A 72,089-nucleotide genomic window follows, 5' to 3' on the forward strand; every position below is an offset into this window, starting at 1 on the left:
AATGCTCTAACTGTCCCAGTCTCCCTGTCTTGGGGCATATGTAACTTTTCGCTCCTTGCTTTTATTGATTCAGGTGCCGCCGGGAACTTTTTAGACCGTCTGCCTGGCCTGCTCTTGGAATGTTCCTTTGCTGCCCGTCCAGCCCCCTCTTCATGTACAGACTTTGGATGGCTCCCCCATGTTCCCCGGGTTTGTGAAATGGCAGACCCGGTGTCTCCAAATTGGAGCCTTGCATTTTGACTTTATACAGTTTTTCCTACATTTCTTTTCCTTGAATCCTTCATCCTCTGGTCCTAGGTTTCCTCTGGCTAAAAAAACGTGAACCCCATATCTCCTGGTCCCTTGGGGAACTGCTGGCTTGGAGTCCCCAGTGTCTCACCTCCTGCTGTCGTAGTCCACTTAGGGTAGCCCTCACTGTCCCTTGCTCAGATCCTCATTCTGAAATCTCTCCCCAATATGACTTAGCTGAGGCATTCAATAAGCAAAAAATGCTTTCCTTACCCCCTCACAGACCTTACAGCTGCTCTACTGACACACTCTGAACCAGGGGCAAGATTTTCCCCCTTTCTTACATGGAGTCTGAGGCTATGCATGAATACGTACATCCAGGAAACATTGCAAGCCAGCTTCATCTGTCCCTCTTCCTCCCTGGCTGCCACTGTTTTTTTCTTCGTGGAAAAAAAGGATGGTACCCTCCGCCCATGTATTGACTACCATGGATTAAATGCCATCACCATTAAAAACCGTAATCCTCTGCCCCTTATTCCTGCAGCCTTGGATTCCATCAGGGGGGCTTCTGTTTTTACTAAACTGGATCTCAGGGGAGCATGTAATTGAATTTGCAATGGCAGGGAGACGAATGGAAGATGCTTTTCAAATAATGCACGGCCATTATGAATACCTCGTCATGCCATTCAGATTAACCAATGCACCTGCAATCTTTCAGTCCTTTATCAACTATGTTTTCCTGGATCTCATCAATAAATGTCTGTTAGTATATCTTGACGACATTTTAATTTTTTCCAACTACTTTCAAGAGCACATTACTCACGTCAGTGAAGTTCTCTCGTGACTGATTCAACACATTTTCACACCGACCAGGTTCAGTTCCTTGGTTATATTCTTTCCCCTCAGGGAATCACCATGGACCCAAGGAAAATCTCATCTATAGCGGACTGGCCGACACCAAGAACTTTAAAACAAATACAAAGATTTCTAGGTTTTGCCAACTTAAAAAAATTCATTAGAACTTCAGTTCTGTTGTTGCACCTATCACATCTCTCACCAAGACAGGTGTGCACCAAGGAAGATGGACCCTGCCAGCCTAATAAAGCCTTCTGTCAATTGAAAACCCTCTTCACCACTGCCATAATCTTAAAGATTCTGACCCCTCGCTTCCTCTCTTTGTTGAGGTTGACATCTCTGGGTTTGGCATTGGTTAGGGTTGTCACCTGCAGAGATGAATTATGATGTTGGGGACCGGGAATTATTGGCTATCAAGCTAGTCCTCAAGGAACGGCAAAATTGGTTGGAGGGGGTGCAACACCCATTTTTTATCCAAACTGCAGTCAGCCAAGCGCCTGAACCCCAGGCAGGCCAGATGGGCATTATTCCTTTCCTGTTTTAACTTCACTCTTACTTATACTCCTGGCACCAGGAAAGCAACTTGGAAGCAGATGCTCTTTCGAGAAAGCAGATGCTCTTTCAAGACTCCACCACCCTCCCAATGTTGATTGCCTCCTGGACACATCATTCCTCCAGACAGGATCCTGGCCGCAGTAAGGTGGGATGTCGAGCAACAGGTAAGACGTGTCCAGCTTGGCCACCCTATAACCACGCATTTCCCGCCAGACAAACCTTTTGTGCCAAATTCAGTGAGATCTACGGTTCTGCAATGGGCACACGACTCACACTTTGCGGGCCATCCTAGGATCAAATGTACCCTCTAATTACTGTCATGGGATTTCTGGTGATCTATTATTAAGGAAGAAGTCAGAGACTAGGTCCGAGTCTGTCATGTTTGTGCCAGGATTAAGACCCCCCCGGCTCCTAGTCTCCTAGTCGCCCCTGGACCCACCTCTCTGTGGATTTTATCACTGATCTTCCGGTCTCTCAAGGCTATAACACCATTCTGGTAATTGTGGACAGGTTTTCTAAAGCAGCCCACTTCATTCTGCTTTCTTTCCCTGCCCACTACACAGGAGCTTGCTGATCTATTCGTTTTACATGTTTTCTGCTTGCATTGTATCCCCCAAGATATCGTGTTTGACCATGGGCTACAATTTATTTCCAAATTTTGGCAGGCTTTTTGTAAAGCCCTCGGTGCCACTGTTTCATTGACCTCCACATAATCTGAAGATAACTGGGTTTCTCTCCTCCCCTGGGCTGAGTATGCCCACAACCCGCTCCACACCTCTCCTACTGGTCTCTCTTCGTTTCGCTGTTCACTTGGTTATCAACCCACCCTTTTTTTTCCTGACTCCCTCCCAGACATCCAGGTACCTTCGGTAAGGGAACATCTGTCCAGGATCTGGGACACCTGCAAGGCAGCCAGGACCGCCTTTCTGTGCTACCAACTTCGTCAGAAACAGTTGGCGGACAAAAGCCGCCTGGTAGTACCCCTCTCCATCGGTTTACTAATACCTGCCGAGCCCGTCTGTCCTTGCTCAGTATTGGGTTTTTCCCCCGTCAGAGCTCCTTCATTCTCCGTGGCGGTGCTTAAACTTCCTGTTGTGCCTCCCGGCTATCAACCCTGTTTGCTCCAACCTTACCTCTTGTGGACCTGTGGATATCCCAGTGTGAACCCTGCTTGTCTACTTGGACACCGTCTCTGTCTATGCCCTCGGTAGCTCCACTGTTTTCCTGACCATCCCGGTGTGAACCCTGCTTGCCTACTCAGACTACTCCTCTGGCTACGCCCTCGGCACCTCCACTGTGTTCGGACCACCCTGTTGAACCCAGTCCTGGACCTCTCCTACCACCCTCTTGCCGTGTTCAGAGGAATTTCTGCATAGGGTCCAACATCGCCCACCAGGCGACCATAACAACTAGGATAGCCATTGGCCCCTTAAACCCTGAATATTTTGAAACAGAAAAAAATTTAAAGTTACCTTAAAACTGACTAAAGTTACCTTTTAGTGATCAGCAAAGTGGGTATATTGGTGTTTCTCTAAAACCAGGGCCATTGTCTTTCTCAATTAAAACAGAATTTAATTTTCAAATTGTAAGAAACAGACTCATACAACATTACATAAATGTATTGCAACGATAAAATAATGCATCAGTAGTTGAAAAACTGTCATTGTTTCAGCTCTAATGTAAAGAGCTAAACCTTTAGTAAACTGGTATTGCTGTTAAATTACCTTATAGGGCCTCACAATACAAAAATATTCTATAAGTGTGAAAAATGAAAGTATTAGCATCAATCTGATTTTCTATTTTTCTTGAGGATCACATGACTATCCATTCAATATCTTGTCCAAATTGAATCCTTATTTGCTTTGACTACCAATTTGAAGTGTTCAGTTATTTGTGTAAATGAAACAGAAATAAACAGAAATAAACTTCTCGATGAAATCACTGTCCTAATTTTAGATGCATGTTATTATTATTGAACCTGAAGTATTAAATAAAAAGAGATACTAAGCTGAAATTAATTCTGATGTTTCAACAAAAATTGTGACAATTATGTTTATTCAGAAAAAGTCCTTTCATTTGTACAGATTGTGATCTGAAAAAAATATATATATTGATTTTATTGATAGCAATTGATAACTAATGAGTAATAATTTAGCCCTTAACATTTGTTTCTAGAAACACATTACACACCCCTGGTGCTTGCTGAATGGAGGCACTTAACTCAATAAGTTTTAATAACTTTTATTTGAAATGGGCCCAAGACACCAACCTTTATATAAATTATAATATTCTATAATTTAGACTTATATATAGACTCATATTGATGCATGTGGTGTGGATGTGCAGTGGAGTGCACCAGAGCTTAGCACTACTGAAAACTGTCAACTGTGACTGAAAGAAGGGAACAATAAAGCTATTGGTTCTTCTTTGATATGGTTACATACAAATTGATTCAGTAGGGATGGAAAATCTAATTTTATGCATTTTATATCACAGGAGACATAATAGCACAATATATTTCAATATTTTGTACTGTAGTACTGCAGGAGTATCACACAAAATCACATTTTTGGTATCTGGTCTATTATTCTTTCCAGGCAGCTGAGAAATTATATGACTAAGTAACACTTAAATGTAGACAGAAAAAATATTTTTTTTAAACACAAATGTATTAAAGACATGACATTTACCACAATAAAATAAAAATATATTTCTATATCAGAAATGAATCTTACCGAGCAGCTTTGCAGTGTAGTAACTGAAGATTCCAAGTTAAACAATGCTTTATTTTTTCCCCAGAGGTACTGGAACCATTTCTTGTATTGTTTTCTCACCTACAAAAAAAGATGGACAACGTAAGATTTTTGTTTTGACAATGTGTCCATGTTTAAACAAACTATTGATTGATTCATATTTGTTATGTTGTCACAATGTTTACATATTTTTACAGACGAAATCCATTTCTTTGTTTTTTGTACACATGCACCACAACTCCTGCTGCAAAACCATATCTCTGTTCCAAATATTATTGATGAAATACACAAAAAGAGAGATTGAGTGCCACAATCGAGGGGAACTTTCAATACGTTTTAGTATTGATATGTCCACTATCTCTGTGTATCCCACTGCTTGGCACACTTTTATCATTACACTCTGTCATTTCCAGTTTTTTTTTTACACATATATCCTGTTCACCCAATGTCTATTTTTTCAATGTTTCAATGTTTATCTTCCTTTTCAGCTAAGGTTTATTTCTTTTCAGCTGTACCTTGACTTTAGTGCTGTTAGTAGAGCACAATGCTTGTTGCTGTGGACAACAAAAGTGCTGCAACAGAGGACTCTGACCACAACAAGGGTATACATAGTGCTTAGCATCTGCAAACCAGTTACACATCACAAAACATGATGGTACCAACAGGTTCCTTCTAACCAAATTAAATTGCATGTACAGCTTTGTAAAACATACAGTAACTGACAGCTTAAGCCACTTAAAGTCAATGAACACTAAAATATGAATAGTGAAATGTTTACATTTGATTGCAAAGGTACACAGTACCCTTCCATTGGTGTCCAATCTTACGTAATTCTAAACTGATTTATAAACATTTTATAAAATATATATTATTCAAAAACTTAGTTACAGTAAATGCCAGCAAAAAATAATTAATATACATTAATAAATAAATTTAGGATTTTAATGTATAATAAAATATATTAATATACTGTACAAGTTGTATTAAAAATTCCATGGTCTTCATGATTGATTCTTTGGTTGCAATTCACTACTTGACATAGGTTCCTTACAAGAATAGGTGTGTTTATTTTGATACCATGACAACAACTGTTATTGGCAGACATAATAATAAGGTGACAAACATTTATGTAATGACTTTTCAAATTGTCTTTCATAATAATGATCATTTTGTTTTTTGTTTTGAATATGCAGAGTAAGTTGGGTATATAATATTAACTGCTACTTCAATGTTTCATGCATTAAATGTTACTTTAAAGCATGACAATTGTGCAAACTGTGCAAAGGTCAGATTACTGTTTGCAAAGCACTATATGTACCTGTAGGTGTCTGTTGGCAGAAAAACTGAAGAGTGCACTTTTTATATGTACTGTAGGCTAGTTCACAAGATGGCACTGGCAAAATACATTATATACACTGTAAGAAGATAGTAGGTTCGGAGTTTCAAAAAAGGACGTTTTTATTTAAGCCAATCAACATCTTAGCTGCTGCATGTGTTATCATGAGAAACTAAAGTTCAGTTACTAGCTCCAAGAGGATATTTTTTGGCTAAAGATTTTTTTTATTTTTTTCTGAACACTGTTTCCTTAACATAGATGAAGGTTTTCAGAGAGAAGACAACTGTCAACTGTCTCCCTGCCTCATGAAAGTCCTCAGTTCCATGGCATATGTTGTCTGAGATAACGCCCTGGGATTTGAGATATATTAAACATTACACTGATATGTAAGAGCTTCAGAGAAGAAACAGATGCAGTTTAATAATAATTATGATAATAATTGCTTACTCTTATGTAGCGCTTTTCTGGACACTCCACTCAAAGTGCTTTACAGGTAATGGGGACTCCCCTCCACCACCACCAATGTGCAGCATCCACCTGGATGATGCGACAGCAGCCATAGTGCGCCAGAACACTCACCACACATCAGCTATCAGTGGGGAGGAGAGCAGAGTAATGAAGCCAGTTCATAGATGAACTGGCTTCATTACTGGATTATTAGGAGGCCATGATTGGTAAGGACCAATGGGAAATTTGGCCAGGACGCCGGGTTACACCCCTACTCTTTTTGAGAAACGCCCTGGGATTTTTAATGACCACGGAGAGTCAGGACCTCGGTTTTATGTCTCATCCGAAGGACGGTGCCTGTTTACAGTATAGTGTCCCCATCACTATACTGGGGCATTAGAACCCACATGGACCGCAGGGTGAGCACCCCCTGCTGGCCCCAGTAACACCTCTTCCAGCAGCAACCTTAGTTTTTCCCAGGAGATCTCCCATCCAGGTACTGACCAGGCTCATACCTGCTTAGCTTCAGTGGGTTGCCAGTTGTGAGTTGCAGGGTGATATGGCTGCTGGCTAGTTTGTACTTGAGGGAGCCCTAATATGCTCATCTTGTATATAGTATGATCACAAAACAGGCTTCCATTTATTAAAAGGAGTGCAAAGAGAAGATCAGCTACAGGTAAGCAAAACGTAAATGTACAGTAGTCCTGAAGGTGACAGTGCCTTAGGTCCTAGTGAGCTCAGAAGGGAAGAAGAGAAAATAGATCCAGATAGTGTGAACTGAGGGAAAACATTCCTAAGATACACATTTCTTATACAGTACTACTGATGCTCTCTGTAGTAATTGTTGCATTGGCTAATGCTGTTTGACAGGAATTGATGTGATCAGGTAAAGAAAACAGATTTTGACCCTTATCCAAGACAGGAACTTTAATTTCACTTGACCTAGTCCACTTCTCTCCCTCCCTGACAAATTCCACTGCATTTGTAGATCCGTCCTGAACTTCTTCCATCTCTCTTTATCCAAGTTGTACACGAATGTCATCAAGACCTTGTCATGGGGCCATCTGTACCTCTTTTGGGAAAGTGCTACTCTGCACCCAGAGAGGATATGTGCCATGTTACCTCTCTCTCCAGAAAGCCTTCACAGTGGTTATTCCTTCATACCCTATTTGTACAGATTTATTGGTTATAGGAGGGTATTATAGATTGATGCATCAGGAAAGTGATGCAAAAGGGGTCTAACCTTCACAAGTGTCCATGCTCCCTGCACTCCCAGCTCAACTGCTCTAGACCTTTGGCACTCCTTTTCCAGATTCCCCAACTTCTTATGCCATAGCTCCTCTCTTTGAGCTGGCTTTTTCCCACTGCTGGAAGTGTGTTGTTCCCAGGCCTTGCCTGCCTTTACATGTGTTCACAATAATGTCCTGAAATTTTAATGCACTCTCTGCGTGGGTCATAGAGACTGAAGCAGCCAGGAGCATGAGGTCTACTAAAACAACACAGCAAGAAGGAAGTAGCAAGAGGCAAGAATGACCTGATTTTGTGTCCAAAGCAAATCTTAAGTGCTGTACCTATCAGCTTGCTCCTGTTTTTACTGACATTTTTAATAGGTCTCCTTAGCAGTGTAAAGTTCCTGCATGTTTTAAATCTGCAGTAATTATTACAGTGCCTGAGAAAGCTAATGTCAGCTGCCTGAATGATTATAGCCCTTCAGCCCTGACCTTGGTAAAAATTAAAGTTTTTGAGTGACAGGTTTGTAACCATCTGTCAATCGTAGAGCTACAGTAGGCCCTTTGTATATAGAGCCAATAGTTCTAATAGAGGATGTCATTTCTCCTTGCCTTCATTTCATCCTGCTTTACCTTGTGGCTCCTGCTTCCTACACACGGGTTCTATTCAATGAATATAGCTCAGCATTTACTACAATTGTGCCTATAAAGCTGTTTGATAAACCACTGGATTTTCTGTTAAATGAAAGCAGGTGGTGAAGATTGGTACCATGCTTTCAAAGTATTCTGAATATTGGAGCCCCTTAAGGCTGTGTACTGTCAACACTCCATTAGATGTTATACAGAGTCTGTTAATTCCTCCACAGAATCTGGTAATCATTCCCTTGATGTGGTGTGGGATATGAAGGTGCTCCAATGCAACCCAAATCAAACTATGTGGGAAGGATCCATATGCATTATCTGTCAAGGATGTCGGAAGGGACAAACCGGGAGAGTGGAAAAAGACCCATATACAGTACGTAGCGGCGGAACAGGGGATTAGCCCGGGCTCAGCAGTTCAGGAGTTGTATAGAAATCAATGCACTCAGGCAGCGGATGTGGGGCGACCTGGTGCTAGGCGGGTCTCATGACATCCGAACGTCAATGCTGAGCCAAGGTGAATGAGAGACCCGGAAATCTATAGCCCCAGAGAGGGAGACACCGGAAGGACAGCAAAGCACAGGAAACTAGGGAAAGGACAGAGTAGGAGTGCCTTCTGGCTGCAGAGAGCGTGACATTATCCAGATCCAACCAGACAATTGTCAGGTTTGCTCTTCTGGACTTTACCTCCCAAATCATTGGACTAAGGACTCCTGTGTAGTCCAAGCATCCTGAAAAGCCTGGGATCTCCTCTTTCTGCATAGATTTTCTTGGTGGTGTATGTTGTCATCTTTTTAGCTTACACTGAGAAGATCTCACCCAACAACGCCAATTGCAGAGGAATTATTTTCCTTAGAAACAAAGCAGCCCTCTGCCCTATTCCAAAGTTATGGGGTAGTCCATTTCTTCCATATCACTCCGAATAAAACTTCCACATAATTCAAAGTAGCTGTTATCTCACCTGTTACTATTTCAACTTTGTGCTGCACATGTGCCTCCACATTCTCACAGTTTCTGAAACTACTTACTTTAGAAAACAAAGTGCTGGCATCTGTTAAAGAAATATTCAAAGACTGATTTTGGCTTTTACTGTCGATATATGGTGACCATCTAAGATGATGATGAGGGAATTTTTTTAAGATACCTTTTTGTGAGATACTCATTAATGTAAAACAACATAACTATTTGCAGGAATTCAGACTTAAAGTGCAACATATTCTCAGTCATACATAGAAACACTAGAAAACAGACAATAGAGCTAAAAGAGTCCCAAAGCAAAATACAGAGTAAGAAATGCCTGTAGTGCATCTACCATAGCAGAATGGCTGCTATAGTTCTGTCTAGAAGAGCCTAACATTTCAGGAAAACCTCATTTTGTGTTAACCTACAGTAGGTGTAAAACAAAGGTTTCTACAATGCAGAACCACAAAAACTTAATTGAATGTGAGTTGACAAATGAACTCCAATTTAAATTACCTGCTATAGATAAACTAGGTATGAAAGTCCACAGAAATAAATTACCTCTTTGTTGAGCAGGCAATGAACAAGAAAGATAAAGGTTCCCTGCTGTGAATTGAGAAAGATAAACATATAAAAGAACATTGGAGATTCCGGGACAAAAGCTAGGATCCAGCTGCAACCCAGGATGACAAATTGGGCAAGTGTCTTGAAGACCATTAATCTGAAAGAGATGGAGAAGACTTAACATTACAAATGAGCCAGACCTGGATTAACTAGGGTTTGAGGTTCATTTATGATATGTCAAACTCACAGGCAATATCAGTTTGCTATCTTCATGGAGCTAAGGTGACTGATATTGACCAGAGTTGACAAGTTCCTCGCTAGGGTAGACAATGACTGCATGAAAATAAACTGAAACTGTATTTTCTCTCAGTGCTTGTGTGTGTTTCCAAAGGGTACTCTAATTTCCTCCAACAGTCCAAAGACATACTAGTAGGGTAATTGCCTTCTGAGAAAATTGAGTATTATTATTGTGAGTGTGTTTGCCTTGTGATGGATGGCATCCCATTCAGCCTTGCACTTTCCTTGCCTTGGGACAGGCTGTGGCCTGTTGTGTAAAACTCAAATCAAGTGTTTTACCACATTTAGAATATCATGTTCAATTTTGGTCACCATGGTACAAAAAAGTATATCGCTGCTCTAGAAACAGTCCACAGCAAAGCAATCAGATACATTACAGACTTTAATGAATGGCCAACACTGAAAGGGTAGAAAGAGCTTAACCTTTTTAGTCTTGCACTGAGAAGGCAATGAGGGCAATTGATACAATTAATTATCATCCTCAATTGCACTGATGAGGTCAAAAAAGTTAATTTCTTCAAAACAGTGAACAGTGAAACACGAACCAGATAACACACATGGAAACTACATGAAAGTGCATTTAAAAATGAGAATAGGAAGCACTTCTTTACTCAGAGAGTTTTGGGAGTATGAAAGTTACCCAGCTTTGTTCCTTTAGCTTCCTTCAAGAAACAGCTTAATCACTTTAATGAGACCCTTGGAGCCATAAATTACTAACTACTGAATGGATCAGGTGGGCTGAATGACCTCTTCTCATTTGTAATTTTTATTATATTCCATATGTTATAAGGTGATAATGGTCTCTGGGGGCTTTCTTTTAATATTGTTTGGTTTGACAGATTTACATTTATTGGGCTAAATCAAAGTTATGGACTTTAATAAACACAATGCCATTAAATGTTTAATGTTTTTCAATGCTTAAGGGATACTGTGAATCCTTGTGGTTGTGTGTTTATTTTTTTAACCTTTGTTAGCAGATCATAAACTTTGAAGGAATCATTTGCTGTCTTCAGGTCAAAATTTTCACTGTAGTACCCACCTGGTGTCTCTTATTTTGGAGATTTCACTTTTCATGTGAGCCAGAACAGTTAGGAGATTCCACACAGTTGAAACAAAGAGAAGGACACTTGTCTGTAGAAAGTATATTAAAAAATAAACCAACCCATTTCTTTAGAATAAAATTTTCATTGTATCCAAACTGCAGTTTTCATAAACCATAATGTAAATAACAAGAAACATATGATTGAGTTATGCATCATTAAGATTAATCAAACTTCAGTAAATTAACAAAATGGTAATCTTCAATCATCAAGGCTAACAAAACTAGATTTGGACTAATGGTGTTTAATGATTCGCAAAAAGACTACATTATTGTTATTAGAACAATATCATCATTAAGCATATATGTAGTTCAGATGGATAGCTGTGTCATTATGCATAGGCTGCACAACTGGGCTGAAGAAAGAAAACACGTTTCAGCTGTGGAGCCTTCTTCGGGAGTAAGGAAGAAGGTTCAACAGCCGAAACGTTGTGTTTTCTTTTTTCTCTTTTCAGCATGGAATAAACCCATTACTTGTTCCGTTAAGCATATACTGTATGTCCTATAACATATAGGTCATTTGGTTAAAAAGAGAATTTTCAAAATTCAGTTATCACTTTATGCATATTTTACTGGAGCAGATGAAAAAAAAATAACATACTGCAAGAATATAGCACACAGGCCCCAGGAAACTCCACCTGAAGCCATTGTCATTCTTCAGCCAGCATCTGAAAAAAAAAAGATTTCTCACATAAAAGTCTCTAATGGGCTAATGTCTGTATACTTATGCACACAAAAGAGTGAGACAAGCACTTACTTTTTATCATTTCCATAGCCATTTGGAAAAACTCCAACTGACACACCCACAATGATAGCAGGAGTGCTGTACCCAATCAGCAGAAGGTAACCATAGTGCAGTCCCTGTCTCTGGATGACCTTCACTTTCTTCAGGCTCTTCACCAGGAGGAAGATCTGAATTGCTTCCAAGTACATCCACATAAAACTTCCAAGGAAGAGGTAGTGCAGGATTACAGCTATGGCTGAACACAGCATCTGAAAAAATGGTAAGGAGCTTCTACTAAGAGAAGTACAAGTTATCTTCTTAGCCTGGATTTATATCTCAACCAACAAACTGTATACTATATTAGATACTGCAGCTAGTCAGCAGCCATATCAGCCTGCAACTCACAACTGGCAACCCACTGAAGCTAAGCAGGTGTGAGCCTGGTCAGTACCTGGATGGGAGACCTCCTGGGAAAAAGGTTGCTGCTGGAAGAGGTGTTAGTGGGCCCAGCAGGGGGAGCTCACCCTGCAGCTCATGTGGGTCCTAATGCCCCAGTATAGTGACGGGGACACTATACTGTAAACAGGCGCCGTCCTTCGGATGAGACGTAAAACCGAGGTCCTGACTCTCTGTGGTCATTAAAAATCCCAGGGTGTTTCTCAAAAAGAATAGGGGTGCAACCCGGTGTCCTGGCCAAATTTCCCTTTGGCCCTTACCAATCATGGCCTCCTAATAATCCCCCTCTATGAATTGGCTACATTACTCTGCTCTCCTCCCCACTGATATCTGATGTGTGGTGAGTGTTCTGGTGCACTATGGCTGCCGTCACATCATCCAGGTGGATACTGCACATTGGTGGTGGTGGAGGGGAGTCCCCATTACCTGTAAAGCGCTTTGAGTGGAGTGTCCAGAAAAAGCGCTATATAAGTGTAAGCAATTATTATTATGTTCACACCTTTGAAAAAACATACAACTTTTGTGTTATTATTAGCAATTAAGCAAAGAAAACGAAATATTAAAATATAGTATGTGTAAAAACTGAAAGATCAATATAATAAGTCACAATATTATGTATTTTGGTCAGTCAACCACTGTAACTTATGTAAGGAAAACATGAGGTGACTAGCAGATTGTGTTGTACTTTGGATCTGGGTTGTTTTTAATATAGTAGCACTGTACTCAATTGGCTTGGGTTGCATGACTCTTGTGTCAATAAGAAAGGGATCATACTATAAAAACATAGTCTCCTTATGGGTGTTGCTTTCTATTAAATTCCCATGGTATGGCAGTTTGCATGGTCATTCCAGATGCTAGATATGTGAATGGTTCATAGAATGCAAAACTAAAGCAAACATATCTTAAAATAAATGCTATTATATCCTGCTTGTTTTCACCTTTGGCTTTTTAACAAGCCATACAAGCAAACAGCAATAGTTCATTGGTTCTATAATGTCCCGTCAGATGTGAACATCTATCTTACTGTCTTTCAGAACAGGTGTTTCTCTTGTTCATGGTGGCCCTCCCCAGGCCATGACACTAGTGGTCATGTGTAGGGCTGTGTAGCGGCGAGGCTTATTAATAAGGCAGAATTAAGTGTTTCTGAGCTTTCCCAAATGAGGCCCCATTTCTCTGTTCATCTCTGTGGTGCAGCCACAGAGAAACTATTCATGCAGGCTGATTTAAGGTTTGATAAGGACAGCTCCCAAAGGGGGATGCACTTAGCTAAGCCTGGCTATCATGATCAATGGTCATCCATTGGCGCCTATCTGTCTAGGGAGTGCCAGATGGACATCTGGACTGCATTCCTAAGTGTCAGGAGTAAGTGACTCATATCTCACCTTGATCAACCAATCAGGGACTGGTAGGGCCGAGTAACCCACGTGGGACTCTGATGCCCATGGAACTTTCAGCCAATCAATGAGCTGAAGTTCCTCCAGGTAAAAACAGGCAACACAGAGAGCCTGAGAGATTCAGTGAGATTCAGTGGACAATTCAAAAGGAAATTCAAAGGAGAATTCCAGGGCAGGACGGCCCAGGAGCAGAAGGCTCCCAAGGACAGGACATTCTCGCAGCGCGCCTCCTGACCATCCTGACAACCACGGAACGGCCAGTGTGTCCGAGTGCCAGAACTTTCCTTTGTTCTAAGAGTCTAGAGCGGAGGTTGCCAGAGAGTAACTAGAGGATCCACCCGAGGTTAGCACCAGCAGCAGGCCTCGTGAACAGGTCGGAACTGTGGACAGCTGAATCACTATTCAGAACTAGCTCTTCATCAGGAATGAACCGGTCCTCTTCCTGACTTGCTGGGACTCACAGTCATCTTTTCTCCTGTGCACAAACTTTGCTAGTTAAAGCCAACACTAACTAGCCGGACAGTGAGCATCAGCAGCGCACCGTCGCAAGCCGCACAGCACAGCCTGGCACCGAGCCAGAGAGCGCGGATTGGACAGCAACAAGCCTGCAACTGTTTCTTTGTGCCCGCAGGAGATCTGAATCCCCAGAGATTGGATGAGTATTCAACTTCAATGCATTACAGCTCGAGAATTCAATTGTTATCCCAACCAGTTGATATCAATTTAATTCCTAAGAGTTATGTACTTGTTTCGAGTATCTAATGTAGAAGTTATAACCAAGTTCATTTACGAAACGGTCTAAATGAACTTATGTCCTTAAAGAGAACTTAAACTTAAAGAGAACTTAAAGAGAACTTATGTCCTCTTGACATGTGTAACACTTTGTAACTGACTGAATATATACCTTTTGTATTCTGATAACCCTCTCGATAAGATCTGTTAGGTTTAAGGCATATTCTATGTATTAATAAATGTATCCTCGTGTATTAGTACCTGTGTGTGTGCGTTGTTTGAGTTATGTCGCATGGTTGGACTCTAAAGCCATCAAAAGAATCAACTTTGTAATTTACTGCTACAATTAATAATTGTCTCAGTAAATGCCCAAACCCTACAGAACTGGTGCCTTCAGAAGGCCACTACATTACATTTTGGCTATGGCAACGTTACATATTTGGCGTCCCTGAACGGCTATGAATCATTACAGCTGTATCAAATTCACAATTATTTTTTGTGTCATCTGGGGTGCAGTCAGAGAGATTAGTTAATTAAGAGATTAGATTAGTTAGAGAGATTTAACTGCAGGTTATATCACATTTATTTAGAAAGGCAGCTTATCTCTTATTTGGCCTTCGTAGACAAGAGTTTAAGGAACAAGTACAGGTTTATTCCATGCTGAAAAGAGAAGAAAATAAATACAACGTTTCAGCTGTGGAGACTTCTTTGGGTGTCACACAGCATGGCATAAACCTTTACTTGCTCCTTTGCAGCCTACCCATGCTGATGCAGCTACCTTCTTGAACTATTAAGAGTTTAATACTTAGTAGAAATCTGGGGTTTTTCTGGGTGATTAGGATGTTAGGCCTCTGATATGCCTTGTTTGTATGTTCTGTTATTATAGTAACTTTGTTGTATGTTTTGTTGTGTGTAGTGTTGTGTTTGTATTGTCATCATTAATATTTATTTAACCAAGTGTGCCTGGATTATTACGCTTTTCATGAACGCTGTGCCAGAGAATAAAGAATTAATGTGCCCCTAGTTATACCAGCCACTTGGGTGAAATGGGACATGTATATATCTCACTTATCCAGCATCACAATGTCACTACTTAAGCACATTGTGAGAGGTGTTGCTGGAGTCTGTTAATTTAGCCTTAAACAAAAGTTATGCTAAAATGGCATAAAGCTGACTTTCTTTAGCACTCCCAGTGACTTAACGCTACATAATAAAAGACAGGAGCAAAACCCACAAACATGATAAAGCAGATCAATGTCTGCTGCATATCAAAGGACAGAATCTAGAGCAAGACAGATTAGGACAAGTAGTAATTACATACTGTACTGTATCAAAGATCAGGACAAGAACTCAGATTGTGAAACAAACTTTCTTCTGACTGTATATAAGAGCTGGGAAACCTTTGCAGTTGGTCTTTTCTAAGGGGCAGACCCAGCATGCACTGTTAGATTTATTGAACTCAATAAAACTGAATCTGCACAAGACTTTGTCCTGCTCCTCTGATGAACATGGGTATATTAGAGAAATAATTTACAAGTTGCAAGTGATCCCCCATTTGTAATAATACATTACATGTTGTATGAAAAATTGTTACCATCAGTATGTAGGATTTGGCTTACAAATTATTTGATATCAGGTGTTGTCTGCTCCAATCTGTTCTTTGTTAGCAGTTTCGGTATATACAGAACAATCTAGAATGGTTAGTGGTTATATGGGATATGACATCACTCTGCCCTGGTTCTGCTGTCAACACCAGATTTCTCTTTCCTCTTGGTTTCAGTTTTTCATGGGTAGCACAAGTAAAGTGACAGAACTGTGAGATGTACAGCATACAGACAGTTTGTCACTTCTTGGATGTCTCATTTAATGTATTATACCGATCCAGCCATTCAGAATGTGAAGGGGATAATGCAGTACTTTGCGGTTCAGGCACTGTGGTTTACTGCACCTTTTTAAAAATACTCAGTTGTGGGACTGCACTACTTTGTAAAACTGCCAGGTGGAGCAGTGAAAGCTTAAAACGGTGAGTAGAAGCATTTGGGCTGTCGACAAAAAACACCTGGTTTTGAATCAATGTTGAGGGACAATCTTTTTCCAATTATAGCATTTAAGTTGCATACTGTTTAGACTACTACTGTATACTACAGTAATTAAACAGCTTTGTTTTGATTATACTATGAATTCCTGGGGCATACCGTCCAGGATTTCAAAATTATAAGAAGTAAACCTTTGTTGAGTTTGCACAAGAGACAAAAGGTACCTTTTGAGAAGTCATGTACTGCTTGAAAAGTAGCTGAATTTGACAAACAACTAATTTTGCTTGAAGAATTTAAAATCTGTCTGCACATCATCTAATTGTACAGAAAGTCACCTTGCTCTTACAAGCAGCACTGCTAATAGAGTTTGTGTTAACACACCACTCCCTTTTGAATTAATATTTATCACATTTTTCATCTTTGTCTATCTGGGGGGTGGAGGTTGGGGAGAGTGATGGAGATTTTGTGTAGTTGCTAACATTGAACTGTTTGTTGGATGCACATTAATAGAAGGAATAGGCAAATATACAGTAGCTGATGGTGATCCATTTATCCAGCATGTTGAGATGTTCATATTTAGAGGCAATTTGTTTAAATAAAAAACAAGCTATGGATACTGATGTACCAGAGATGTGGAAAAGCTGTTTCCCTAAGCCAGCACTTTAAAATGTATCCTCAGTGAATTACTGCTACCATTTCATAGTGGGTTTCTATTACTGTGTACTGTATAGTCACACAATATTTTTAGTTCCATCCATTTTCTAACCTCTTTATTCAATAGAGGGGAGCAAGAGCCTATCCCAGCAAGTAACAGGCGCAAGGCAGGATATTCTCTGGACGTAACACCAGTCCATCACACGGGCAGACAAACACACACACTCACACCTTGGCCTATTTATTCAGAAGCCAATTAACCTACCAGTATGTCTGGATTGCGAGAGGAAATCAGAGCAGCTGAGGAAACCCATGTGAACCCAGAGAGGACATATTGTCACATCCTGCACTCGCCCTCGCAAACCCCATGACATTCCCAAACCCACTGTTTCACGCTCTCATTCCTAACTGGAATGTGAACCCATCACATTCTCACAAGTACCAGATTCCACAGAATCTCACTCATGAACCAATTATCCAACCACATTCCTCTCCTCCACTATTTAAACCTTCCTCACACACCAGACTTTGCTTACTATTGAAAAGCATAATTTAGCGTTTTCCAGAGCATGTTATTTTCTTGTTTGATTTCTCGGTTTTTGGACTTAACTTTTCCCTTTTGATCTCGTCTCTTGGACTTTGCCTTTTGGATTGTCTTCTTGGTTTGTCTCATCCCTTTCCGGTTAACTGATCTCTAGCTTCTTGGATTGTTTGCCTCTACATCCCGTAGAGCTTGTGGCTATGCACAGGATCCCTGGAGAGCTACCTGCTGGATCCCTGACACATAAACTCCACACATACATTACCCCAGCAATTGAACCTAGAGCCTCAGCTCTGTAAGATAGCAATGCTAACCTCTGTACTACTATTAGAAATAGATGGTCATCTTTGTAATAATAATAATAATAATAATAATAATAATAATAATAATAATAATAATAATAATAATAATAATAATAATTGCTTACACTTATATAGCGCTTTTCTGGACACTCCACTCAAAGCACTTTACAGGTAATGGGGACTCCCCTCCACCACCACCAATGTGCAGCATCCACCTGGATAATGCAACAGCAGCCATAGTGCGCCAGAACGCTCAACACACATCAGCTATTAGTGGGGAGGAGAGCAATGTAGCCAATTCAAAGAGAGGGATTATTAGGAGGCCATGATTGGTAAGGGCCAATGGGGAAATTTGGCCAGGATGCCGGGGTTACACCCCTACTCTTTTCGAGAAACGCCCTGGGATTTTTAATGACCACAGAGAGTCAGGACCTCGGTTTTACGTCTCATCTGAAGGACGGCGCCTGTTTACAGTATAGTGTCCCCGCCGCGAGGGCGCCCACATGAACCTCATAGCATTACAATATTTCGATCCTTAAATTAATATTGTTATTAATTTCTTTTTTCCATATTGTAGTGCCCTTGCCTTGCATTGCGGCCAAAGAGCGCCCAGCTGAGGGACAGGACGAGAGTAGAAGTGGCCAGGGCAGGGACTAGGAGAGCCACTGGCCAGTGCAGCTGACCAATTGTGGAACCGCTGTACACAGTCGCAACATTGTCCAGACCCATGTAAATAGTTTCCCTGGTTTTGCACACCTTTTATACATGTACCCAATCACCACTCTATACCTGTGTAACTACTCGGATTGACCCCAGTGTGTTGTACCCTGTTTGTATCTCTCTGTCCCCCTGTTGAAGTCGCTGTGCCGGACGTAAGTTCAATTATTAAAGTGCCATGTTCTCAGTTAACAAGAGCCTGAATTCCTGTCTCTATCCTCACTGAACCCATCATGTTACATTGGTGTTAGAAGTGGGAAGGATAGACAGTGAGGGGTGACTCCCCCAGCAGCCGAGCGACCCCCTAAAGTGCCTTCTGGGGGTGAGCAGAAGGCTCATAGAAAAAGTTAAAACATTACATCTTTTTATAAAGCAAACTTAATATAGTAAGAACAAGCATGTCAAAACTTTTCCAAAATACAGTAAGTGATCGAGTTAAAGATTTTGATGCATAAAATGTTTACGAAAAAGGTGGAATACTGTTTTTTTACATTTTAGGTACCACTATCAGCCATATACAGTATGTATAATATATTTAAATTCCTAAATTAATATTGTTTATGATGTTCAGAGACCTTATGCTCCTGTTATTTTTATGCTCAGCTACCGTTTAGTTGTAAAATCCCATATTAATATTCCATATTAACCAGATTTAAACATGCAAAGTAGAGAAAGTAAGTGAAACAATCTTTTCACTAACAACTAATGCACCACAAGTGCCACCTGGCGATCATCTTTGGCCAGGGAATCACGTGCTGGCCAAACCTGCACCCCCAATCCCACGTTATGGGATATTACCATGCATTCTGATTGGCTACATCTGTATCTTTATAAAAATGTTGCAGTAATTCTGTAACTTTCAGAAGTTATAAACAATGCAAATACATTATCTCTTTACATTTATTGTAAGAAAACGCTAGACAAGAACTGTTCTCATCTGACACAATGCCCAGAATGCAGTGTGGACAAACCTGCCGTCCTCATTCATCTTATCAGCTTGTGGAGGACAATTGGTGAGGTGAAATTTTAAACCAGAGTGTGTTTTTTTTTCTTATTTTCCTTATATTCCTCTTTCCAAGGCTGCACTACACCCCATTGTAATGAATCATGACAATCTTAACTCTGTGTTAAATACTGTACGTGAGTGCCTTACCACAAAATGTGAAGATTGCTTCTCTACCAATAGCTGAAGACACCTTAGAAATAGAGCAGCAGCAACTTTGCAAAGTGCTCCTGATGCAATGTACAGTGGCTTCAGAAAGTATCCCCACAACCAGATATTCTAATGCAGAGGTTCCCAACATTACAGCATGCGGCCCACATGACCGACCATAAAAACACAAGGACCAGGCCGTCCTCACCCTTTAAAACAGGCTAGCTCTATACCTCAGCAGTAGCCTAATCGACACCGGTAATCAGAGAAAATACGCATATACTGTACAAGCTACAAACAGCTTTACACAGACATTTTATTGATTACAGAAGGAGTCCAGTCAGCACCTCACAAAAAAATAAAAATAAAAATAAGAAAAATATTGTAAAAACTAAGGCACCAGTACAGCTCTTTCTTAATTATAATATCTCTAGTACTTAACGTTAGCCTTGTCAGAAACAAAACCGAGCGAGCGGAATCAAAAGGAACTGAATATTTTTACACAAGTGCGGGGTAGCCTTCTGTACCAATTTATGAGGACATTGAGAAACAAAAATATGCACAATAACTATGAAAATAATTATAAATCAGAAGTATATGTTAACTCCCCATCCGTTACATTATATTCAACACGTAGATTTTCCAATGGACGCAGGAATGCACACTCAATAGCTTTCAACTAGCCCGGCTGTAAACTCACGCACCTTCTTTCTGGCTCACCTAGTGAGAGGGCTGGTTCTTTTTGATACATATCAAATGCTGGATGTCGAGCTGCAGAGATGGATTTTGTTTGGCTTTAAAGCCTCGTTTGATAACACTTCGCAACACACAGCACACAGCGGCACCAGCTCATTCTCAGTTCCCATTTTCTCTGTTTTAGTTTGTGTTTGGATTTTGGGTTTTCATTATAAGACACTGAAGCGGTTTCTTTGCTTGTAGATGGATCTTCCTCTGTGTTCTCGTAAGAGAACCAAACGCAAGCCACTTATCCATGACATGAAGCGTAGTTAGGCAGTTATACTACATTCTGCATTAGATTTCTTGTCATGGCACATACTGTATAATAGCGCCAAATGGCGGTCACGTCATGCCGGCAAGCTAAGCCATAATATATATAAATGTTTATATTATGTTATTTATATTATATATAATGTTATATATTTTCGACTGATTTACAATTGCAGACAGGGCCGGCGCAACCCATACTTGGGCTCGGGTGCAAGTAAATACTAAATCCCCTCCGGCTTCCTTCTGCCTCCGCCAATGCACACAGAGCAAGAGAGCAGAATTCAAATGGCCTACATACTGAACTTGATACTTAGTAACGAGCTATTTAAAAGTTTAAAGCTTGACTCTTCGCAACAAACTTAGCGATGATATCACTGAAATCCACCTGCCTTGCGGTGCTGTTCTATGTAGACAGCAAAGCCAGAGCTGACAGTCTGTCCTGTGTCATGGTGGACCTTAGATACTGTAGGTTTTGATCAATTTCAGTTTGCTAAACGAGCATTCAGCACTGGCGACAGCAGCTGGAATGGTTAAAAACACTTGACATGCTATCACTTTGTCTGGAATAGCGGATTTCATATCTTTATTGACCAAATACTGCAGTACTTGAAACGGAGTGTTGACTTCATTGGGGCGCAGATGAGACAGAAACTTTAATTCAGTTGCCAAATCTCCACCATGTCTCCTAAAACAAGATTTGTTGCAGTTTCAGTTGAATTATCTCCGGTATTTTTAATGTCAAACAAAATGCAAAAAAGACAGCTGAATTCGCTCAAGAAAAAAAAAAACATCTTTCTGTCTCACTGATGACAGTGTCCAGTAAGCAATTGCTAAAGTCCACTTTAAACTTTTCCTCTCTAATGGTCTTTCCTGTTCTTTGTGTTTCTCGCTGCCTGAGTTACATTTCTGGATCGATTTCATGTTGCTAAATGTAAGCTTGTGTGTTTCTCAGTCTTGCAGGGGAACAGCTCGCGTTATCCAATTCTACACATTTCGGAACGAACGCGCCAATGATCAATTACAAATCATCTGCACAGCCGTGTTTTCCTAGATCATTGTGTTTTAATTTTAAATATGCCAGACTAATATTGCTATTGGAAAATACACAGCGTTCCCCGCCCCAGACATAAGAACCCTCGTTCGTTTATTTTACGGATGGTCTTTTCTTAAAAAAAATGTAATTTTAATGATGTTAGCAATGGGCCCCCTTAGATCTGGGCCCGGGTGCAATTGCACTCATTGCACCCTCCGTAGGGCTGGCATGATTACAACAATCATTTCACGGCTCACAGGTTGAAAACCACTGTTCTATTGCATTGAAATCATGAAATCATGTAAGATTCACTCAACATGCAGAAATTTAAAGGGGGGAAATATTTCATTGTGGAACAAAACTCTATGAAAAATGAAAAACAGAAAAAAACTTGATTTCTAAAGTATAAGCCCCTTATGTTAACTTTTAAAAACACTTTTTGCAGCAATAGTCTTCTTGGAGATGTCTAAATGTCAAATTTGCACGTCTTTATTTGTCCATTATTCCTTGTAGATTTGCCCAGTATCTGTTAAGCTAAATAGGGAAACTGCTGCTCAAGTTGTCTTAACTCTGTGGAAGTCACTGCTTTCCATTCTTATCTGCTCCACTCTATGTACAATGATTGACTGTTATAACTCAATGTATCTGTCTTATGTATTCTTTGGTGTTCTATAAGATAATGTGAAAATTGTTTATTTGTCCTTACAACTACTTAATATACTCTATATATCTGTTTCCTGTTAAAACGCACAGATTAGTGATCTAAAATAGAGAAAGGATATTTCTTAATGGTCACTTTAATTTTTTGTTCCTGTGAAAACAAAAGACAAAGTTGTAAATATCGAGTGTTGTATGGAGTGGAAGGAAATTAAAATGGTTTGGTAAAGGAAGTAAAGGAAGAGAAAAAGGTGTATTAAGGAAATGTATTAAAAAATGTATTAAAAATAAAAATGTCCTCCGATGTTGGGGGTGTGGTAGAGGGAAAAAATAGGGAAACTGCATCAACCTTTTAACAAATTCACAAAGGGATTCAAGTCTAGGCTTTCTCTGGTCCACTCAAACGTTCACCTTCCTGTTCTGAAGCCACTCCAGGGTGACTTTGGTTGTATGCTTGGGGTTTTTGACCTGTTGGAATATGAAACTTCTCTCCAGTCTAAGGTCCTTTCCTGAGTCCTTTCCTGAGTCTCCTCAAGAACTTGACTGTATTTGATTCCACTCATTGTTTCCTCTACTCTGATAAGCGCCCCCTTACCTGATGCTGAAAACATCCTTTTAAGATAAGGCATGGTATGAGCTTTTTTTAAATTGTTCCAGGCATAGTGCTTTGTATCAGGCCAAAGAGTTCAATTTTTGTTTTATCAGAGCAGAGAACCACATGGTCACAGGGTCTGTCTTCTTGTAAAATCCACATGTGCAGTTGTGTCTTTTTTTCAGGAGTGACTTCTATTTAGCCACTGTTACGAAGCGTCTTTCAGGACCCTATGCAGATGACACAATCCGGAAGGGAGTGAACACACACAGGGAAGACACGAGGAACAGGGCTGGTAGACGTACGGGGGGGCATGGTCAATGGCGAACAGTTCAAAAGGGAGTCCAAAGGGAAATGTGTGGTGAGGGGTGAACAATCGAAGACGAACAAGACAAAGTTAAAAGCTGGAGTGGGATCTGGCAAGGGGTCATAGACAGACGAGACAAAATTAAAAACCGGAGCGGGATCCGGTGAAGGGTCTGGGGGAAAAAGGGGGGAAAGGAATCAAATGCTCCAGGTCCTGGACTCAGCTGGTTCAGGAAGCCAATGCAGAGCCCAGAACAGAGTGAGCATTTGGCTTTAGTAGGGAGGCAGGAACAGGGAGCAGGTGCACAACATCAACTAAAAAGTGAACGAGCCAGAGCGCCCTTAAGGGCGAGGGACTTCAATCGTGACAGCCACTCTCCCATAAAGACTAAATCTGTTTAGTACTGCAGAGGCTATTGTCCTCAGGACAGGTTCACCGATCTTAGAGGTGGATTTCTGTAGTTCTGTCAGGGTGGTTATTGGTTTCTTGGTCACTTTACTGACTGTGGTCCTTTTTCCCCCATTGCTCAGTTTGGAACAGTCTGCTTCACAACGAGTCTGTGTGGTTCTGTATTCCTTCCATTTTCTAATGATCGACCTGTCTGTGCTTCTGGGTACGTTCAACACCCAAGATACATTTTTATACACCTGCCCAGAGCTACGCCTCCTCACAATTCTTTCCTGGAGTTGTATGGAGTGCCCTCTGCATAGTGTTCATAGTAAAGTTTAAGCTCTGACATGCACTGTCAACTAAGGAACATTTAGACAGGTATATTTTCTGAAAACATGCCAACCAATTAAACTGACTACAGGATGACTCCATTAAGTTTTAGAGTAATCTTACGAAGAAATTAGATGCACCTGGGCTGAATTTGGAGTGTCATAGAAAAGGTAGTGTATACTTATCAAATAAAGACATTTCAGCATTTTCTTTTAAACATGTAAAACATTTCCAGAGCTTTAGTTCTACTTTGACATTACAGAATATCAGTGACAAAACACCTACTTTATATGAGTATATTTTAGAGTCAGAAACATAAAATAATGTAAAATATCCAAGGGGCTAAATACTTTCTGAAGGCAACGTTTTTATCCAAGCAATGTTTTGATTCCAATGCTCACCTTATTTTCTGTATGTGATGATCCAAGCATAAAGATGAAGTGAGCAAGGAAAAGACAGATGCTGAGGTTGAGGCACGCTGTGTTGTTTATCTTTGGATTCCAAGTACAGAAGGAGAAAGTTAGAATGGCCAGGGCCAGGCAGACTAGGTTAATTGAAACTGCTATTTTATTAATGAATGCTAGAAGGTCATCAACCTGAAAGATAGTAAAAAAAGGAGAAATTTCATACCTGGCATATGTAATGGAACAGACAAACCAAAAACCCTGTGATACAAATTGAGGTACTGCTTTCAGCAACATGGACTTGACTGTAAATTGAAAACTCATTTACAATCTTATTATGAGCTGCAACTGTTATGATGCGGACGGTGGTTGCAGTGCTGCCAAGTTGACAGGTCAAGACCCAAGCGCAGGACTCCAAGGGGACCCAGAAAGACAAGCAGGAGTAGTGGAGAGAGATCTGAAGAGACAGGTTAGCTAGACAATTAAATGCTTCTGAATGCAGTCAGTGCACAGACTCTGAGCGAGAGAGGGGAAGGGGTTCCCCAGGATAAACAGACAGCAAATAACCAGTTCTAAAATAGGTTAACGGAGAAGTGGGGTCCCAAGTTATTGGTCTAGGGTCTCTAAATAAAGGCTTTTTTCAGTTGGAGATTGTTAAATAAATGTATAGCCAGAGTGGCTTGTCAGCTGTAGCTTAATGCAGTAGCTCTGATGTTAGAGCACCAGTCTAGTTGAGAGTCCTGCCTTAAATAGCCCGTCTATTGGGTAATTGAAAGGTCTCTTGAAAGGTAATTGGCTTAACTGATAGACATACTGACCTACTGTAGTTTGCAAGAGGTTGTTGGAAGGTGATATGCAATATATATATATACTGTATACATATGACAGTTGGATTTCTTCTTAAAGTTGACAGCCTAGCCACCATTTCTTTTGCCCTTTTTATCAATGAATGTTCTGTAACACTAGATAGTGTTACAATAGTAAATAGACTTAGTAGGTGTGACTCCACTGACTTTACAATTACTATACAATGAAACAGGGTTTCTGCTTGAACAGAGATGGCCCCCTAACCATTTTGTTTCTTTTTTTAAGAGAGTAGTAGGTGGTGATGACGTAGCAGGTCCTGTCAAGCCACATTATACAGAAGACTTTTTTATACCCATTGCTGGTCATCACTCAGTAGTCAAAATGTGCAGTCCGCAGTTAACTGATCTTCTTCAGTAAGTGTATGGGCAATTCTCTCTGAACATGGTGTAATTCTAGCTTTTCCTTAATTCACTTTCATTTTACTCAGACTGTTAACTGCTTTCGAGTTATTTTTGTTATGTTGTTAAAACTTGTGTTGATCACACTCAGATTCCAGATAGTTAAGCAACTTTATAACAGGCAGACACATAGACCATAAAGTTTGGGATAAAAAATCTCAGGTTAAACCACTGTACAGATTGCATTAGAATTTGCAGATTGTACCTGGTAATTAAAACAAATGGGCAAGTACATTTCACAGAAGATTTATATATGTTACAGGATGTGATACTTGTTCAAATGCAACCTAAATGTAAACAACAGAGTCATTATTCATTTCTCAAAATTAATTACCTCATGTTCCATATCTATCTGCATTATCAGAGCAAAGGTGGAGAGGTGAGTACAGCTGCACACTGTGTGGGTTTCATTTGAATATGTTGCTGTGCAGCCTTTCACAGACCAGACCGTCTCCTTCCAATAGACACAGGTCAAAAGTCCATTTTCTAAATGGGACTAAAGAAAATTGCATGTCAGCTGCATTATCACTAAATATTATTTTTCTTACTCAGACCTTTAAACAAATATTGGTATAATTTTTAAAAGTTACAACAATCATCATCAGGTTTTAAAATGAATACTTGAATAGTAAATATGCACACAAGAGTAAAGCACATGCAGGCCAAGGCAGAGGAATGGTACACATACTGGTACACATGGTACACATACTGTAAGTATGGCAATTACAACAAATGTAAGCAGAATTGAAAAGTTCTTTGTATGCATCGGAAAAGTGTGAGAGTTTTAAACTACATATAAATGTAAATCCTTTGGATTTTTAGTGCACATTTTATTAAAATTGGAGCATATGAATGGCCCCTAATTATTTATTTAAACCTTTTTTATCTAACTATTTATTTTGAAACCTTGGTGAATAATAATTTTCACATAAGCACCAATCATTTCAATCACTGATGTGATTAAATTATCGATCAAATCAAATGACATACCTTTGTGTGCTTTAAAGTAAAGTTAACAGGCTCTGAGAGGTTGGTTGTCTTTGTTTTGGGTAATGTTGCAGTTATAACATCTGAAATCATCTCTGTCTGATTTCCATTCTCAAAGTATTCAACACTTAGAAGTTCTTCCATTTCAGTGTAGGACATAAAAGCCACTGCTGCTGAACCTGATAACACACAGTTGTCAAATGCTTCTTTAAAATATGTAAAAGACCTTTTTTTTAAAGGGAATTTTTGTGATGCCATTTTTTTTGTGTGATTTGAGACATAAATCTGATGCAACATTTTATATGTAGCAGCATGTTATTATAGATTTGTAATCAACTTTATGCTGCATTGACCAAACAATAAAATAGGAGTTTAGGCCAATATGTAAAGCACTAGGAATGATGGATAAGAAGCTCATCATAAATCTATAACACAGACGTTGACATTGTAAACTCAATTCATTCTCAACCTCCCTAATGATGAATGATCCAACATCACCCCTCTCAGTCTGATAAACCAAAAGGAAGACCCCCTTTACTTAGCCCATGGGTCAGAGGTCACAGTCAATTACCCAAAGGATGACCTTATTATGTTACATTAGGTATTTTATAAAAAGTAGGGGGTCAAAATCCTAAAAAATGTGAAGATAAATACTTTCTCAAATTTTGTATTTTGAGAAAAATTAAGAATCACTCTGATTGTACAAGTGTAAATGTCAATGAAATCTGGGCCATGTTTATTTAAAGAAATACTAATCTGTAGATAACTTTTCTTTATTTCAATCTTCCTGCTTCCCTGGATGAATAGGTTCTAGGTTCTCTTCATTTACTCTGAGAACGAATCAAGTGCAAAGAATAAACCCCACTTTGCTGAAGATCCCTGAGTTTTAATAGTAATTTTAATTTTAGTAATTTGTGTTTTCTTAAAGTAGGTAAAATCCCACCAATTTTCCAACGATTTTATCCAACACTGGTGTTGGGGGAGAAGGACGAGCCTATCGCTGAAATCAATGGGCATAAGGCAGGATACAGTACGAGTATGTTTTGGATGGGACACATACTGTACAAACTCCATGCAGATCACACCCAGGAATCAAACCCTGTGGTTTTAATCATGTCTTCCAATACAAGTTTGCATTGGAAGAAGCAGTTAGAAAATGGATGGTTGGAGTCCAATGGCTATCAGGTAGTACAGCAGATGATGAGGGAAAGACCTGACAACTTGGGGAGATGGCTGACAACAGAAGAAACCTCCCAATAAGAGATAGACACCAGGCAGAGGTCAGCTGCTGCATGTTTCAGAAGACATTTCTCATTATCTAAAAGGTAAAATTCTGCTGTATACAGTGAGAAAAGAGACGGAGCATAACTCATTATTAAATAAATATTTAGAAAATCATATTATATAAATGAACATGTGAACTGTTAACAGTACGGTGTGAAGCAGAACAGAATTAGTAAAAGTTATAGTGAGGTAAGGCACTATACTAGATTTTTACCCATGGTTGAGGCAATGTAAAAAGGTTGAGTCTTTATGACTCCAAGGTTGAGTCTTTAAGAGTCATTAACAAAGAAACAAGACAGGGGATGAAAATAGTAATGACAGATCTGCCTTCAAGACTTTTAAACTGTGCATATGTTCATCAAATTATTTAGTATGATCTGGTTAGAATCTTTTATTTTGTTTTAGAATGTTTAATTTGTTTTCAGTGATCTTTTATTTTCTATGAAACTATAATAGAGGTACATTAAGTAATTAGAAATTGTTACAATATATACAGTATGTGTTTATGCAGTAAAATTGTTTTATTACATTACCTAATTTTGCTGGATGTAAGGTAAAACAATTAGAAAAATAATTAATTCCATCCTTACTTACCCTCATTATTCTTAGCAATTGATGTCAAATTGATTTTCATTTCATTTGCTTTACTCTTCAGGAGAAGAATGTTTGTCTTTTCTGAACCACCAATCAAACGAGCCTCTGAAAGAGTTTAGTAGATGTGTACACACTGTATTCCAACACACACTGCTACACATTTTATAAGACAGTTGCTTTACATGTAGAAAATACAGTAATATCTATCTTAATGCCTTTAATATAGCCATGCAAAGCATAAAGAGTAATTTTTCAAAAAACGTAATTTCCAAATATCAAGCTCAAATTCATCTGAAAATATGTGAAAAACTGACAGAACATGTAAACAAAAGATTATATGGAAAATGAATGCAAGAAACCATAATTATAGGATTATCCATACTATTAATAGTTCCACTACATACCAGTATTTAGTCTTTCAGTACTAAATTTATCTAGAAATGAAGGGCATGTACTTCAATCTTTGGAGAATCTCACTCACAATGAACTAATAAGAAGGCCAAATGTTAAAGCTGTGATTTATGAACTGTGCTCCTTACAGAGTTTTTGTAGCTAGCTGTGAACATAAACAGATAAATGCATTAATGTTAAAATATTTATGTACATGTTCTTTTTTGGATAACCAACATGAGCGGTGATATAATCAAAACTAGAGAATGTACTGTTTAGAAAAGGACCGTGAATGCAGAGGAGGCATATCTTTCAGTAACAGCTAATCTATGGCTACCCTCCAGGTTACAGACAAGACTGGCAATTTGTGTCTTAAAATTGTGAATTGCATATATGTTGATATAAATTATATGTTCTGAAAGAAAATTTAATATATTCTGTCTTTGAAATATTCAGTTTCTTACCTAGACTGTTCAATAGTATTGTTTCATTCACAGCAGTTTTATTTGTTGATGGAACCAAGGTGGACACCAGTTTTTCTGTGGTTTGTAAAACAGCATTGCTAGCATTTGCGTCTTTTTCATCTGACAACCTTTTAATGGTGCTCATAACAGCATTCAAGTAATTTTTCACAATCTGCATATGGAAAATAATATAAAAAACACCTGAATATTATTTTTTGGAACATTTATTAAAATCTTACAAGCATATGTATTAATTCAAATATTTTAGTACAAGGAATTATGGTTCATGACAGAATGATGAGAAGGGAGCCAACACTCAGAAGTAACATAAAAGGGTGTGGGTTTGCTGGTGGAGGAGGGACACATGGTCCTTAGGAGAGGCTTGCACAATACAAGTATACAGTATGTACTGGATATGTTATGCTTTAAGATGGAGGAAGAGTCCTATTTTATATTTTAATTTGCAAATATATATATATATGATTTATGTGATGTGCTGTCCCTGAATGCAGGTTATGTTAAATGTCATGACTGAAAATGATTGTCTTCAGCACTGTTATGTCGCTAACACTTTTATCAGGTACTACTGTATATACAACTGGGGTAATTTAAATGTTAGCATGTCTTTTCCTTTCCCTTTATAGTACCAAGCTTGGCATACACCAAATTTTCTCATGTGTGTTTGAGAATGAGTAAACACATTACTGACCCCTTCATTTGAAACTGTAGTTTCATCGATTTCACTTCTTACTTTGTTGAGAAAACATATCTCCTTCAGCTGATCCTGGAAATAATAAAAAATACATTAATAAATGTCATGGGAAAGTAAAAGTCACAGTACGATTGAGACAAAGTAATTTGTCTTAAACGCTTACATAACAAGTTCTATAATGCTTTAATTCATATGATAATAAGGAGAGTGCGGTGCAGAGCAATCACTTTTGTCACCAAGACTCACAATGTTACTGTAACTATTCAATATTTCACTTTTACTACCTTAAACACAACACAATATTTGTTTTTCTATCAATAGTTGTAAGGATATAGTATGTTCAATATCACAGTTATATGAGAATAACAGAGATATCATATGGTCTTGACCATTATGAGTTAAGTCCACATGGTTGAGGTCACAAACGTTAGGTTGAATACAGTATGTGTTTCTTGAAACCGGTCTTCAGTATAAAGAAGACAATATGGACATTGTCTTAGACCAGTTCACACCCGCTACAACACTTCTATTATGGCCCAGCAGACATTAAAAGTCTCACTGCCATTCAAAATCCAAATCCATTTTTGCAGATGATATGGGTCTAAATGCTAGGACATTTTGTCTATAAGAGCAGTTTGAATCTCAACAGGAGCTGTCAATTGTGAACTTGTAACAGCTGCAGGGGGTTGGAAACCAGAGGGTCTGGGGCTAGAAAGGAACGTCCAAGTAGTTTCTACATGAAGTAGAAACTTCATGTCTCAATGACTTGTTTCCAGGAGGCAAAAGGAGAAACAGGTGAAACAGAACTTCTGACCAGATGTGAAGTAAAGCATGTACAGTAATACTAGCAGCTTCAGAACTCTGTCAGAATTGCCAAAGAAGACAATAAGTCTCCTTTTCTGTGGTGAACTGATTGGCCTTGGCTTTGCTTGTGTGAAGTGTGAAGCCCAGAGCTAATTTAAGTGGCTAGAATGTTAAAAATATTTATCAAATATATACATATTTATAAATATATCTATACATAGTGGACTAAAGCTATTAAGAATTGAGATAACTGTGACAATGCTAACAGCTACTTGTCTCTGCCATGATCAGTTTGAACAGACATTTGTGAGGACAGAGGATTTTATTGTTTTTCAACAATAAAACCTCCATAGGACTAAGAATAAAATGACGAGTAAAAAATCTAGTAAAGCCATCTGGGAGCTGAGCTTCATCTCACCCCGAGAAAAGCCCTTGGCAGTTGTTGTTGTCCATGTTGTCCATAATCACACTTCTTGCCCACTCTCTTTTGTTCAGGCTACAGAGAACAAAGAGAGGGCATTGTTTTCCAAGGAGGATCCCTTCCAGATGTAGGCTGAAGGAAGAGGGTTTAAAAGGTGTCACAATCACCTTGGCAGAGTCTGATGCTGTCAGTTGCTGGGTGAAACCACAACAGTGACCCAAATTGGCTGTTCTGAATGTAATTTGTTCCAAAACTGACATGCAAATTATGTAGCAGTATAATGTAGTTTTTTTATGTACGTATCCCACAACCCTGGAAGGTGACTGTAGAAAATTCAATGGATTTTTTTCAGGTTACCCTGCTCAGGAAGACCTGGGAATACATATTGCTGTTTAGGCAACGAAATATAAAGTTTGTCCAAGTTCAAGCAGTACAATGGAAGCGCAGAATACATAAATATAATGTATGGTTGCAAGTAAATAAGGCTTAAGCCACTAGAGAGCCTCATGAATTGAAACTGATGGTAGAGACCACACAGGTTGAAGGTATGCAAGGAACATCCAGTAAGAGGACTGGAAAATTCTATGGAGTTACAGGCAGCAGGTTGATGAAAACCCGATGGATGTGGGCAAGCACAGAGAAGAAGACTATAGAACCATGAGATCACGAAGTGTTGAGAAAAAAACCTGTCAAGCAAAAATCCTCATTAAATGGAAGGCAGAGTTGTGTAGCTGTGCACTGCAGCACTAAGAGTGACATAGAGAAAACTAAGAGAAAACCTCAGAAATGAAGCTTATGCCTTCTGAGTAAAGGCAGCAAAAGCTGGAACTCTGAGTTCCATTCCTAACTATACAGAGGTTCTCCCCGTGTTTACATAGGTTTGCTCCAGGTACTCCGGTTTCCACACAAGACCAAAGACATACTGGTAGGTTAATTGGCTTTTGAAAACAAAAATGGTGCCAATATCAACAGCATATAACAATTTCCTATATAATGTGTATTATACATGTATTTATTGCTACTCCTTGGTTATTAACTTACCAATGGACAATCAGTTGCGTCAATTGCATCTTTATCAGCTGAAAGAGATAAAAAATAGAAACAACTTAGCGTTGCTAGCGTTGGAACTTAGCCATAAGGAAGGGATTTCAGTATAAGAAATCAATAGTTTTCACAGACAGATTTTTAGGTGACTTGGGACTGATTTAAACAAAATATGTTGATTCTCTTTTCAATTACATACCCAGAAATTGATGGGTGTTTTTTTGTAGAAGCAAAGCTCTTCTGTGAAAGAGTTTCCGTGAAGTACCAAAGTATCATTCAGTCTCAAGTACATAATGTAACTATAACAGGTCCAATGCCAGTAGAATTTATTCATTCAACCTATTGCAAATTTAGCATTACTTTTCAGGCTCCCCCTGCTTCTGTGGAAAACAAAATGTTTTCAGGCCCTACTGTATGCAAATCATGGAATTGGCAGCAGGTGTCAATATTGTACAGGTATGTCATACATAACCCACCCATTTCTGGCAACTAAACAAGAATCATACACAAGCTTAGAACCCTGCTGTTTTGCTCTTGCAGATAAACTGATTCATTGTTGCTGTTGCTTATTCTACTAATTCTACTACACTTTTTCTCTGCCCCACTCTCCCAATCAATTTAACACCTTCTAAGCCCTGATAACTGTAGACTGGACTGTGGTAAATCACATTACAGCACATGGAAATGTATAAATATGTTCAAAATTCCTCTCAGCTTCAACTTCTGGGAATGACCTGGATCCTTTTCTGCACAGTCCATTATATCTTCCTGCATTTTTAACATCTGATGTTTAAATAAAAACCACAAACCTTAAGTCAGTTTTTCAGGAGTGCTTTTTTAAAAAAACTTTTAAATAGTTACAAACTTTCTTTTTCAATTAAAAGTATACAGCTGGAAACTATTTACTCTATCTATGGATCTGATTCTCATTTTGTAAGGGTACACTGTATCAGAGTAACTGAATCTTTATCTGTCATAGTGCTCTCTTTAGGCTCAGCAAATTATTATCATTTAAAGGAGTGAGCAAAATGGCTAGCTGACATTTTCTTTCTCCTCCCTGCTATTTAGACTGCACCTTATAATTTTTGCAGAATTTTTTAGCAATCTTAATTGGAATGAAATTTGTATATGTATCCTTTAAAATAAAATCACTGTAGTATGGTGACTACTATGACATCACACACACCTCTAGATGCTATCTTTGAGCTGTTACCAGTGTATTTGTTTCTGTTACCAATATATCTTCCAGGCTGCTAACATTCTAGGTCACCTAAACAGCATAACTGAATAAATTCCTTGTTTATGCAGTCCCTAACAAAACTTCACGGACACAATATTGGACATAAGTCTATTCCAAAGCCCTGAAAAAAAGGCCTATTTTAAATGGCTAATTAAACTAGTGCATAAAAACCTGCAGCCTGAGAATACACAACACCCACCCCCTCCCTTACATGCACCTGGGTCTAGAATCAAACCCAGGAGCTGAGATCTGTGAGAGGCAGTAGTGTTAACAGTCATGCCATTGTAATGCCTCCTTTTTCTTCACTCCACCTGGTGATAAATGAGAGTTAAATGAAAGAGGGAAATTCAACCTATCAGATTCAATTTTATCATCCCTGAAGATGATTCCTTAACTGCTTCTACATATGCTATTGAAAAGCAAATGTATCAAAGAGTACCTAAGTAGATTACATTGCTTTCACAAATTACTACTCATCTCAAAGGTTTTGTAGGAACCTTGGATCAGTCCTACATGAAGACTTCTCTGAAGAACTGGGCCCAAAATGAAAATGCTGTGTTCGGTACAAAATAATAGTATTTACACTGGCATGTTGTGTTTCCATATGTCCATTTCAATCCAGTACTGGCAATGTATTCATCTTCACAAGAGCAATCATAGCTTCCTTCTGTGTTGTTGCACACTGTGTTTAAACCACAGATCAAAGAGTTTTGAACACATTCATCAATATCTGCAGCAAAAGAAAACAGTTATTAGTTCCCATCTGAAAACATTTTGACTAAGATATATGATTTAGACCACTTGTACAAAACCTGAAATCAACCAAACTGAAAAGGATTATCTTTTTACCTTTTGTAAATATCATGTTAAAAAAACACTTGCTGTGATCAACTATTGTCTAGTTTCCATGACAATCCAATTTGAATGAATTTGAATCTACTCAGGTAGGCCTGAATTTCATTCACTTGCCCCGGTGCAAAACTCCAGCAAAAAAGAGAAGTTCATAATTACTAGGCATTCCCGTTGACTTGGGTTGTAGTACTGTAAGTGAGAATCAACTAAAAACAGCCTTTACACAATTTTGATTTGTGCAATGTAGATCTTATCTTCTTCTTAAAGATTACTCCAGACAAACCGTTAAAGCCAAGTTTGAGTGGGCTGCTCTTTCTGAATAACTGGTCTGCAAGGTAAATGGCAGTCCAATTGGCCCTGTGTGGGGGTGGCTCAAGGCGTACTCCTAGACTTATTGCCTGAAGAAGTGACGGATTATCAGGCGGTCTTGGCAGCTTTCAAGCAGCAGTTTGGAAGTGCAGCACCTGGTGATTCAGGAGCAGTTTGAGCACTAGGATTGTCAACCAGGGGAGAGACTAGGTGATTTTGCAACTGACCTCCATTACTTCTCCCACAGAGCTTAACATCTGTTTCCCAGTGAAGGGCAAGAGGAGCTAGCGATTCAACAGATTATCTATGGCCTGACTCCTGATTGTGTGAGGAATCAGGTGCACTTAGGAGCCCAAGTTAGCCTGGAAGCGGCACTTCAGAAGGCATGCAAAGTAGAAGCGATCCTCATTGAGTACACTGCTCCTTCACCGGAGACCAGCTGGAGCAGAGGGCTAAGCACTTGCTAGTCCAAATTCCACCCCGAGGTTCCAAGTCTGGATGTGGAGGACTCACTTGCAGCCCCATTGGAAAATGGAAACAACTTGGGGTCTGTGTAGTAGGGACACCGAAGACTCACCAACCAGTCCCTCCTGAACTACAACCTGGCTGTATGTGCACAACATCCACACTGCTCCTGTACCCCAGCTCTATTATCATATATCAGTCCATGAAAATGGAGGTCATGTTAGTTATTCCTAGATATGGGTTCCACAGCCATCATTGTAACACAGCTACAGAAGAAGAAGCATGCATGTAGGGGCAGTTCTCCAGTGGAACTATATCAGCCATGGTTCAAGGGTCAGTCTCGTTAAGCATGCATTCTAGGGTTGGATTTGTGGATCTGTTGGATCTGGGTTGGATCTGTAGGGCCCAAGCTCATCTGGATCTTCATAGAGTTGTTGTCTCTTACCAACTCTGACTCTATTTCCCCATCTGAAATACCACTAGCTGGACCCAAGAATGTCCATGATTCAGACTGTCTAGGAGAAGAATACTGAGGGATTAAGCCAGGAACAGAGTAAGCATGTCTGGATGCTCAAAAGCAGTTTCAACATATGTTTGCAGTGACACCGCAGGACCTTGGTCACACCAACATAGTGAAACACCACATTGAGGTAGCAGACGCAGTGCTGATCTGACAGCAACTTCGCTGCCTGATGCCAGTGAAGCAAACAGCCACAGAACATAAAACGCGCCAAACGGAGCTACAGAGTGCGGCTTGAAACGCAGTGCGCTGACACCCGGAGGCTGTGGCAGGGATTACAGTCAATCACAGGCTACAAGGGCTGCAGCCAGGAGATTGACACAAACAACACATCCCTGCCTGACGAGCTGAACCACTTCTATGCCCGCTTTGAACACGGGCAATGCTGAGAAGACCCCAAGTGTGCAGGGCGAGTTTGTTCTGAAACTCTCAGAGCAGGACGTGCAGAAGACTCTGAGCAGGGTGAAAATCTGTAAGGCTGCAGGGCCTGATGGGATACCACCTCGCGTCCTGAGGACATGTGCAGCCCAGCTGACCACAGTGTTTACAGACATCTTTAACTCCTCCCTGTCACGGTCCATGGTCCCCACCTGCTTTAAAAAAACCACTATTGTTCCAACCCCCAAAAAGACAAAAGTGGCATGCCTGAATGATTACCGCCCAGTAGCATTAACATCTGTGGTGATGAAATGCCTGGAGAAGCTGGTGTTGTCACACATCAACTCCTCCATCACAGAGTCCCTGGACCCCCTGCAGTTCGCCTACCAGAGCAACAGATCAGTGGATGATGCTGTCTCCCTGGCTCTGCATACAGCCTTGGAACACCTGGACACTAAGAACTCGTATGTGAGAATGCTGTTTGTGGACTACAGTTCAGCATTCAATTCCATCATACCCAGTCAACTGGTGACAAAGCTCAGGGGATTAGGTCTGTGCAACTCTGTCTGCAACTGGCTGCTGGACTTTCTTATCGAGAGACCACAGGTGGTGCGGATAGGCAATAAAACATCAACACCACTCACCCTGAGCACTGGAACCCCACAAGGCTGCTGTCTGAGTCCAAGGTTGTACTCCCTATTTACTCACGACTGCACAGCAAGACACAGCAACAACCGCATCATTAAGTTTGCCGATGACACCACTATAATAGGACTGATCAGTGATGATGACGAGTCCACTTACAGGGATGAAGTTGTACAGCTGCTTAGGTGGTGTCATAGCAATAACCTGGACTTGAACATAAAGAAAACAAAAGAGCTAATAGTGGACTTTCGGAGACACAGGCCACACACTCACAGCCCACTCAGTATTGATGGAACGGAAGTGGAAACAGTCACCAGCTTTAGGTTTTTGGGAATTCACATCTCTAAAGATCTAACCTGGACTGTGAACACTGACTCTATCATGAAGAAGGCTCAGCAGCGCCTTTATTTCTTGAGGTGCCTCAAGCGATGGGGGATGCCAATACATGTGTTGGTGAACTTCTACCGCTGCACTATCGAGAGCGTCCTCACCAACGGGATCACCGTGTGGTATGGCAACACCTCTTCGCGAGAAAGAAAGGCACTGCAGAGAATGGTCAATATGGCCCAGAAGATCATCGGCTGCGGTCTCACCGAGATTAAACAGCTCTATGAGGACCGCTGCCGTGGTAGAATTCTGGCCATCACAGAGGACAGTCACCACCCCGGGCATGAGCTCTTCACCCCACTGCCCTCAGGCAAGAGATATAAGAGCATACGGACACTTACCACTAGATTCTTCAATAGCTTCTATCCACAAGCAGTGAGACTGGCGAACACATTTAGCCATCCCCCTCGGACCACACCTACACCATCACCATCTACCTCATTGTAATTTATTTATTGTACGTCTCCAGTCATTGTTTACACGTCTGTATTGTTTACATTCAAACTGTCTGCATGTTTACTTGCACATTGTCTATTGTTTGTTTGTACATTGTCTTGATGCACTGTTTGCACTTTGTTTTGTTTTTTTTTACACTTGTTTTACAATTGAGAGACTTTCTGTAAGTAAGAATTCCATTGTACCAGCACCGGTTACATATGGCAATAAAGTTCAAGTCAAGTCAAGTCAAGTCAAGACATGCCATCTGACAGTCTGTGGAAATCACCCGTGGTGTTGTTCTCAAAGAAAGACAGCATCTGTTAACTTCTGTAAGCTGAACGCAGTAACTAGAAAACACTCCACAATGAGTTTGGATCTTCCCACTGTTTTTTCTTAGTTTTTCTCAATGGACCTGAAAAGTGGCTACTGGTGGGTTGAGCTGATTGCGAACATGTTCCCCAAGATGGCTTTCTTGACAGGCCAAGGCTTAAGGGAAATTAAGATCATACCTATTGGCCTATCCAACACCCCAGCCACCTGATACGGCTGATAGAGCGGGTGCTGGTGCCAATACCCCCCACCTGATACCTGATACCGGTCTATCTTGATGATCTCCTCGTCCACGGGCAACCTTTTGGTTATGCTCTCTGCGCTCTCATTTAAGTCCTAGAGAAGATATTGGTCTTGGGCATTGTGTGAGTGAGGCTCTCAAAGAAGAAGAAGGTGAACCATTTGAAGCCCTACACAGGCATACCTGGAAGGGAGCCCTGTTCAGCTGGAGCAAAGACCACCAGTGTGCATTTGACACCCTCATGTTCACATTGTGCAGTGAACCAGTGTTACTTGTACAGGACATTGCATCATTTATCCAACAATGACAGGATTGGTGCTCTTCTCACCCAGAAGCTGGGAGACGGAGAAAAGGTCATCACCTGTTATAGCTGCACCTTTACCGAAATAGGGTGCAGCTATTGTATCATGCAACGAGAACTGCTGGTCGGTGTGGATGTTGTGGTGCACTTCAAGTAACTCTTGAAAGGAAGGAAACCGGGAGTTCAACCCTTAACATCAGTAGGTCTGCAACTGGATGGCAGACGGAAGATGGCCCACATGGGAAGAATTGACAGGACACCTCTTTAACTCAAGGCTCTAAGGTCCCTAAGATTGGACCAAGCCATACTGATGAGGCACATGGTGTACCCTGCATCAGGAGAAGGGCTCTGGTAAATAGGTTTGCCTGCTGTCTTAAGACTCTGGCTTCTGGAAGTTTATCATGGCCCTTGTGGAGAAGGTCACTGCGGAGTCACTAAAATGCTCTGGCACCTTCATTAGGGTTTGCACGTGAGCTGATGTACCAGACACCTGCACCACTGTGACACCTGTATTGCATAGAAAGGGCATTTGGAGCAGTGCCGAATACCCCCTTCAGCCGTTCTGGGTCACTGCACCAATGGACCGGTTGGCCGTCATCATTGCACTATGATAACCTCCATCATCTGAGAGTATTTGGATGAGTGCTGTTTCAAGCTCTCATAACATTGCAGCTAGTGGGCAATCATCAGATCAATCACCATTCTGCCTATTAGATCAATCACCATTCTGCCAGCAGCCATATCACCCTGCAACTCACAACTGGCAACCCACTGAAGCTAAGCAGGTGTGAGCCTGGTTAGTACCTGGATGGGAGACCTCCTGGGAAAAACTAAGGTTGCTGCTGGAAGAGGTGTTAGTGGGATCAGCAGGGGGCGCTCACCCTGCAGTCCATGTGGGTCCTAATGCCCCAGTTTAGTGACGGGGACACTATACTGTAAACAGACGCCGTCCTTCGGATGAGACGTAAAACCGAGGTCCTGACTCTCTGTGGTCATTAAAAATCCCAGGGCTTTTCTCGAAAAGAGTAGGGGTGTAACCCCGGCATCCTGGCCAAATTTACCATTGGCCCTTACTAATCATGGCCTCCTAATAATCTCCATCTATGAATTGGCTTTATTACTGTGATCTCCTCCCCACTAATAGCTGATGTGTGGTGAGCGTTCTGGCGCACTATGGCTGCCGTCGCATCATCCAGGTGGATGCTGCACATTGGTGGTGGTGGAAGGGTGTCCCCATTACCTGTAAAGCGCTTTGAGTGGAGTGGCCAGAAAAGCGCTATATAAGTGTAAGCAATTATTATTATTATTATTATTATTACTGTGACAAATACATTAAAGCAGAGTGTCAAAGCTATCAGGCAGTAATTAAAGGGGAACTGTAGTCCCAATTTCTCAGACTGATTATTAAATGTTGAATGTTAAATAAATTGAATATATGGAAAAAAAATACAAAATTTTGAATTAAGCACAAATTGTGAACTTTGTGAAAGTACCATAAGTCGTCATGTTGACGCACCTCACATTTCACTTCCCCATCTACATTTAGGGACTGTGGTGGAGATGGTGAATAACTTCAAATTTCTAGGTGTTCACATCTCTAAAGACCTCAGATGGGCACTCAACATCTCCAGTCTCATCAAGAAGATACAACAGCGGCTGTACTTCCTGAGAAGGCTGAAGAAAATACGCCTGCATCCACGGATCCACGCCAACTTCTACAGGTGTACGGTGGAGAGCATACTGACCAGCTGCATCACAGTCTGGTACGGTATGCATCCGACCATAAGGCACTGCAGTGGGTGGTCAAAACTGCCCAACACATCATCGTCAGTGCCTTACCACTCATCCAGGAAATCTACAACACCAGGAGTCTGAAAAAGCCACCAAAATTATGTCTGACAACACTCACCCCGGTCATAACTTGTTTGTCCCCCATCATCTGGTAGAAGGATCCGGACACTCCAATCGCACACAAGAAGACTCCAAAATAGCTTTTTCCCCAGAGCCGTCAAGCTGGTGACGCCCTCACTCCCTCCTATCATACAATGATCTCTCCTCACTTCTTCCTGTACCCACAATGACTGTACTCCTACACCACTTCATACACAACAACTGAATGTAAGCCAAAATTGTAAAAACTGTACTAGTTGTACTATTTAATAATCACTGTATTATTTTTGCACTGTTCACCATATTACTTTTGCACTGTTTTTGTCCTCTTTGTATACATTTCTCTGTTTGTATATTTGCACAGTTTTTGACAATTTTGCACTGGTACCATACTGTTGTTTACACTGTTTAATTGTATTTCTATTGTCTTGTCTGCTGTTCTATATATATACTGCACCTGAGAGACTAATGAGAAACACTTTTCACTATACTATGCACCTGTGTAAGTTTAATGACAATAAAGTTGAATGACTGAATTAGAGTTCCCTCGAATTGTCATGTGATGCAGCCCTTCCTGCTTTCTAGTCTCTGTAGTGAATAATGTAAAGGGATGTATGAGCGAATAAATACAGGTTGTACAGCAGATATTTCTCAGAAGAAATGTTCCAACGTGATCTGCATGTATTGTTAACAATTAAGTAGTATTTTCCAGCAAAACTGTCTTGAAATGAAAAGCAATATTTCTTTATGATTAAAAGAGATATATTCAAAAGCTTGCTTGTTTACAATGTCATAAGGCCGCATAAGACACCAGAGGTTTTGTTGCCTCGTTCACAGAACATGGCGCTGTGCATACCTGAAAATACTGATTCTTTCTAACCCTGAAATATGAAAATAGCTTTGCAGTTCCCCTTAAACAGCACTTACTGTACATGATTATGAGGAGGAGGGTATTTATTGCCACTACTCTGACATTGCAGTGCTCGGTCTTAGCTGTGGCTTTGTGACCTAGCATTTGTCTTTAATCTTAGTACTGTATGTATAACTCGTGCTCAATGTACAGATGACGCCATTCGGAATTCTAGGGGCATAAAGTGCCATTGGTGATGCTTCCATTTCCAAAATATAGCGCCTTATTTTCGGGAGGGGCATTAGTGCTCTTTTTGTGCTGGTTTGTGCCATAGGAAGTAGCTCAATGTAAAGGGTTCAATTCCTATGGTGCTATATGTGTGCAGTTTGTTTGTTCTCCTCAATTCGTGTGAGTCTTCCCCTGGGTGCTCTGGTTTCCTCCCATACTGGGAAGAAATACTGTGAGGCTAATTCTTTGTACTGTGAGTGTGTGTCTGGATAAATCATTATAAGTGCTGGTTTTGTTATTAAGAACATGAAAAAAGCCACATTTGTTAACACTTTTCTTTTCCTGCTCAGTGGTCGCTGTGGTCACTGTGCATGATGTTGGAATTTCTTGAGCCTCCCTCTTCACTTTGTTCTGTGACTTCCCACTTCATTTTTTCCATCAGTCAAAAAATAAAATAAGATTTACCTCCTGGTCTACTCCTAGCATCAAAATGTTTTTAACATTATATGCAGTGCTGTTTTTGGACTTGCTTTAATTAACCATTGTATTCTAGAAAACAATAATGCACAATAATAAACTTTTATTTTATAAGGGCCTTTAAAAACGGATAAACAGTAAGTAAACAAAGAAAAAAAAGCCAAAAAAACATGACAGACACATTGGAGTTCCTAAGCTGGCCATCATTGTCTAAGAGCGATCTGTCTGTTCCAATACCTGCTTCCCCTCCGATGTTAACCTGTATGCCCTAGTAGGCACAGTGAATTATTAGCTATGGCATAATAAAGGGAAAATATTAATGTTAAGTGTGAATAATTACCTCTAAATGAAGACAGTATGCAACAGCAGCTGTAATTGTTGATGTATGGATGACTGAATATTACTTCACAGAATTCTTAAACTTGACAATTTTCCTTCCTCATTTTAACATTACTTTGCTTGAGAAATTTACCACCAAATCCCACTGTTTTTATGTTTTTTTGTTGGTAATCCTGTCCATGTTTAAGCTGTGTAAATCTATAAATGTGTATTCATGATAAAGAACATGGTCAGGTAAAGTACTGTATAACTCATACATAAGTTTGTTGCACCCCTCCTCCACTTTTCTCAGTTCTCACTTTGCAGGTCCCAGCCTTGTCATCCACAAAGGAGGGAAGAACGAGAAAGGAGATCAAATAAGAAAATAATTGTTTCATAACATCATTAATTTTATATGTTTGTAGTTTATTGTCTTTTTAATACCACTTTGATATTCTAGATTATAATTACAAAGTACATACCTGTATATTATATTTTCAAAATTGCGATTATTGTAAACCAGTAGAACTGTTTTTTGTTCGTGCTATTGACAGTATTCATGTTTGCTAACTCATTCATGTTCATTCATGTTAGTGATTTTAGTGTTAATGTTAGTGGTTAGGATAAATGATTAAGGGTGTCAAAAGTGTAAGACAAAAGACCAAGACAGAACAGGGAAAGGAGAAGAGAAACAAAAGAGCAGAAGAAACCATAAGAGAGAAGAGAGAGAAAGGGGAGATAACTTGAGGAATGTGCCAGGCAAGAGTTCCTTGTTGGAGCAAGTTGGGGTATGCAAAAAGACAAATTCCTAATACAAGAGATTGCATATGGCCAATAAAGGCATCTTATCTTATCTTCAAGATCATCAGAAAAGACACAGTTGGAGCTAAGTCTTTGAATCTTGCCAAGAAAGCTTGCTATTCTTGCAGATCCTGAGTGAAGAATCCCTTAGTTAAAAACAGCCATTCCTGCTTGGTGGGTGCTTTTTTAAAATAGGGAGACAGGCTCACATTTTGTGGCATCCAGCTTTTTAGAGAAAAAGATTTAATCGTAGGTTGTATTCTGAGTAGTCTAGACGTACTTCTCGGAAACGTCTTGACTATAAACTTGTACATAGAGACACTTACAACAATTCAAATTTGATGCAGATGTTTATGAAGAAAGTGGAATACACTTCCACTACCAGCTGTATAAATATATTATAAAGGAACAGGTAACGGGTTTATTCCATGCTGAAAAGAAAGGAAACACAATGTTTCGGCCGTGGAGCCTTCTTCAGTTGTGAGTGGATATGGATATTTATATCCAGAAATTAATATAATTAATAATGTCCAGAAACTTATTTTTTTATTTTCAGCTATCCAAATGTCATTGTAGTGACACGATTCTATATGAATATTCAATATTAAGTGGATTTAAAAAAATACTTCATCTTTTGTTGTAGAAAGCTAACTTTTTACTAACATCTATACACCATAAGTGCCACCTATCAATCATCAATGGCCAGTGGTTTTGCCCTTGGTGCTTCATTTGCTTCACTATAGTTGTGCACCTGCATTCTCGTAACCGCTGCGTGCCAGCCTGCTGGCTCCCTCAACTTTACTGCCTCCCTCACTGGTCCCAGCACCATCCTTCTCCTGCAAAAGGATCCTGTTTCCTGTTTTTTTTTTTTGTGGTCCATTGCAGGGAGCTAATAAAAAGCATCCTGGAAGACTAAATTTTATGCCATTTTTTTTAGTTTCATCTACGATCCTTATTGATCATTTGAAGAATTGTAGCAATAAGACCTACTGTTTCTTAATTATTGTGTTTGAAGTATAACGGATGATAACTGTTGTTGTGTGTCTGTGTGGAAAAGATGACTGAATAGCCCATGTTGAGATTTTACTTTGTAGAAACTTGGAAGTCTGAAATAAAGCTTCCTACATCTTACAGTATAGGGGAGCTCCTTAGCTAAGTCCTTCCACAGTTCCTAGTAATTATAGACAGGTACAGTATGTAAAAAGGACATAAGAAATAAATCTAGAATAGAGTGATGTATTTTTAGTAATATACTATCATAGTATACATACATATCATATCATATAAGAATACTGTACAATACAAAATGCATTTATTTTTCTATGTTTTGTGAATCTTGAATATCTTATCACATAAAGTAGTAAAGGGTCTAAAAATATGCATAGCCCTGAAAAGCTGACTAGCTACCAGGAGAACTGGTAAAGCAGGGCTGACATAGCAGCGGGAATGCTGCAAGAGTGAAGTCTGAGCCACAGTTTATTTTGTTGTGATAGATTCTGATGAAAACTGGTAAGTCACAGCAAAAGCAGCTTAAGTTACATTAGCTGTTGAATATACATTGGTTTTGTGGACAAAGTTATGTGTTATGTTGCCCTGGGAATGAACTTTTTTTTCTTTGAAACATAAAAGCCCTACACTACTAGTTCAATCAAAGAGACCTTCTCCTTATCATTCTACCCGTTAAAGTCTGACAGTTATAAAATATGAGAAAGTCACTGAACATTGCATTACTTGCATTTTGAGTTTTTGTAACTTTTACACAGACAATACACAGAATAAAGAAGTGATGTATTGAAATTAACAAGCTTTCAGAAAATTGCAATGTGTTGATTATGGTTCCTCCATCTTGCCACCAGAGGGCACCCCAACCTCTATTGCCTGCTCTAACTGCGCAGCAGACCAAGCAGATGTCAGTAGCCAATCCATGCTCCCCAAGTGTCCCTAGCTCACCATGCCTCCCTTCCTCAAGCCTCTTTAAACCCTGCTCATTGTTCACACAATGCTTAGTATTGTTACCTTAACTCTGAGCTCTAGTTCTAGCCTTTGGTACATTCTTCCCTTATTCCTGCTGTTGTCTCATTCTCTTGTTTTTTTGTCTTTCCATCGTTTGCCTTATCATTGTTCCTGAGTTTTGTCTGCTTGTAGCTTCCTGGATTGGTTTTCCTCAGTTTGGATAGTCCCTGATCTTCTGTTTTCCTGCAGGATTCCTAACTTGGTTTTTGGATTTTGGCCTTTTACTCAAATCTGATTACTGGATTGTGTTCCTGGACCTGGATTGTTGACTTCTCCTTCTGGCTTTGAACTCCTGCTCACCTTTAGACCCTGGCCTTGGAATTCTCTGTTTACAGAGCTGTGGGCCAGTCTTACAGTGTTTTAATTGATATCTGACAAACTTTAACATTGTTTAAAAGGTTCTCTTACTATAACCATGATTAATGTGTGTACTGTAGCACATTCGGCTGGAACTGCAGCCAAAGAGAGCCCGGCTGAGGTACGCGGCGAGGGGCAGGACGGAAGTGGTAGTGGTCAGGGCAGGGATTAAGGAAGCCTCTGACCAGTGCAGATGACCCACAGTGAAAGGGGCGTACAGTCTGGGGAGATCGCCTATTTTCGTGTAAATAGTTCCCTGGTTTCGCACCCCTGTGTGTTGCTCTCTCTCTTTTCTCTCCCTCTCTCGCTCGCTCTCTCTCTGGGCTGGCTGTCTCTCTCTCTCGGCTGGGCGCAGGAGGCTGGCTGGCTGGTGGTGCCAAAAAGAATTAAAGCGCCGTTTTTCACTCCACAAAGTCTGAGTCTCTGTGTCCGTCCTTGCTGAACCCGAATTCGTTACATTGGTGTTAGAAGTGAGAGGATGGACAGTGAACGGCCGTTGATGTCGGACTTGGAGAAGCGCCGGTTCCCCCAGCAGCTGAGCCCTAAAACACCTTTTGGGGGCCAGCATCAGCCTCCAGGCCCCGGGAGTGTTGCGGGCGAGGTTGACCCAACACTGCCGCCTAGCGGGAGAGCCACTGGGGCTGGTTTCCGCAGATGTGGCCTACTTAGCCCACCAGGGTTACCCTACTCTCCTGGAGGAGGCCCACCCAGAGATAGCGCTCCAGGCGTTCCTCCGGGCCATTGCGCCAGCTGAGGTGCAGGGCCACGTGATGCTGTCCGCGCCGGTCTCCTTGGAGCAGGCCCTGGCTCTGGCTCCCTGCTGGGCTGCGGAAGTGGCGCATGTAGAATTTTTTGGGGAGGAGGAGGCAGCCAGCGTGGCGACGCCAGGGGAATGACGACGGCCAGTCATCTGCCACCACTGTGGGGAGAGGGGGCACTTTGCCTTAGAGTGCCGGGCACCGGAGCACAGGGGACTCCGGATACCATCGGGAAACAGGAGCGGGGCAGCGTAAAGGGGGAAGGCAGCCCTTGAATGAAGCTACCCTCACTCCGGAGAGCCAGCAGGAGCATTTCACCCCATCCTGGGGTTGGACTGGTTGCAGCAGGTGGGTGGCTGCCTTAACTTTGCCTGCGGGAGTTGGTGGGGCAGGGGGAATGAATCTGTCTCGCAGCAGACGGGGTGAGATAAGGCATGCTGTGGGGAGCTGCTGCAGTGTAGCAGCAAGGGCCTCACTCGAGACCAGAAACGGTGGCTGTGAACTCTCCTTGCCGAGAAAGAAGATCTGCACCCGCAGGGCTCTCACACAGCATGGGATCGACACCAGGGATGTGCGGCACATTCGTGTTCCGCCCCGGCGGATGGCCTAAGGCAAGCTGGCAGCCGCGAAGCAGAAGGTTCGGAAGATGGCCGCAGCGGGAGTGATTGAGCCTTCCGCGAGTCTGTGATCTTCCCCGGTCGTTTTAGTCCGGAAGAAGGATGGCTTATGGAGATTTTGTGTAGACTATAAGAAGCTGAACAAGGTCACCCTGGACTACATTTCCGGGTCGACCTGGTTCAGCTTGCTCGATCGCCGCTGCGGTTACTGGCAGGTTCCACTCGCCCCCAAGGCTCCTAGATGGCCTTCTCGATGGCCTTCTCCATCAGCCAAGGGCTCTGGCAGTTCACAGTCATGTCTTTAGGACTGTGTAATACCCCGGCGACATTTGAGCGGTTGATGGAGCGAGTGCTGGCGTCAGTTCCACAGAGCAAGTGCGTGGTGTACTTGGACAATTTGCATGTGCATGCCTGGGATTTCGAGCAGGCCCTGGAGAATCTCTGGTTAGTGTTGGCTTGCATCCAGTGGGCCGGGTTGAGGCTCAACCACAGAAAATGCGAGCTCCTGCTGTGGGAGGTCACTTTCCTGGGGCATGTGGTCGGGTCGTGAGGGGTGGCCACGGACCCAGGGAAGGTTGCCGCGGTGCGCAACTGGCCGGTGCCCCACTATGTGACGGAGCTCCACAGTTTCCTGGGGTTGGCGTCTTATTATCTAAGGTTCTTCCCGGACTTTGCCAGCCTCTCTGCCCCGCTCCACCTCCTCACGGAGAAGGGGGAGCGTTTTGTGTGGGGGGCAGACTATGAGGCGGCCTTCCGGGGCCTGCGGGAGGCACTTGTGGGGGTCCCCGTCCTGGCCTTCCCGGAATCGATGCTGCCCTATGTGCTAGATATAGACGCCAGTGATACGGGGGTGGGCGCAGTGCTCGCATAGGAGGGGTCAGACGGGGAGAGGGTCGTCGCGTACTTTAGATGGGCGCTCAATAAGGCAGAGATAAATTATTGCGTCACCCAGAGAGAGTTGCTGGCTGTAATCTCAGCGTTTCACAATTTCAAGCCCTATCTGTTCGGGACCTGGTTTAAACTGCGGACGGACCATGCATCCCTCACCTGTACGACTTCACGGTTGTGCACTGTGCGGGGTCTCGCCACCGAAATGCAGAAACTCTCTCACGGAGGCCCTGCGAGGCAGCGGACTGCCGCTATTGCGCCCGGCGGGAGCAGCGTGAGGAGGCCGCCTGTGTTTCATTGGTAAGTTTCATTGGTTTCCAGAAAGGGCTGAAGGTAGCGGAGCTGAATCTCTCTGGAGATAGCCAAGGGGATGCAAATAGTGAGCAGTGTAATGTCCAACCGAGATTGAACTGCAGATAATCGAAAACAGGCAGGGAGACATGTTCAGTTCAGGATGCAGGCATGTTCTGGGTTTCAGATCTCAGGTTTTCAGGGTTTCATTAGCCCAACCAATGGAACAGAGCACAGCACTGTTACAGGATATCTCAATGTCAGAGCACCTCTTCAGTGGCATTTCATGGATTATATACCTGGTTTCCCAGGGCAATTTTGGACTGTGAGCTGCTGCTGGTCTGGGCATGACATTTATTTTTACTGTTATGGTATTCTTAGGGGGTTTGATTTAAATATATATGTTTAAGAAATGTTCTTTTTAGGAGGTTGACATAACAGAGGAAAGTTCTAAAAACTTGTTTCTGAATTTTCAGTTAAACTTGAAAATGATGAATGTTTAAATATTTTAATCTCACTTAAAATTAAATGAAATCAGACTTGTCAAGATGTGTTAATTACGAGATGAGCCAATTGTACCTGAATATTTAACCTTTATAAATCCAAAGCAATTGGGTTTTCTTCATTGCATAGTAATCTTTAATGCAAATTATAGCTAATCACTGTACTCTCATTGCTGATAAATGTTCATTCATCACACTATAGAAATAGAATAGCAAAGAGAAATAAAAATAGCAAAGACATTTGTAAATCAAACAAACCTTTTCGATACGTTCATTAACAACATGTAATGCCTAACAAATTGATTACATTTATTACATCAATAAATGACAAAAGTATTCCAGCATAAAAGTTTCATATTTTGCTTGTCAAGATATAAATAAAAAATGAGATAATAAGATGCAAGATGCTAGAAGTTCCAAATCAGATGGTCAGTTCTTGATAATTAAAAGAATATTCCTTTATTAATATTATTAATATCAAATCTACACATTTCTGTCATTTTAATTAGAACTTCTACCATCTAGCAACTCACAATGAAAAGCAAACAATTAAAACAAATGGTGAGTTCCTGCGCTCTACTACAGAAGGATATTTTGTGAAGTTTCTGAGTCTTTACATGGATATTTTAATGAGGATTTGAGTGGTGGTCCAGAAGCCATGAAAGGTTCCCCCTAAAATTGTTTATGTTTCCTAAACTGGGAGCCAGTATTTAAAATGTATTATATTTATATGTAATATATTATATAACTATATAATAGTTTAGGTCGGTAGCTGTGTCAGCATGCGTAGGCTGCAAAGGAACAAGTAATAGGTTTATTCCATACTGAAAAGAGAAGAAAGAAAATAAAACATTCTGGCTGTGGATCCTACTTCGGTTGTCATAATATATACAGTAATAGATATATTTTAGATATTTATTATAAATGATAATTTATTTATTATTTATTATTTATTATAATTATATATTACATAAAATGAGAGGTAACCATGGGTGTCTTAAAGGGCAAATTTCTACTTTTTTCTTGTTTCTTTATTTGTACAATTTTATTTATTTCTACTCAGACAATCTAAAAAATGAATAAAAGAAAATGGAGTACTTACTAGTAACAAGTTAATAAGAGATTTAACTGTTCACTGCCCACTGTTTGTTTTGAGGACTTAACATTAGAGTAAACAGAATGCAATGTATTTAAATATTTTACTGTATAACCAAAACAACAAAACCTGGACATGGATATTAGATTTACCTCCATGAACGGAAAGAATAACAATTGTCATCCCATTCTGGGATGTTTTGATTAATGGGGAAATGATTTTTGTCAAAACATTTTCCTGCATATAAAAACAAGATTTTACCTTGACAAGGAAATGAGATGTTTGTCAATATCACTTCAGGAGGCGCTCTGTATCCAGAGTCACAGGTGCAATTGTAACTCCCAGCAGTGTTGTTACACTGTGCGTTTGGACCACAGATTTGAGGGGGCTGTGAGCACTCGTCGATATCTGTAAAGAATAAAATTCTTTGACAGTCAAGACTGTATTACACCAAAATTTCAGAAGATTTTGATTTTTTTTCTTTCCTGGACCATCCTGTTTCCCCATTTTTTTTTCTTCGCTGGAACTATTTTAGGAGTGGACAAGCCCTACCTTGTTGTATATAGTATTCTCCGGTTTTATCTCTTGTATATAGTGATATTCTGAATTTCCTTCTCTCTGGTTGTACTGTATATAGTCTGTCCTTGTGATATTCTTATTGTTGATAGTATTGCCCTTGTTTTTAATTGTGTAGGGCGTCAGGAGCCGCCCTTGAAGGGGGGGGGTACTGTCACGCCTGACATACCTCCCTAGAGGGTGCTCCACTACTCCCGTCATTGTCCCTGTGATAAAGCTCCTCAGGTGTACCTTCTTAGGTGTATTATTTAAAGACTACCTCCTCCAATCCTCGGGGCTCATCAAGTTAATAAGAGATTTCACTGTTCACTGCCCATTGCTTGTTTTGAGCACTTTACATTACATTAGAATGTATTGTATTTAAATATTTTACTGTATAACCAAGACAATAAAACCTGGACCTGGATATTAGATTTACCTCCATGAATGGAAAGAAAAACAATTGTCATCCCATTGTGGGGTGTTTTGATTAATGGGGAAATGATTTTTGTCATAACATTTTCCTGCATAGAAAAAACAAGATTTTACCTTGACAAGGAAATGAGATGTTTGTCAATATCACTTCAGGAGGAGCTCTGTATCCAGAGTCACAGGTACAATTGTAACTCCCAGCAGTGTTGTTACACCGTGCGTTTGGACCACAGATTTGAGGGGGCTGTGAGCACTCGTCGATATCTGTAAAGAATTAAATTATTTGACAGTCAAGACTGTATTACACCAAAATTTCAGAAGATTTGGATTTTTTTTTCTTTCCTGGACCATCCTGTTTCCCCATTTTTTTTTCTTCGCTGGAACTATTTTAGGAGTGGACAAGCCCTACCTTGTTGTATATAGTATTCTCCGGTTTTATCTCTTGTATATAGTGATATTCTGAATTTCCTTCTCTCTGGTTGTACTGTATATAGTCTGTCCTTGTGATATTCTTATTGTTGATAGTATTGCCCTTGTTTTTAATTGTGTAGGGCGTCAGGAGCCGCCCTTGAAGGGGGGGGTACTGTCACGCCTGACATACCTCCCTAGAGGGCGCTCCACTACTCCCGTCATTGTCCTTGTGATAAAGCTCCTCAGGTGTACCTTCTTAGGTGTATTATTTAAAGACTACCTCCTCCAATCCTCGGGGCTCATCAAGTTAATAAGAGATTTCACTGTTCACTGCCCATTGCTTGTTTTGAGCACTTTACATTACATTAGAATGTATTGTATTTAAATATTTTACTGTATAACCAAGACAATAAAACCTGGACCTGGATATTAGATTTACCTCCATGAATGGAAAGAAAAACAATTGTCATCCCATTGTGGGGTGTTTTGATTAATGGGGAAATGATTTTTGTCATAACATTTTCCTGCATAGAAAAAACAAGATTTTACCTTGACAAGGAAATGAGATGTTTGTCAATATCACTTCAGGAGGAGCTCTGTATCCAGAGTCACAGGTACAATTGTAACTCCCAGCAGTGTTGTTACACCGTGCGTTTGGACCACAGATTTGAGGGGGCTGTGAGCACTCGTCAATATCTGTAAAGAATTAAATTATTTGACAGTCAAGACTGTATTACACCAAAATTTCAGAAGATTTGGATTTTTTTTTCTTTCCTGGACCATCCTGTTTCCCCATTTTTTTGTCTTCGCTGGAACTATTCTGGGAGTGGACAGCCCTACCTTTTTGTGTACAGGGTTCTCCAGTTTTAGCTCTTGTATATAGTGGTATTCTGAATTTCCTTCTCTCTGGTTGTATATAGTCTGTGCTTGTGATATTCTTATTGTTGATAGTATTGCCCTTGTTTTTAATTGTGTAGGGCGTCAGGAGCCGCCCTTGAAGGGGGGGGGGTATCCAGAGTCACAGGTGCAATTGTAACTCCCAGCTGTGTTGTTACACTGTGCGTTTGGACCACAAATTTGAGGGGGCTGTGAGCACTCGTCGATATCTGTAAAGAATTAAATTATTTGACAGACAAGACTGTATTACACCAACATTTCAGAGTGAGGGAGCATGATTAATGCTTATCTAAGAAAGAGAAAACAGTCAGGATTTTAGATTTTTATCTCTTTATCTTTTTTCAAAAGACTTTTGCTTTATTCGTGTCCATTGTAAAGCTTAAATTCATATCAGGTACTGTATGCGTCAATTTGTAATAAGACAGAATACAATTCTACTGTAAATTCTTTCCTGAAGTTGACCATTGCCTGAGTTGCTAAATTGTTTTTAGATGTTACCTCACGACTCCATCCAAAATTACAAGTAGGGATCCGGACCTATCTTTTTTAGAACACTGAATTGGCTCATGGATATCTTTCTAGTACAAAATGCCTGTCACACCTGATATCTCTCCCCTGCTTATCTGTCAATTACCTGTATTAAATTGATGTAGTCTTGAATTCTGCATTCTTCTTTAATTTAATTTGCTGCTATATTGCATATTACTCAAATTTGGGTATCAAAGTTAACCCCATCATCATCTCCCTGGACCCCAGATCATGAATAATATTGTATCGGAAATGAAAGGTGAAGTATAGAAAAACATGTTCTGTCCTGTACTGGCTCTGGTTACTGTGAAAGCCTCTTAGGATTCCCAAAAGCTCTGTACTCAGTGGCAGAAAAGGTAGATAAAAATGGACTACCTGGAATATCTCAACAGCTGTTTTCACAGATCAAGGCTGAATAAGACCTGTAATCATGTTGGTCTCCCTTCCATTTCTCAATAAAATCTCTTTAAATCTATGTCTATTAATCTAACTCCCATACCTCGCCTGCAGAAGCATGTAAATGTAAATGAACATTGAGGCACTGAAAAATTAAACTAAAAGAGATCATTTTCAACAATGTATTTATGGAAAAGCTCTCAAATCTCAAACAAATACAGAAGAAAAGTGTTTATACCACTTGTAATTACATTAAGACAAATCAGAGTGGCAAAGAGATGCTTGGATTTATACTAGTGAATGCATGGATTAGTTCAATAAAAGCATTAAATATTTCTGATTAAGGATTATTCAGGCACAACAAACTGAGTGATCACCTCCTCATTAGCACTTAGATGTACAGTATTTAGGATAGAGTATATGCTGTTTAAGAAAAATAATAAAAACTAAATATTGCATTTAATTAATTCAATACTATTCATTTATTCTCTCATTATATTTTATTACACTATTCTTTTAATGTTTTAATTTAAGAGTAAATGATTTTTGTCAACATATTATGTACATAATATTTTTTTTCCTTAACATGGATATGAAGTGTTTGTCAGTGCCACACTAAGAGGAGATCTGTATCCTGGATTACAGTTGCAATGGTAACTTCCAGCAGTGTTGTGACACTGTGCACTTAGACCACAGATCTGGGGGGGTGTCTGTGACCACTCATCAATATCTGTGGAGAATCAAATTATTTGATAGTGAAAACATCTCTTCATGTGGACTAATTGTACCTCATTGAAAGAGCTATCAAAACAAAGACAAAGGTAACAATTGCATTTTATTGCAATTCCATATGATGTTAGAATAGATTCCGTTTAATCGGCTCATTAACATAGGAATATTTACCACATTAGAAATGTCAAAGGAGTCGTGAAGACTATAAATCCAATCAGACCTTTTCAGATCTTATCAAGACATTCAATAGGCTATTAATTCATCTTACAAATATGGAACCATATGAAATATGGTTTGTATGTTTGTATGTTCTCCCTGTGTTTGCACAGTCCAAAGATATTCCCAGAAAGTTAACTGGCTCATGTGTGAGTGTGTGGTTTTTTTTGTGTGTGTCCACTGGCCCCTGTTTCTGTGTGACTGGCGTCCTGTCCAAGGTGTTCCCTGCCTTGTGCCCACTGCTTGCTCGTATAGGGTCTGGCTCCCCTCTGATCTTTTCTTGGATAAAGCAATAAGAAAGCAGATGGAAGCAATTTACTATTTGTTAATTACAATATTAGGTTTTGAAAAAAAAATGTAAGGATTGACATTTTACAAGTTTTCATAATGTTCCAATATGTTTTAATTCTGTGATTTAATATCTGACTCATTTCCAGATGTACTGTATAAAGGGGTGAATATTTGAGTGTTTGATCCACCAGAAGTCCTGTCACAAATGTACACACTGTGATTTATGCACATGCTATTACTTATCATCCTTTCACATAATTTAAGTTAAATTGATTATTTTAATATTATACTTTGAAAGCAAGATATTAGAGATTAGTAGAGATTGTATTTACATCTATTAATAAGCAGCAAAATATTGTAGGTCAATGTAATGACTTATGTCAAAATACCTAGGGATACATAAGAACATTTTATACCTTCACATGGATATAAACTATTTGTCAGTGTCACTCCAAGAGGTGATCTGTATCCAGGTACAATTGTAGCCCCCGGATGTGTTATCACAATATGCATTTGGACCAAAGATTAGAGGGGTCTGTGAACACTCATCAATATCTGTGGAGAATGAATTTCTTTGATGATAAAGTATTTATCTCAGACTAAATAATTGAAAGAATATTTATATAGCTTGTCTAAAAAAAAGAAAAAAAACAATATATTAGATTTTCATAACAGACTAAATACTCTTCAGAAGATTGCTGATGTTGTTTAGTTCTTCATGTAAAATATATTGTTAAAGCTTTAAGGTGACCGAGAAGTGTCTCTTGGATTTTACAGATGCAGCCATTCAAAGTGAGCTGTACAGACACGTACCGAAGATAATTGGCTACGGCGTCGCGCATCGTGATGCAAGATGACACGGGGTACCGCGGTACGTGATTGGTTGACCGACAGGGGCACTCGTGGTCCGTTGGTCTGTCGTAGAAAGACTTACAGTACAGTAAACGTTGTAGATATTGAATTTTACCACTGAAGGGAAATCTTAGTAGCTGAGCATAAAAAGAATAGGAGCATACTGTAACGCGTGTGAAGGCCATAAATGATATTAATTTTGGAACATAAACATACAGTATATGGCTGGTCTTGGTACTTTAAAGTAAAAAATACACACCAGTATTCCATTTCTCCCTAAACATTTTAAGCATTGAAGTCTTTAACTAAAGAGATACCGGAGTCAACAAGCATACTTTTAGAATTTGATTAATAGGGAATATAATATGGAATCGCGTATCTAAAGAATTTAATAACGATATGATTATATTCGTGTACTGCGACAGGGCTGTGTAGGGCTGTTTCGCCTCTCTCTTCATGTGACTTCCCTTGTAGCCCACTGGTCTACGTGCCCAACTACCAACTCACGGGTTGTGTGTTCAAGTCCAGCTGGTGCTGGACTTTTCTTTTAACAAACATTTCTTCGAAAAAATAGAATAGCGATATTATGGACAATCAATTGACTTTTATATTTCAAAATATCACAACATGATCGATTCTAAGTCATTTTTGATAACAATGAATAGTCACCTTCTTCCCTTCTGATCACCTTCCAGCAAATTAATAATAAACTTTATTTTATATAGCGTTTTAAACGCATAAGTAATTAGATTGCTCATAAACCTAATCACTTGCTTTTTCTTTTTATTTAGGCTCAGATTTCAACTATAGATCGTATTATTAATAACCATAATAACAACCAACCAACAAAAACAACCATATAAACATAATACCAACCAAAAACATAGATAACGACCACAATACAAAATCAAATATATCAAACCATTATACTCTCGCAAATTCCTCCAATTATCATAATCCCGCCCCTTATGCAAAACCAAACCCTCCTCCCATCCCAGTTTATCCTCTTTATCATAAACAAAATCCACCTCAATTTTCAACATAAAGCATTACACAAAATCAATACCTCAACACTCCATACTCAACAACGATAATTCACAAACAGCCAGAACATGTAACTCCACATTCCCAAACAGACCTCATTTCCATAGCCCCGCCCCTTATGCAAAACCAACATCCCTCTCCTGTTTTCTCTCTCCCCTGGCATTTGTAATCGTTTTTATTTTCAAATAAATTTTAGCAAAGTCATGTATTTTAAAAATCTGAGATTTTTATTTTTATGTCTTTATTTAGTGGTTTCATTAGTGACAAAGGCTAGTGACCTTTGTTTCATTAGTGACAAAGGCTAAAAGGGCTTTTATGTAAACCATGTTTGCTATTAATTCATTCTAAAGTATGTTCATTGTCTTCAAATGAAAAAAGGGTTCCTTTCGCCGTGGTCGGGTTGAAATTAGAAGCTTGCCATGCCCGGACTGTTACACCAACGTATTAGCATGTTAAAGCGATTTCATTGAGGAGCCTCGCCTTTCTTAACTAGTACTGTACTTACTGGGTTTTTGAGGGGGGGGGGGGAGGTGTCTTTCGCTGGAAATCTCGCCTGCTTCTACTTTACGAGTACAACCCCCTCTCTGTCGGAGTGCTGGCTGTGACGAATTAAACCGGTTTAACAGGTATTTTCAAAGTAGGAAGTACAGTGTTAACTGGTAGCTAGGCTCCTCAATGAAATCGCTTTAACATGCTAATGCGTTGGTGAAACAGTCCGGGAGTGGCAAGCTTCCAATGTCAACTCGACTCGATTGGAAGACAATGAACGTATTTTAACCCTAAATGAATTAATAGCAAACATAGTTTACATAAAATACATTTTTCCAAGAAAGTTTATAATAATACGATCTATAGTTGAAATCTGAGCCTACTGTAAATATAAAGGAAAAGCATTTTCAGAGAGCAATCACGCTGTGTTTATGTAGAAAAAGCGATTAGGTTTATGAGCAATCTAATTACCTATTCGCTTAAAACGCTTTATAAAATAAAGTTTATTTAGAGATGAATGATAAGCGTCGCAGTTTAAATAATTTTCGTAGGAGGGCTTGGACAGATTCCAAGTGCATTTTTGCAATTTACATTGCATTGTCCAATGTGCTGTTGTAATACAGTTTAGAATACAGTTAGTCTAAACTTTATCAGCTTTATTTATGGGTTGCAATTTAGAAAAAGTCAAAAACCGCACTCAAAATGCAATTTAGAGCTTTCTGGCAAGAGGAGACACCCAAATTATAATGTAACATGCCACTGTTTGTGCATGAACAAAGTTATACTGCAATTTTCCTTATATACGCGATTAAAAAAAATAATTTTTTTGAATCCCCGGCGGAACACACTCCATAAGAATCAGCGCTTTTATACAGTATATCGCCTTTAAACACATATATTTAAACACGCGTTTACGATTTAAATCAAAACGCGATTCAAATCAATATAAATGTTTATTTTGTAACGCATAGGTGACTATTCATTGTTATTAAAAAGACTTAAATTCGATCATGTTGTGATATTTAGAAATATAAATTTGTTTGGCGCGAGTGAGGTTTTATTTAATCTCTGACCAAGGGAAACGTTTCATTTTTTCAAAGAAATGTTTGTTAAAAAATAAAGTCATGTTCCATGGGATTCAATCACAGACCATGTGACATGGGAGTCAGGAAACTAACACACAGCGCCACCAGATTTGATAACGCTATAAAAACGCTATAAAAACGCTATAAAATAATGTGACTAGGCACAGAACAAGTTTACAGCACAGTACAATAATAAATGCTGACCATGACTTTAGAAGCATAAATTACCTTACACTCAATTTAAACACAAGCTGTCTTTAGCCCTCTAAGCTGGTTCATACAGAAATGTAGAGATCCAGGCTCAGAACACACAGCTTCATTAGCGAATACATATGCAGGACAACTAGAGAAGACGTTTTACAGAGGATGGATTTTTAGAAACATCCCATCAGTGACATCACTGAAGTCAACTCCTAGGTACTGTAACTGTCGTGTGGATAGTTTCACAAGAATCAGACAAAGGTTTAAGCATCGCTTGTTCTAGATAAAACTGCAAAAAAAAAAACAACAACCCATAATGTACTTCTTTGCGGCTCTGTTTGCCCAAATCATATATTCACAACGTGAAATTTAGAAAATAATATTACGTAACCAAAATCCGCAATATGGAAACAGAACCTGTGTAATTGTTGATAGATGATGTACTCGTAACATTTTTACAAGACGAACTACAACATTTAAAAAATGACTTGTATGTACTTGATATCTCTAATCAATCCACGGGTCCCAGCACAAAACGAAACTAAAACGCATACCGTTTCGCGCTTCTTATTAGTTGCTCAAAAGTAATTTGACCGTATGAAATGCATAATATAAACCTAGAAACATATACGTGAGCAGTATTTACGTAGTATCGGTGTTAAGACATACCTCTCAAATACTGTAAATCAAGTTAAAAATATCTCAAGACCGATTCTGGTCATAATGAAACCATGTTTCGTGTATGTTTTCTTTAAAGTACCGAGACCAGCCATATACTGTATGTTTATGTTCCAAAATTAATATCGTTTATGGCCTTCACACACGTTGCAGTATGCTCCTATTCTTTTTATGCTCAGCTACTAAGATTTCCCTTCAGTGGTAAAATTCCATATGAATATTCAATACTTAAAGGGCACAGTTAAGACATTAAATATACATATACATACTGTATACAGTACAGTTTGCATACGGTAATATGTTTATGTTCCTAAATCAATCTCTTTTATGAGCATGTGAAAGGCATGGTGAATCGATTCTCAAAAATTACTGTACTTTGCATGATTGGAAAAAAATGCGTGATTGCGAAATGCTGTGGTGTTACTTTTACAAAGACGGTCAATGAAAAAAGGAATGTGGACCAGGGCAATACTTTGAGTTTACACTTACAGCTTGTCCAAGGTCATTCATTATTAATACTATTAGTAATATCTTCGTTAAAGACTTTGATGGCGACAGCTCAAACATGAGAGGTTGAGCTTTATTAGCTCCAACTGCGGAAAATCCGGATACTATTATTTTGCTAGCGGTATTTACCGGTAACTCGCTGTATTTACCGGTAACTCGCGGTAGACTGCGTACAGAGTACCGGAAAATAATGCGGTATCGCCCGCGCATTTTGAATGGCTGCATCTGTAGATAAAGTTTGTGACACTTGGCAGAGTAAACACTTCTAGCTTCAAAGCCAAAAGGATGTTTGCTGAGGTCTGGGAGGTCCCTGAGTAGAAACAATTGTAAAGTTTACCTACTGTAAGTATACCTAAGTAAGTTGTGGATAAATGATTGTCAAGGAGCAATACAGAAATACACAATATAAGATCACATTAAGTTCACAAAGAAAAAGAGAGAAGAAGCAGGGAACAGAGAAGAGAGGAGTCCAGAGGAGCTGCACTAGGAGCCCCTACTTCATGATCATCCAAACTAAATCTGACTGGAGCTACTGTAAGTATTTGAACCTATCTAGAGAAAGTGTGCAATTCTGTTCAAAGGAAACTTGGCTTCCCTGGGTAAAAGATACCTCAGTTAGAATCGTCTGTCCTGCTTAGGGTGCATGGTTAGAGATATAGGCTCCCATTTTTATTCTGTGGCATCCAGAGTCCAGAGAGATTTAACTGAGGGTTGCATTGTTTTTAGTTTGAAAGTATGCTTAGTAGCAATTCGAGGTTTTCTGGGTGAACAGAATATTAGGCCTCTGAAACACCTTGTTTGTAAATTCTGCACATAGTACAACTATGTGTTGTATGTTTTGTATAGTGTAGTTTGTGTCTTGTCATTGTAATAAATAACTGTTTAACCACCTGTGCCTGGATTATTACTTCTCTCAAGTGCCAAAGAACAAATAATTAATGTGCCTTAATTATACTAATTGTTTGGGTATATTGCTAGAAGTTGGGGGTTATGAATAATTATTTCACTTATTGACTTAACCCTTTGGTCAATCTCTGATTTTCATCAATTTCGTAATCCCCCATTTGTAAAAATATTATTCGAAGCCTAAAATTTATAAGAATACAAGAAGTACTAATTAGCTGGCTTCTAAAATGTGTCATCTTTTTATAAATGGCAAAGCTATTGTAACATGAAAATAAAAAAAAAAACATTTAAAAGATTTAAAGCTAGTTTCAAAATCTCAGAATGTCTGGATAACTCACATGCATTATTTAACATAGCAGAACATATTCAAACTAAAGTCTGAAAGTATTAAATAGTTGTAATAGATATTTAAATATCTATAAATTATAATTATATATTATATATAATTAAATTAAATATTCAAACCCTTTGTTGTGGCAAACCTAAATTAATTTAAGCACACAAACTTAAATTTATGGGCCAAGCTATCAGTTACAGTAAATGCTGTCATTCTTTGAGCTTCTTTGTTGTCATTCTTTGAGCATTAATAATAGTTAAGTGTAGAGTTGGTCATTAAGGAGTGGTAGGTACCCAGACACTGGCTAGATCACAATGTCAATCAAAACTGAGCACTCAGGCTAGGAAAATGTTGTCTACAAATGTCACCATCAGGCTAACATCAGCTTTGAAACTGTTACAGAGTTTGTATGAATCTGGAAACCACCCACATGGGTTTGGAACTAAGCTACCAAGTGATACTGCAAACATGTGGCAAAAGGTTTTATGTTAGGCCAAGTCAAAATTGAAACCTTTTGGTCTAAATGCATAGTGTTACATCTGATGCAAACCCACACAGTCAACACCAACACCATCCCCACAGCTTGTCAAGATGATGAGATCATAGACAAAGCAAAATACTAAGGAAACATAGAGGAAAACTTTCTTCAGGTTTTGAAATGGGACAAAAAAGTTAATCTTTTTGCAGGACAATGATTGAAATTCCAAGATTAAAGTTATCCTAGAATGGCATAAGAACATCCTAGTGCAGCCAAGTTAAAGTTCTAACTTTAATCCTATAAAAAAACAATGACTTGAAAACTCATAAGCAATCCCCAAGCAACTAGAGAAAACTTGAGAAAATCTGCCAAATAGAACGGGCAAACATTATACCAAGCCAACTTGCAGTGTGAAGTAGAAGAGATTTAACTCAAAACACTTGCAGCTGTAATTGCTTCCAAAAGTATCTCCACCAAATATTGATTTATGGATCACAATACTTCTTAAATATTATGTCAAATATTAAATGTTATGACATTCAGGATTTTAATAAAGTATTGTTATGGTTATTATGGATTGGAAAGTGACTATTGAGATTTCATAATCTAAGGGACAATGGTCAGCACCTGGCTAGTTTAAACATTTCCAGTTCTCAAAGGTGTTCTTCAAAGTAAGGAGTTGTTTGCTGAGATTTAGGGGTCTTGAGATTCACTGATCACAATGATTGTAAGGTTTATCTTTGTTAGTTAGGTTCTTGGTAAATCATTAAAGAGTGTCATCTACAGTCCTGGAACATAGTTATTAAAACAAAAGGAAAGAGAAGAGGAGAGCAGAGGAAGACAGAAGGTAAGAGGTCCTTGTTAAGGTGGATATTTCACAAAACAACACTACTCACTTTACTAGATAACTTTTGTAAACATGTTGACAAAGTCAGGATCGTTGTTTTAATGAAGCATGATTGAATTGTATCTGGTTAAGCAGGGGTGGATTAAGGTGATTGAAGGCCCCTAGGCCCATCCCAATTACCAGAAAAAAGCAAGAGAAAATACTGCAATAATTCAGTGATGCGTTCGGAGTAAGAGCTTTCTACCGCCAATTCAAACGGAATATGATGCAGCACACATAGGGAACACGCACAGCAATGGAATTAATAAATCAGATTCACAGCCAATCTACGAGCTGGCTCATCATCATGATTGGCGTTGATATGGTCGCGGTTGTTGTAGCACTGGCTGCAACATTAGCCGTAAACTCAGGGTTGGGGTCTGGCTAATGCTGACTGGATGATGATGCAGCCAACTAGAAAAATATGGATCCTACCCACGCTGCTCTTTTAACCACTGTGCTTTTCGTTTTTGCACCCCAATATCATATTATTACGAATTTGGCCGACATACAGTTTGTAAGAGCTGATTGCAGCACTTTGATGGCCACCGCCCTCTACTCCCCTGTGCATAATGGATGTTGGCCGCCTGGGATAAGGAAGGTCTTCTTTAGCTCAGCTGGCAAGACCCGTGTTAAGCAATACCAGACTCTGGGCTCGAGCCCATGTGGTGAGGGCACAAGCCCAAGAACATGAACTCGCTACAATATTTTCTATCACACAGTTTGATGCTAGCCATTGTAAACTTGCACCAGAGATGACCCACTGAGAGACACAATAGTGATATAAAATTCGCCTAAATAAATTTTAACTGTGAATCCATTGCATCTAACCAATCATCGATTCACAAATTATTCAACGTTTTTATGAACCAGTGAGGGCCCACATTTCCATTACAAAAAAAAACAAACCCCTGATCAATCTGGACCCCTAGGCTACAGCCTATGCCAGCCTGTTTGTAAATCTGGCCCAGTTGTTGAGTTACTATAGTTACTGCTCTGGCGCAGGTTAAGCTAATCTTAACCTAATTTTGCAGATAGAAGCTCAACTCATAGACTAATCAATCCCATGCAAGAAAACAAAGTCACTTTTCTTTAGAGATACAGTTGACATTTTGAGTTGAGTTTTGTAGAAAGATCGCCATTTACAGTTCTCTGATATTTTTTATTCGAAAGATCCCTTTTCAGCAGACAGGGTATCTTTTACATTCATATATTCTTTATATTAACAATATAAACAATATAATACATATTAACAATATTTCATATCGGCATATTGTTAATACTGCTTGTCATAGTTCAGCATTAACAGAAACTCTAACTCTGTGAATGGGACTGAGATTCCTTTTGACTAGTGCAGTTTTTTACTGTATTGGCAACTTAGATCCCTTCAGTAAACTGATAGTGTGTTGTGAAGTGATGATGGTTTTTGCACTAAAAAGATGCTGTCCTTCGGATGGGACGTAAAGCCAAGGTCCTGACTCTCTGTTGTCATTAAAAATCCTAGAATGTTTCTTGAAAAGAGTAGGGGTGTAACATCAGCATCCTGGCCAAATTTCCCCCTGGGCCTTTACCAATCAATGGTCTCCAATACCCCCTATCTATTAATTGGCTTCATCACTCTGTTATCCTCCCCACTGATAGCGGGTGTGTGGTGAGTGTTCTGGTGCACTATGGCTGACGTCACATCATCCAGGTGGATGCTGCACATTGGTCATGGTGGAAGGGAGTCTCCATTACCTGTTGAGCACTTTGAGTGAAGTTTCCAGAAAAAGTGTAAGGAATTATTATTATTATTATTATTATTATTATTATTATTATTATTATTATTATTATTATTAAAACAGTTTCCGGGAGAGTTTATATTATTTCCCAGCCATACATTTTTGAAGAACATCAAACAGGGTCTTCATAAAATAGCTGGTAATATTCTCATATACTGTATGTCTATCTGCTATAAATGTAGCTTCTGTTCCCTGTAGCTTGCACCACAATCTCAACCCTTCTTGCAGCATTTCCTAATATAATTGATGCTCTGGACTGCACAGAAATCTTCTTTAAATACCTCATAGGGCCAAATGAGGCTGATGAGCAGGTAAACCTTTAAATGTGTTTTAATTTAATTAATTGATGTACAAGTGCTCATGACCCTTTTAGTCATATTTTAATTAACTAGAAAATGCATACCAAATAATACAAAGAATATACATATTTCTTCTTTCTTTACCTTGGCACGGGTATGAATTGTTTGTGAATGTGATTCCAGGAGGTGGGGTGTATCCAATATTACAGCTGCAGTTGTAACTTCCAGCAGTGTTGTTACATTTTGCATTTTGCCCGCATATTGAAGGAGTAGTGTCACACTCGTTAATATCTAAAAAGAATCAAAGTAATTATTAGAACTTTATTTATACGTGTAGTTTTATCATACCTGAAATGGTAAATTGTATTTAATCTATTACGGAACAAGTAATAGGTTTATTCCATGCTGAAAAAAAGAAGAAAGAAAACACAACGTTTTTGCCATGGAGTTGAAACGTTGTGTTTTTTTTCTTCTTTTTTTCCAGCATGGAATATACCTATTACTTGTTCCTTTGCAGCCTACGCATGCTGACGCAGCTACCCACCTGAACTACTTTAATCTATTATGTCAATTAAGAACACATCCACACTTGATGACCTGGAGAACAACCACTTATGCAGCAGGGAATCTACAGCAACAATTATAATTATAATGCCGTTAAAATCTGATTTTAACTTCCAGGCAGAGTAAACACTTCCAGTTTCAAAGCAGAGGAAATGTTTGCTGAGATGTGGGGGTCCCTTGGTCAAAAACCATTGTAAAGTACTGTACCTACTGTAGGTAAGTTGTGGGTTAATGATTGTCAATGAACAATACAGAAACAATAAAAAAAAACCATACAGGATCACATTAAGAGCACAGAGGAAACATCAAGAAAAGTAAGAAAGAAGGAGAAGAAGAAGACAACAATAGAGAGAAAAGAGGAATTGGAACTTGAAGCCTAAGCCAGGCGAGAGCCCCTACTTCATGATCATCCAAACCAAACCTGACTGGAGCTAAGTATTTGAACCTTGTTAGAGAGAACATATTATTCTGTGTTTTTAGAGAATTTGGGTTTCCTGGGTAAAAAGACACCTCAGTTAGAAATATCTTTCCTGCTTAGGGTGCATTTTTAGAACAAGGAAATAGACTCTCATTTATTTTGTGGCATTCGAGATGCAGAGAGAGATTTAACTGCAGGTTGTATCACATTTATTTAGACGGTAGCTTATCTCTTATAAGGCCTCTGTAGGCATTAATTAAGAGTTCCATTTGAGGTCTGAGGGTTTTTCTGGGTGATTGGAACATTAGGCCTCTGAAACACGTTGTCTGTAAATACTGTACATACAGATGTAGCCATTCAAAATGATTCAAAACACAAGATTGGGGTTGCAGGCTGCTGAAGGACGTGTTTCGCTGGCCAACGATAATCGACAGGTGGTGCATTAGTTGTGCATTAGTTGCATTTGTTGTTAGTGAAATGATTGCTTCATTTAACCTATCTACTGTGCGTGTTTAAATCAGCTTAATATGGAATAATAATATGGAAGTTTACAACTAAAGGTAGCTGAAGAACCTTTGGTAGCTGAGCATAAAAATAATAGGAGCATAGGAGCAAAATAACATGAATGAATGAACCTCTAGACCACCTCCAGGATACTCAGAAACAGCACAGGATGGATTGTTTTGTGCCAGCCAGTGCATTATCACCTTGCAATAGGGGGAAGTGGTCTTTAATTTCACTCTCCATCAAGAGAAATATGTAATTTTTTGTGTATATGTTTCATTTTGCATTGGAAAACTTATTTTAACTTACAGTGGTCACAAAGATTCTAAGCTGATCACGAGGAAGAAATATCACCCGCTTCTCGTGCATAATAAGTGGTGTTTAACTATCTCCACAGCTGAAACGTTGTGTTTCCTTTCTTTTCTTTTCAGTATGGAATAAACCTGGTACCTGTTCCTTTGCAACCTACGCATACTGTACCTACTTGAACTATTAAAAACATTTTTATATCTTTTAATGCCATTCAATTTCTGAGGTTGGCAAGGACATGTCATTGTTTCTCATTTTTGATTTGTTTAAAAAATGTTTAAAAAATCAGATTCCCACCTTGCTGTAACTATAGTGGGGAAGTAGCATATTTGGGGGCTTGTTCAAGATCTTTGATCTGTTTTGTGGAGCCGATATTTGTTCCTATGTTCACACATGCTGAATTTGGGGTTGTTTTAGTTTGTAGTGGTCCCTTGTATTAAAGGTATTATGGTACCACAGTTTGTATGACGGGTAACTGTGGTGTCCATCGTAGCTTTAAGTTTAGAGGATTCTATGCTGCACCTGACTTTGGAGCAGTTTGGGAAATGTCTTAAGGCAGATGTCTTATCAATAGTGGGTTTTAGTCTCTCAGTTTACTGATCAGATGTTAAATTGAGGAAGTTTGACAATCTCCACTCTCCAGAAAGACAAAGATGATAAAAATCAATTCAAAGGGGTGCAGTGAGTTAACACAAACTCTGCTAACAGAGCCGCTTGTTAGAGCAAGGTGACTTTCTGCTCAATTAAACTAGAGCTGCAGTAGTCAGGTAGATTTTAAATTCTTTAAGCAACCTTTGCTATTTGTCAAATTCACCTACAGTAGTTTGTGCAGTTTATGACTTCTGAAAAGGTACCTTTTTTCTCTTGTGCAAACTCATCAAAGGTTTATTGTTTTATAAATTCAAAACCTTGGATCTCAGTCATAGTATAATCGAAACAATCCCTGTTGCTGGGTCTTGCCTCCTGCCGTTCCATACACGCGAATCCCTTGAAGTCAGATCCACAGATATACCAACAGCGTACATGGCAATGAATGGCTGTGTGTTTGTATACTGTATAAATATATTGTATAAACAGTATGATATCATATGGTTTCAAAGCCACTACAGTACATGTGTGAAATATTTTTCTTAATCGAAATTTAAAAGTTACATTTCTCAACAAAATATAGATTTTCTTAATGCAGATGTAAACCTGAAAGAGGCACATCACATTCACAACAAACTATAATAATTAACTATTTTTATACACCCAGGCTATTTCAAAATATAGCCAAAAAGATCAATCTAAAGATTAATTCCAAGCTGAAAAAACAAGACTCAATGTATCTTCTCTTCAGCTTACAGCTCGTCCATGACCACTCAATATTGATAATATATTCTGTATTGCATTTAAATTGGAAAGTGTATACAAGTATAAAAAGAGGCAATACACAATGCGCCTCCTCTATAACTCTTCAGTTTACAGAAAAATCTCCTCAGAGCCACTCAACATTGTCCAGGCCCTTCTTGTGTCTAATTTCCAGGGAGTAACCTTATTACAAAATAAATTACAACCCTCCATTTGTAACAATAGCTTGTACATGAAACAGGACATTGCTCTCAGAGTTCTGGTTGCTCATTAGATGTTAGTGAAAACATTAGCTTCATTTAATTGGGGTTGTTTGGTGGCTCTGTGGCTAAGGGTCTGCACCTATGGCTGGAAGGTTGCTGGTTCATATCCCACAGCCAGCAGAAGAATCCTACTCTGTGTACCCCTGAGCAAGGCCCATAGCCCCAGCTGCTTAAGAAGCCCCATATAAAGGGCTCTGACCACAAGCTTCTCTTCCTGTCTGTGTGTCTCATGAAGTGCAAGTTGGGGTATGAGGAATTCCTAATACAAGAAATTGTATATGGCCAGTGAAGTGGGACATGTATATATCTCACTTATCCACCATCGAAGTATCACCACTTAAGCACATTGTGAGAGGTGTTGGTGAAGCCTGTAATTTAGCCTCAAACAAAAGTTACACTAAGATGCCATAAAGCTGACTTGCTTTAGCAGCCCCAGTGGCTTAACTCTACATAATAAAAGACAGGAACAACACCCACAAATGGGATAAACCAGACGAGTGTCTGCTGCATATCAAAGGACAGAACCTAGAGTAAGACAAGAAGTAATTACATATCAAAGAACAGGACAAACACTCAGATTGTGAAACAAACTTTACTCTGACTGTATACTGTATAAGAGCTGGGAAACCCTTGCAGTTTGTCTGTTATGTGGGGCAGACCCGGCGCGCATTATTGAACTTGAGCTCTATAAAACTGAATCTGTACAAGACTGTGTCCTGCTCCTCTGGTGAAGAATTTCCCACGACAGAAATTAAAGTGATCTTATCTGTTATCAAAGGAACAACTAATAGGTTTATTCCATGCTGAAAAAAAGAAGAAAGAGAACACAACGTTTTGGCTGTGGAGCCTTCTTCAGGTGTGAGAGAGACAGGGCAGTAGGCAAAGGTAAAGTAGCGGGAGAACAAAGGTTGGGAGGGAGGAGGAGTGAGAGGCGGGAGCAGGGACAGAAAGAGAGGCCAATCAAGAGGTGTGAAATCAGAATGGGTGCAGAGAGGTGTGAAATGAAACTTCCAATGAATGGAGAAAATTTAAAAGAACAGTAGTCTGTCGTTAAGAGAAGGGAGAATGTATGATCCTAGCTGCAGAATAATTTTAGTTTCGGTGGTCTTTCTGATGTATGAGTTCGGAAAACCATCTTTGAGAACACAGACGGAGAGATTAGAGTGGTCGTGGCCGTCAGAGGTGAAATGAGAAACAATGGGCTTGGAGAGATCTCTAATCTTCACAGCCCTGACTCTGAAGCGGTCTCCGAGTCTCCTTCCTGTTTCTCCAATGTAGATGGCTGGGCATTTACTGCAAGAGATACAGGAAATAAGGTTGCTGGAGGTACAAGATGCTGTCTGGGTGATCCGGAATTGTCCTGAGGGGCCTTGAATGAGTTTGGTGGTGGATGTGTACTTGCAGGTGATACAGCGAGCTCTGTTGCAAGGGAAAGTGCCTGGTGTGGATGGTTGTTGAGGGAGCGGTTATCTGTTATCATACTCCTTTAAACTCCTAAATATGGAATATGCATCATGTAACTAAAATTAAATTTCAGTAGCTAAAAATTAAAATAACCTTCTAAATATTATTAACCATATTAATTCATGAGTTTAAATATATACTATATACAATATATAGTTGGTAGTGGTAGCATATTCCACTTTCTTCATAAACATCTGCATCAAATTTTTTAACCCAGTTGGAGCCCTTTCTCTTTTCTTCCTAGGGGGCCAGGCATCCACGTCTTTCTGATGCTTGGTGAGCAGAACTCTGTTAGCCTGAGCTCCCTGAGAATTCCTTGTTCCCAGGCTCTGATTTCCCACAGCTGTGCTGAACTAGGGTTCCTGCTATTGTGAGGGGCCTAAGGACAGGGTTCCTTTTAAACCCATTCCTGGCAGAGGTCTCCCCTTGGTTCATCCAAAGAGTACCTGGATCTTGACTCCTTTTGCATGTGGGCACTTTTCTTTGGAGAGAGATTCCTGGGAGGTTGAGCTGACAGCTGAGACCCCCAAGTACTGTAAGTGTTGCGCCTTGTATCACCGGCCCCTGGGCACTCCGACTGGATCACTAGTTTCCTACCCCATCACTTTTCTGTGAGACCTGTCCTCTTGGAGAATATTCTCCCCTTGGAGAATAGCACAGCTGTGGTCCCTGATGCCTCTTCCTTTGTTCAGCACTTTGGCCTTTTTGCTTGCTGACCTGTACCCCTGGCTACTCCTGAGGACTGTCCTTCAACCCTTCAGTTCCCTTTTCAGGAGTCTTTCCATTTGGTATCTCCCATTCTCAAGGCTCTTTTTTCTGACTGATGGGCTGTGTTCAGCAGCCTTTTTTCACCAAAGATGCAGTTAGACGGCTTCTCCTTGTATTGACATGCATCCCCACTTTCTTTCTCTTTTCCATTACAGACTGGCCTGGGCTGATTAAGCTCTGCTAGCCAATAATAAATTATTCCATTATCAGCTCCTTTCTCTTTTCACTGTCTTTCCATCCCAGAGTGCTTGCACCCCTTTTAGTCTTATCTCTTCAGATGTTCCACCACTCCTTAGAATATGTCTTCAGCTTTAAAAATTATTGACACAGCTGTGAAGTATTATGACATGCTAGCAAATTAGTTTTAAAGAACATTTCTTTTTAGTTATACTGTCTAACCAAAGTGTGTTACTGATGATAAAGTGTCTGACATAATGGGATTGTTACACCTGGGCTGGGAGCAGAGCACCAGCCAGGCAACCAGCATAACTTGAGTCACTCACTCAGGATGCATCTCTCCAAAGACATTAATTTGTTAGTCATGCAGACCCACCGAATCTCAGTCAGACAAGTAAACAGACTATGTGAGGCTTTTACCAGCTTATCGAGTGCTCCGACACTGATCTAAGTCCTCAGTTCTGACCTTTGCAATACTGAAATACTTTTTTTGGATCACAATTTTTCTACTCTTTTTCTTTTTCAAAGTCTCCTCCAAAGCTATGGCTCCCTAGCTTTCTCCACTGCCATTTCAGCTTCATTCCAGCTAGCCTCTCCAATTCAGACAGCTGTTATTAATCTAATCTCTCCCTGGCTTAATTTTTTATTATTTTAACTACTGTATTCAAGACAGCCTCTCTGCTGCAATACAGCAGCCTATTTTCACCTCGCATTATTCGTACAGCTCTATTCTCCATCAGCTTGCATTATTACTTCATCATCTCTCAATATAGCCAAACCTCCCACCAAGCTTTTCCAAAGATTTCCAAGGCTCCTCTGTGAACCTGTGCTTACATCTCAGCTTCCTTTGTAAGAAGTAGAAGTAGAAAAATCACACATATTAAGGCATGGAGCCTTTTTGGGTTTAATCTTCAGTTTCACAATCCTGAAGAACATTCCAAAATTGAAATGTTAGGAGTTCTTTTTTTCAACATAGAAATAACTTGAGTCTGCGAATTTTTATATGTCACCTTCAGTAAATATTATTTTACCATTTTTAGTTCAGAGTAAACATTTTTGGTAACTTTATTTCAATGTTGCTGCATAATGGCTTCAACCATTCCTAATAATGGTTACACAAAACATTATAATCACATGAATAATGCTTTACAGGGACATGTGCCAATGACATAATGTATGTAAGTAGTATGTACTGTAGTAATAGTAGCATATTAAAAAAATTACATTAGTGAATGCCACTCCTACCTACACAGAAGATCCCATTGCTTCCTGGAGGGTATGTGCCAGGGCTTTTGAATCCAGGGTCACAAATGCAGCTTCCAGTATTATCATCACACTGTGCATTTGGACCACAAACTGAAGGAGTACAAGTGTTGTGGCCTACAAAAAATCATGGGAACGTTTAATGTGAACGTGGAAACAAAAAAAAAATGCTTAATAATTATACTAAAAATACAATTGTATGGAATGTGGTACATACAATGTGTATCAAAGTAACAATAGAGCATTTGTTTCTAAAAAACACTTCATTCCGATTTCCAGAACTGGTTTGCCAAGATAAAAATGTTCTCTCCTGGTTAGTGTGTGCAACTTAAAAAATAGGGTGACAGATTCCCGTCACTTTGAAGCATCTAGATTTTAGGAAGAGAGATTTATTCTTGGTTATATTATGTTTTATTTAGGATACATATTTAATAATAATAATAATTAATAATAATTGCTTACACTTATATAGCGCTTTTTCTGGACACTCCACTCAAAGCGCTTTACAGGTAATGGGGACTCCCCTCCGCCACCACCAATGTGCAGCATCCACCTGGATGATGCGACGGCAGCCATAGTGCGCCAGAACGCTCACCACACATCAGCTATCAGTGGGGAGGAGAGCAGAGTAATGAAGCCAATTCACAGAGGGGGATTGTTAGGAGGCCATGATTGATAACAGCCGATGGGGAAATTTGGCCAGGATGCCGGGGTTACACCCCTACTCTTTTCGAGCTATTTTCGAGCATAAGAGATATTTATATCTCTTATGGTCCTGTTTAGGAATTATATACCTGTAGCACTTTTGAGTACTGGATTAGCAGTCAGGGTTTTTCTTGTTGGCCAGGATATAGATCTCTGAGATAACGTGATGATAAATATAGTAACTTATATGTTGCACTTGTGTCATTTAGTTTGTGTAATTCTTAATACATTTTTTATTTTTCCAGTTTGCCTCTGATTTATTATTCTTTCAGCAAAGCTGTGTCAGAGAACAAATATCTTGTTTGGGTATCTCTTTGGGGTTCAATTTGGGGTTCATGATTATTTATTTTAATGAATACTGTGCACTATTTGTTCTATTTTCTTAAACTCCAATATTTGTAACAGTATTATAAATAATGGATTCATTTGTGGGTGAATTAATGGACTGGGTGTATAAAAGGGTGTGTAATTGAATGGTTAGAAATTAGCATATGTTTTTTGCTCCTTTTGGTTTTCAGGAAAGGAGTGTGAATGCTGTAATATTTAGTTATAACACTACTACAGCTTAACCAGCAGCCATATCACCCTGCAACTCACAACTAGCAGCCCACTGAAGCAAAGCAGGTGTTAGCCTGGTCAATACCTGGATGGGAGACCTCCTGGGAAAAACTAAGGTTGCTGCTGGAAGTGGTGTCAGTGGGGCCCGCAGGGGGGTGCTCACCCTGCGGTCTATGTGGGTCCTAATGCCCCAGT

The 72,089-nt window shown here is 39.6% G+C and overlaps 1 protein-coding gene across 1 annotated transcript; it reads right to left on the minus strand.

The window, feature by feature from the left end:
• Window positions 1–1,340: 1,340 nt before the first annotated feature.
• Window positions 1,341–51,640, minus strand: LOC148650238 (adhesion G protein-coupled receptor E3-like). The gene is made up of 18 exons (XM_088604925.1): window positions 51,498–51,640; window positions 50,655–50,801; window positions 49,812–49,958; window positions 34,181–34,327; window positions 32,355–32,392; window positions 30,086–30,160; window positions 29,377–29,548; window positions 28,523–28,627; window positions 26,648–26,823; window positions 25,992–26,153; window positions 24,390–24,584; window positions 11,720–11,955; window positions 11,564–11,630; window positions 10,903–10,994; window positions 9,564–9,723; window positions 4,303–4,472; window positions 1,764–1,827; window positions 1,341–1,451 (listed from the first exon to the last, which is right to left on the minus strand). The coding sequence occupies exons 7-18, from the start codon at window positions 29,519–29,521 to the stop codon at window positions 1,341–1,343; spliced, it is 1,683 nt and encodes a 560-aa protein (XP_088461051.1). The 5' UTR covers window positions 29,522–29,548; window positions 30,086–30,160; window positions 32,355–32,392; window positions 34,181–34,327; window positions 49,812–49,958; window positions 50,655–50,801; window positions 51,498–51,640.
• Between the last annotated feature and the right edge of the window lie 20,449 nt (window positions 51,641–72,089).

Source organism: Lepisosteus platostomus, chromosome 13, assembly GCF_059453375.1.
Source record: "Lepisosteus platostomus isolate fLepPlt1 chromosome 13, fLepPlt1.hap1, whole genome shotgun sequence".
Classification (NCBI taxonomy): domain Eukaryota; kingdom Metazoa; phylum Chordata; class Actinopteri; order Semionotiformes; family Lepisosteidae; genus Lepisosteus; species Lepisosteus platostomus.

Bases quoted from the DNA above. Each gene is read 5' to 3' on its own strand.
- LOC148650238 (XM_088604925.1), bottom strand. From the start codon at position 29,521: ATGAGCACCATTAAAAGGTTGTCAGATGAAAAAGACGCAAATGCTAGC. The intron at 24,585-25,991 runs GTAATTAATTTT...ACTATCTTTCAG, and splicing joins AGATAGATATGGAACATGAG to GTTGATGACCTTCTAGCATT. The intron at 4,473-9,563 runs GTAATTTATTTC...CTTTTTTTGTAG, and splicing joins ATTGCCTGCTCAACAAAGAG to GTGAGAAAACAATACAAGAA.